The sequence below is a fragment of the Dipteris shenzhenensis genome, chromosome 19 (assembly GCF_047967505.1).
Source record: "Dipteris shenzhenensis isolate YYH24624 ecotype China chromosome 19, Dip_SZ_1.0, whole genome shotgun sequence".
NCBI classification, from domain to species: domain Eukaryota; kingdom Viridiplantae; phylum Streptophyta; class Polypodiopsida; order Gleicheniales; family Dipteridaceae; genus Dipteris; species Dipteris shenzhenensis.
The window spans coordinates 46,560,542-46,632,630 of NC_141614.1; the positions used below are offsets into that span (position 1 = coordinate 46,560,542).

Below are 72,089 nucleotides of genomic sequence, written 5' to 3' on the forward strand. Positions count from 1 at the left end.
GGAAACCCCATCCTATGGTGTGATCTGTCCAATTGGATGAATAGGCGATTCCTACCTCCAACCCCTGCCCATCCAATTAACATGAGATAAGGAGCATAACCTACTCAAGATTCCCATCAACAAGCTAGGCCAGTATTTTGAGGGTGATGACACAAATGCCTCAATCCCTGTAGTCTACCAAAACCAGAAGGTAGAAGCCATCTTGGATGGGGGAGCATGAGTGAGTGTTTGCACCAAGGAATGTTGGGAAAAGTGGGGAAGGCCCGCACTCGAGAAGACCCATCTGGTAGTAAAGCTAGCAGATGGAGGGACCGCTGAACCTCTAGGAGTATTGACAGGCATAAACATTAAGGTTTTTGGTTTCACGTACCCTATCAGGTTCATGGTCATGGACTTTGCATGTCAGCCGGGGTATGAAGCTATCCTAGGTAGACGATTCTTGCATACGTTTGGACTCGTGCATAACTGGCATAATGATAATATCTACCTGCAGCACAAGGAGCAAACCATGAGAGTGGACCTGCACACCTATAAGGCCCACCCATTATCAGGACACCTCTTTGCTACAAAGTCCAACACCACCGCCCAAACCGCCTCCGTGAAACTATTCCAACCCTGTGAGAAGGGAGAGGATGAGGAGTCTGATAACTTTTGGTATGCACCTCTTCCCGAGCCAGAATTGTGAAGATAGTGGGAGAGAGGAAAGGAGTCTCACTTGCAGCTTTCTCACATACACAATGGGGGAATACACACAAAGGTGGAGGCTAAAAACAGTTTTCCTCTTCTTAGTTGTGAAAGCCAAAAGAACTCTAGTACAAAGAATTAGAAGAACCCTATATGTGGGTCTCAAACCAAACTCAGCTAACTAAGGTGGCATAGTAAGTGAGCCACGAACTAGAGTACATAAGGATAGATGTCATTCAGCTATTATTCATGGGCGGTGTACCAACCGCATCTGCAGCTAACAAGTCGGTGACATAAATGCACAACAGTCACCCTGGCATATCATGAGTGGAGCTCGATATCTCAACACTCTCCCTCGAGCTCAATCCCAATTCTTGCACACCAAGTAGGTCTCTGAACTTGTGCACCTTCTCTGTGCCCAATGCCTTCGTGAATCTGTCAGCTACCTGATCCTCTGTGTTGACATAAACTAGATCAATAAGACCTAGTAAAACCTTCTCCCACACATAGTGATAATGCACCTCAATGTGCTTTGTTCTAGCATGATAGACTGGGTTATTTGCCAAGTATATACTTCTCATGTTGTCACAATAAATGACAACTGGCATCTGTAGACTGATGCATATCAGAAAGTAGCTTATGCAACCAAGATACCTCACATGCAGCCATTGCTACACCCCTGTACTTAGCCTCTGTGCTTGACAAGGCAACTGTAGGCTGTTTCTTGCTGCTCCAAGTGACTACAACACTCCCAAAAGAGAACACATATATACTGGTAGATTGTCTATCAGAAATACTACCAGCCCAAGCAGCATCAGTGTATCCATGCAACTGTATTTGAACCCAGTCTCATAAAATAGTCCATACTGCAATGTGGACTTCACATACCTGAGTATGCATCTAGCTACATCCAAATGCGGTTTCCTTGGAGCCTATATAAATTGACTTACCAATCCAACAACATAGCTCAAATCTGGCCTGGTAATAGTTATATAAATCAAACTTCCTACTATGCGTCTGTACATAGTAGGGTCTTTCAGAAGCTCACCTGCATCTGCACTCAGCTTCACATTCTGCTCCAAAGGAACTGAAATAGGCTTACAGCCTGTCATCCCATATTTGGACAGCATGTCCAATCCATACTGCCTTTGCAAGGGCCATATCCCACTTGGTGATCTAATCACCTCAATGCCCAAGAAATAAGGCAGCTCTTCCAAATCCTTCATCTCAAACTTCTGCTTCAATAGCATTTTCACATGAAGGATATCTTCATCACTATCACCTGTGATGATCAAATCATCAACATAAATGACAATCAGCATAATACCTTTCTCTGTTTTTCTCACATAAAGTGAGAAATCTGCCTTGGAAATTTGAAAGCCAATAGTCACAAGATATTGTCCTATCTTGTCAGACCATGCTCTAGGTACTTGCTTCAAGCCATACAAGACTTTCTTCAACCTACAAACAAACTCAGGATGAACAGCATGAACATAACCTGATGTCTGCTCCATAAAGACCTCTTCTTGCAAATCACCATGCAAGCAGGCATTCTTTACATCCATCTAATGTAAAGACCATCCCTTTGATGCAGCCATAGCAATGACTGCTCTTACAGTTGCCATCCTTGCAACCAGACTGAATGTTTCTTCATAATCAATGCCATATGTCTGTGCATACCCCTTGACAACTAATCTTGCCTTGTATCTGTTCACAAAACCATCTGCATTGTGCTTCACCTTATAAACCCACTTACAACCAATTGCATTCTTGTCTTTAGGCAAAGGCACCAATTCCGATGTAGCATTTGCTTCCAAGGCATCCATTTCTTCATCCATGGCTTTCTCCCATTTTTCTTTTCCCATGGCTTGCTCAAAAGAAGTGGGTTCTGATTCCTATATCACTTTGACCATATAGGCATAATGAATGGTTGTAAATCCATCATATTTCAGCCTATCCACAGGATACCTAGCTTTGGTAGACCTGTGCAAAATAGGCTCACTTCCAGGTGCTCTCAAAACATCCCTGGTCTTCCTTACTCCAGGTGTAACAACAAAAGGAATACCCAACTCATCATCAATGCTCTATTCTGAGCCACTAGATTCACCATCCACATAAGAGTGACCTGCATTCACATCAAGCATGGGCTTATCTACCTTCTCTTTTCCTTTTCATGATACCTGCATACCACTATCTACATTGCTTTGAGGAGATTCTCTTGATCTCAATCTGCCTGTCCATGGTGAAGTATGTGAACCAGTGCTAGAGGACACTGTAGGTCCAGTAATATTTTGTGATTGCTCCTGTGAATTCTATGCAGCATTACCATTTTGTGCATCTACATCATCAATCACATTTACTAGTTTATACCAGCTACTCATCTCATCAAAAAAATCATCTCTGCTCACTGTAAACTTACGAGTAGAAGGGTTATAGCATCTATATCCTTTCTGCTGCAGAGAATAACCAATAAAGATGCACTTCTCAGCTTTTGGATCCAACTTGGACCTCAACTCATCTGGCACATGAACATAGGCAATGCAGCCAAAAATTTTCAAATGAGAAATATCTAGTTTCCTACTAGTATACATCTCCTCTGGCGTCATGACATGTATTACTACAGTGGGAGTCCTGTTCTGCTGTAGCAACTGCTTCAGCCCAATAATAATATGGTAGGTCTTTTTCATTTAGCATGGCCCGAGATACCTCTCCAATATGCCTGTTTTTCCTTTTTGCAAGTCCATTTTGCTGTGGGGTATGACTGCATGAATATTGTTGCTTTATGCCATGCTCCTGCAGGAACCTTGTAAACTCATTTGAGAGGTACTCTCCCCCTCCATCTGACCTTAGGCATTTTATTTGCAGGCCTGTTTCTTTTTCAACCATATCTTTAAAAGCTTTGAAATGCCCAAAAACTTCACTTTTCTTTTTCATAAAATACACCCAAACTTTACTGTTGTAGTCATCAATAAAAGTGACAAAATAATGATAGCCTCCAATAGATGCAGCTTTAGTAGTCCACACATAAGAGTGGATTAATTCCAATGGCTTCTTACTCTCTTGAACATGTCTAGGAAATGGTTTCCTTGCCTGTTTTCCAAATTGACAGGCTTCACATACCTTATACATTTCTGCAACCTTGAATTTAGGCAATCTTGCAACAATATTTTGGGCCTACATTGATTTAAGTCACTGTACATTAACATGACCAATGCGTTTATGCCAGATATCAATATCTGCAACTACACTGGTCCCATGTGCAAACATTGCTGCACTCAATTCAGGCATGTCTGCATCCAACATAAACATCCTGCCCTTCTTCTTCCCTTTTGCTATCAAGTGACATTTATTTTTCATATCCTCAACAAAACATCCATGAGGATTAAATCTGACCTGCAAGCCCTGCTCAACCATTTGACCAACAGAAACCAGGTTCTTGGTCATATTCGGGACATGAAATACATCAGACAGGTATTTCTTTTTCCCATCCTACATAGACAAAGGAATTTTACCAATCTGCACAATAGGATGTGCAGTATCATCACCAGTCTCCACAAATCCTGGTCTTTCCATTTTTCTTGCATCTTGCATCCATTCTGCATGACCTGTCATGTGGTTTGATGCACCTGAGTCAACATACCACACATCATTGCTTTCTTCTGCACTTGTCACAGAATTGGTCATGTGCTGCACCATAAATAGATGCTCATTTCTGTCATCACCCTATCTACTAGAAGATGCATAATTCCCTTGCTGCAATTTTCCATTGATGATGTCATTCTGCTTTTTATAGCAGTCTTTAGTCATATGACCCATTTTGCCACAGTAGTAGCATTCAACATTGTTGTTTGCATTTTGGTCTCTCTACCATCCACCACGACCTCTTTGGCTCCCCTTGCCTCTAGAGTTACCACGTCCTCCTTCAAAAGAAGTGGGTTCTAGTTCTTGTATCACTTTGACCATATAGGCATAGTGAATGGTTGTAAATCCATCATATTTTAGCCTATCCACAGGATACTTGACTCTGGTAGACCTGCGCAAAATAGGCTCACTACCAGGTGCACTCAAAACATCCCTGGTCTTCCTTACTCCAGGTGTAACAACAGAAGGAATACCCAATTCATCATCAATGCTATGTTCTGAGCCATTAGATTCACCATCCACATAAGAGTGAACTACATTCACATAAACCATGGGCTGATCTACTTTCTCTTTTCCTTTTCGTGATACCTGCATACGACTATCTGCATTGCTTTGAGGAGATTCTCTTGATCTCAATCTGCCTATCTGTGGCAAAGTATGTGAACCACTGTTAGAGGAAACTACAGGTCCACTAATATTTTGTGATTGCTACTGTGAATTCTGTGCAGCATTACCATTTTGTGCATCTACATCATCAACCACATTTACTGATTTATACCAGCTGCTCATCTCATTAAAAATAACATCTCTGCTTAATGTAAACTTACGAGTAGAAGGGTTATAGCATCTATACCCTTTGTGCTACAGAGAATAACCAATAAAGATGCACTTCTGAGCTTTTGGATCCAACTTGGATCTCAACTCATCTAGAACATGAACATAGGCAATGCCCCCAAAAACTTTCAAATAAGAAATATCTGGTTTCCTACGAGTATACCTCTCCTCTGGTGTCATGCCATGCATTGGTGCAGTGGGAGTCCTGTTCATTATGTAGACTGCTGTAGCAACTGCTTTAGCCTAATAAAAATCTGGCAGGTCTTTTTCGTTGAGCATGGCACGAGATACCTCTCCAATATGCTAGTTTTTTCTTTCTACAAGTCCATTTTGTTGTGGGGTATGACTGCATGAATATTGCTGCTTTATTCCATGCTCCTCCAGGAACCTTGCAAACTCATTTGAGAGGTACTCTCCCCCTCCATCTGACCTTAGGCATTTTATTTGCAAGCCTGTTTCTTTTTCAACCATAGCTTTAAAAGCTTTGAAATGCCCAAGCATTTCACGTTTCTTTTTCATAGAATACATGCAAACTTTTCTGCTGTAGTCATCAATAAAATTGACAAAATAATGACAGCCTCCAATAGATACAGCTTTAGTAATCCACACATCAGAGTGGATTAATTCCAATGGCCTCTTACTCTCTTGAACATGTCTAGGAAATGGTTTTCTTGCCTATTTTCCAAATTGACAAGTTTCACATATCTTATGCATTTTTGCAACCTTGAAATTGGGCAATCCTGCAACAATATTTTGGGCCTGCATTAATTTAAGTCACTGTACATTAACATGACCAATGCGTTTATGCTAGATATCAACATCTGCAACTACACCGGTCCCATGTGCAAACATTGCTGCACTCAATTCAGGCATGTCCGCATCCAACGTAAACATCTTGCCCTTCTTCTTCCCTTTTGCTATCAAGCGACCTTTATTTTTCATATCCTCAACAAAGCATCCATGAGGATTAAATCTGAACTGCAAGCCCTGCTCAACCATTTGACCAACAAAAACCAGGTTCTTGGTGATGTTCGGAACATGAAATACATCAGACAGGTATTTCTTTTTCCCATCCTAGATAGACAAAGGAATTTTACCAATCTGCACAATAGGATGTGCAGCATCATCACCCGTCTCCACAAATCCTAGTTTTTCCATTTTCCTTGCATCCTGCATCCATTCTACATGACCAGTCATGTGGTTTGACGCACCTGAGTCAACATACCACACATCGTTGCTTTCTTCTGCACTTGTCACAGAATTGGTCATATGTTGTACCATAAACAAATGCTCATTTCTGTCATCACCCTATCTACTAGAGGATGCATAATTGCCTTGCTGCAATTTTCCATTCATAATGTCATTCTGCTTTTTGTAGCAGTCTTTAGCCATATGACCCATTTTACCACAATAGTAGCATTCAACATTGATGTTTGCATTTTGGCCTCTCTGCCATCCACCATGACCTCTTTGGCTCCCCCTGCCTCTAAGGTTACCACGTCCTCCTCCATAGGAGTGGTTTTCTTAAATTTGTTGCATATTCTGATTTCTGCCATGGCCTCCAAATCAGCCTGCTCTACCTCTGCCTCTACCTCTTCTAGCATTTGAGTAGAAGACAGTTTCTTTTGAAGTTCCTCCTGAAGAAGATGCACCACCATTTCTCTGCTCTTTAGAAATTAGAAGAGTAATCAACTCTTCAAAATCAGGAAATTTTTCACGGACGGAAATGGATGTCCAGAACTGTGCATAATCCTTTCCTAGACCATTCAAGGTTACAGAAACTAAATCATCATCTTCCACTGGCGACCCAATGGAAGCAAGTGCATCTGCAATCTTCTTCACCTTCATGTGGTAGTCATTGATGCTCATATTTTCTCTCTGCACATTGTGCAACTCCTGCTTAAGCTGCATTTTCCTAGCTTGTGTATTTGTGCTGTACATTTTTGTCAAAGTATCCCATGCCTCCTTTGGCATGCTTGCATCCTGAATATGCACAATCATAGAATTTGAAATATTGATAGATAGCCAGTACATAACTTTTCTGGCTCTCTCATGCCAGCCTTTAAATGCCTGCATTTCCTGTTGATTGGGAACATCAGGAAGAACTGGCTCTTCTTCATTTCCTATAATGAACTCCCAATAGCCTTTTCCCATAAGGAAATTTTTCATTCTAAACTTCCATGCTTGGAAGTTGTTCTTGTCAAGCTTTTTAGTGACAATCTGTGAAAGAGAGTTAGACGCCATTACAAAACACTGCAAAATATTCTGTCACTGCAAAAAACACAACTTCTGCCTCACAAGGCAAATCTGCAAAACTGATGAAAGTGGTATTTGACCACACAGTCACTTCCTAGTGACGATTTTGCATCAACAGGCAATAAGAATGATACTGTCACTCCCAATATCTCTGAGCATAGGCATACGATACAATTTCTGTAGCAACTTTTCACCGACCTGCAGAACAATGGTCGCACAGCCAAAATAGGGCACTTTTTGGAGTGCCTGCGGAAAAACTTCCGCACCGAAATGGGCCCCGAAACGAACTCAAACATAGCATATACTACCCTCTCGCCGCACCGCGAAGCACGTCTCAATTTGAGACAGTGCGCTCTTGCACTTTCCAGCTGTGCTACTTGCAGAGATTTACTCCCAAACTCGAAAAAGGAAAGCAACAATGATCCTCTTACCAAGACACTGCGAATTTGGTTTGCTTCCTTGAGCTCCTTACCACGAACCGAGCTCTAATACCATGTGAAGAGAGTGGGAGAGAGGTAAGGAGTCTCACTTGTAGCTTATACACAATGGGGGAATACGCACAAAGGTGGAGGCTGAAAACAGTTTTCCTCTTCTTAGTTGTGAAAGCCAAAAAACTCTCTCTCGTACAAAAGGAATAGATGAACCCTATATGTGGGTCTCAAACCAAACTTAGCTAACCTAGGTGGCATACTAACAAAGCCTAGAGTACATAAAGATAGTTGTCATCTAGCTATTATTCATGGGCGGTGTACCAACCGCATATGCAGCTAACAAGTCGGTGACATAAATGCACAACGGTCACCCTGGCATATCACGAGTAGAGCTCGATATCTCAACAACTGGTCTACTAGAGCGAACCGGTTAAAGCAAAGCTGGCAGACCAAGAGCCATTGTTGTTGCAAGAGGAGCGTCGTCAGAGAAGATGAGCCGTGGGGTCGTGTCCCTTTGCTTTTCAGGGTTGTAGATTTGCAAAGGTGTGCAGTTGTTGTAAGACCCTTTGCTTTTCGGGGGTGTAGATTTGCAAAGGCACTGCCAAGTTGAGATGTTGGAGGTCGAGTCTACTAGTCACTGTAGAGGCTCGGGCTTGCTAGCTTGATGAAGCAAGGCTGAAGGGCTGAGTCGATGCTGCTAGTAGAGTGCTCTCTAGATCTCTAAAACTATCTCACAGATGTGCAAACTATCTCTCAAACTCTCTCGAGTGAAGAACAGATCTCTCAAGAAGAAGCTCTCTCGATAAATTAAGAAACAATAGAAGAACTCTCTTCCTCACAAGCTCTCTCTCTCACAAACACTCAAGAGAAGGAAATAAAATCTCTCAAGGATGAACAGAATTTGACGGAATTTCTTCCAATGAACGGAAATTTCTCTATCACTCAATGGAAGTGAAAGAGCTCTCGATCTCTCAATCAATCACACTCTCTCATACTCTCGCATACGGATCTCAGTGCCTCCACGGAAGGCAAGGAAGCTCTGATACCATGACAAAATATGAATAGGGGAGAGGAGAAGAGTGGAGATGAGGAGAGAGGGCACAGCTAGAGAGCACACCACAAATGACTAATTGTACACTAGATTTAGTTGAAAAAATAGAATATATACAAACCCATTTAGGGTTAGGGCTAGGGCATCTAACCCTTTCCTTTACAGCACTCTATTGGATTAGTGTTATGCACATATGATCACGTGATGGTGCTATGCACACATGATCACATGATGTTGAGCGTGACCTCTCAACACCTTCCCTCAAGATCAACATCATGAAGTAGGCCTTCCCTCAAGATGATGATTCTGGGGAATCGAAGAAGAACTGAGCATTACATTCCATCACCTAGCTCCCCAATTGGATGAGAACTCATGGTGTGTGCACCCACATACCTCAAACAGTGAAGATCCATCTTCACCTTCTGCACTCCTTGATCATCTACCGGTTTGTTTTCTCGACCGCATCTATGGTTGCTAGGACATGCATCCAATTTTGAGAGAATTTAGGTTCTAGTAGTAGATCATACCAATGCTTGCATCTCAAGACTGTGTCTCCCATACAACCTTGGAACACATTGATGGGTGTAGTTCTTTGGGTAGTGTCAAACTCAGCTGCCACAAATAGATGCGGTCAAGGATGGGCATGAAGTCACCATGTTAACCTTAAGGTGGGGATTGACCTCTAAAGTGACAATTGTGAGTTCATTAAATGCCATGTGGTGTTAGATTAGGTGGGTGGCCAACTGGCAATCCACGTGTCAGTCGTTGCATTATAAAGCAATGACTCACAGTCTGGCTATATTTTCAACTAGTTTTGGCTGCTCCCTAAGGATTTCTAAGTTTGTGTGCAAGGTTTGTGAGCACAAATGATGCTATACGACCTATTCTACCTAGCCAAACCAAAAAATCACAAGAAACAATTTAAAAGCATCAAACGAGAGTTTTTTGAGGGGGGGGCTGAGAACTCAGTTCTAAGTCAACTCAATCTAATCAAAACTCATTTTTAGTGTTTTTAGGGTGAGATGTGACACCACACACACTTTAGCAATCATCCCAACTAGTTATTCCTACAATGTGACAACAAAAAATGCTTTAAAAAAAGCTCAAATGTGTGGAAAACTCTCTAGGCATAAATAACAGTTCTTACTTTTTCTACTCCAGAGCTTCTATTCCAAAACTGGCAAGTACACAATGAAGACCAAAGTCAACTTTTGGCCTTATATACATTCCACCTTTTGAAGGGAGGGCTAACCCTTGTACTCTCATGTACGTCTCTCATTCTCATTTGACAACCACTTGGGCTCATACCGCTCCAAGGCAAATGTCATATGCTAATCCTCATGCTCTCTCCTCTACATCTCTACTTGCTTAACATAGTACATGCATAGTTAACCATGGTGATGATTAACAGTGTGTGTGCATGTGTGCATGCATGTGCGTGTATGCCGAGCACACACGCACACACACACACACACCACCTACTGGGAGAGGGGCCATAATGCCCACCAATGTGAAGACATCCCATTTAAAATTTTATTTCATTTTTTATACCAAATTTTATTCCAAGAAAGCTTCCATTACTTGTCTTTCATACAATCCTTGCTAGACGCCTACTGCTACATTCATTGGAAAAAAAATGTCAAAAAGTTTATAAATATGGTAAGTTTCTTGCTTTTTTATGCCGCAAATATATAAGATGGGTATGAACTAAGAACAAATGCCATTATATGACAATTTAGCTAGATGGTTACAAGGTTGTGCATGCATGTGCATGTATGCCAAGCACACACACACACATACACCCCACCTACTAGGAGAGGGGCCATAACGCCCACCAATGTGAAGACATCCTATAAAAAGAAGGCTTTTATTTCATTTTTTATACCAAATTTTATTCCAAGAAAGTTTCCATTACTTGTCTTTCATACAATCCTCACTAGATGCCTTCTGCTACATTCATTGGAAACAAAATGTCAAAAGTTTATAAATATGGTACGTTTCTTGCTTTTTTGTGCCACAAATATATAAGATGGGTATGAACTAAGAACAAATGCCATTATAGGACATTTTAGCTAGATGGTTGCAAGATCTTTTTAAAAATCTTGTAACCTCAAATGGTAGAAATTCCCTCTTATCATATTTGCTAATATCGAACAATGCATCCATCACAGACGTCACTACTATCTCCATGTTCTAGAACTTTGCACTTGTACCAAGTACGCATCCATTTTCAAGTCGTCAGAGGTGGGTGATGTCTAGAACAACTTTGATAAAACAGAGGGGTCTCTCTTGAAAAAAAAAACATTGGATTAATTAAACATATATAATCAATGTACCAGCTAGGGCTATGGAACCATTTGAGGATGTGCCATTCTCAAATCTCGCCATCTTGATGCAAAAATTGTTTGCAAAATAGAAAAAGTACAAGTCACACTAGATGGGGGAGCATAAGTCACACCAAAGACCTAAGTCTCATGGGAATCCCTTGAACTTGTCTCCAAATGGATTTGTCAAAGTCACATCTATAACCATGTTGGAGATAGCTAAGAATAACTTTTAACAACCTCATACACAATAAAACACAACTTTCTATCATGTGTAGCAACCTTATTAACTGAGTAGGGAGAAGAAGGTATGTATTTAACACTAAGAATTCCTTCCTTGAAGTATTAAAAGCTTCTCATATCATCCATTCCATCACACTTATAAGGCCATCTTCTCCCTTGAGCGGAATTGTAACAATGTGATATGTCAAGACTGAGTACACAGAGAATATAGTCTTAGGGAGGTTAGCCATGGAGTCAAATACAGAATCACTCCTCCTTTAGCACTTGACATCCACATCCCCTCTCAACAATAGTTCTTGTTGCATGTGTGCAGCCATACCTTTGATGTTGTTCATCCACTGCATATTTTGAGTAGAGGGTATTGAGAAGCACAATTTCAATGTAAATACTCCACGCTACATTAGTGATCCATTAAAATCTGACCAAGTCCTCTTATGTGTGTTATATATGCCAATAAGAAAAGGAAACTTGGTAGAAGAGGGGCATAGGGGAAATTTCTACATGTAATCTCAATGTGACGGTTCATGTAGCTCGAATTGAATTGAAGAAAGCATAGGCTCAAAGTCTGGCAAACTATAGGCCTCTAATTTACAACTTTAATTCACCTCATTTTTGCTACAAACAACTATGTGTGGTAACCACGAAAATTAGCAATCATTTTCCTTTGGAGAATCCCTCCCTCGATTTGTTCCATGCTATCATATGAATATATTGTGCATGACATCTATCTCAAATTACTATGTGCTAGCTACAAGATCCAATATTCTTTTTTAGTTGAACTTCATGAATAGATCTATTAGGCCCTTCCTCCACGGGAGAGCTAGCAAGGAAAATAAATTAAGCCACACAAGAAATGAAAAAACGAACTGGTGGTATTTTCATTCGTCCTCTCAAAGTCTCCATTACAAAGTCTTTCCTTTGTGGGATCATAGATCAACTTTCAGCATACAAAAGTAGCATTGTTCTATGCCTTATCAATCCTATGAATAAAGATCACTTTTTAAGGTCATTTATTGTATTAACAACAATATCATCTTTCCCAAAATCGTATCCATTTACTCTGGGAGGTGGCAATGCAAGGAACTTTCTATTCAACCACCCATATATAAACTTTTGAAAACCGGTGAAAGGTCGAGTATATGCCATAGATCATGCCATGCACACTCAAGCACAGTCATTGCCCCTTTAATGCAAGGTTGTTTACAAGACATGTGGTGGATTCCTTTTCTCAAGTTCTATTTTGAAGGGGCTATAAGCAATAATATTGAGATCACATCTAACAACATGTTCCTATTTATTATCTCAACAAAATTTTGAAAATAATGGCACATACACATCAAACCAATGTCATCACAAAACGTTTCTTTGGTGCATAATATTATTTAAGTTTTTATCAAACTTCCAAGAGAACTAGTAATCATCAAAGAAATCCATGCCAACTTGAAAACCGCATTCATGACATTCACGATGAAGAAACACTTTTAGAAAATAGCCTCCAAAATAGGGTTATTCAAAAGCACATGAATATTATGGGTATAAGTGTCAACCCGAGTGCTCTTGAAGCAAAAATGTCCATGCTCAGTATGAGTGATGGTTCTTTGAACTTGAAAAGATAAAAAAATCACCTTCTTAATTGGATCGTCATCCTCAATTATAGTGACACATGAACACCAGTTGCTACGATCACTGTCATGTCGAGTATTTTGTGAGTCTCCCTATGTTGGGTTGTCTCCTCAAACCAATGAGTGGGAGGGGGAAGACAACCCAACAACTGGCTATCTACTGTCATTATCCTTGTAATTGGTGATTGCATATGAATCCACCATGCTCTCATCTTTGCCTTTTCTAGTAGAGGGTCTGAAACCACCACTCTTGGGAATGTTATTCCATCTACCAACCACGTGCAATGGAGGCATTCCCAGTCTTGGCACTATTGCAAGCTCTTTGTTGATTGTTTTGATCATGACGTTTATCCCTCATCCATTGAGTCCAAGAAATAACTCAGCCTTAGGATCTTGAAGTGACATCCTTATCCCCTCTATGACCTGACCATCTCCTTGTAGCATGAAAAGATCATAGATTGCTTGACATAATATTTTATAAAGGGAGAGCACCATTGCATAAATGAATACATCTTAACTATCAATGTTGCCCTGCATAAAGCTATAAGGATATACCATATAGCATGATCAAACCACAGTAATTTATAAGGGCAAGAAGTGCTAACCAATGTGCAATTGAATTTTAAGACATTTTTCATGTAATTCTAGACATCAAGAACCTTCTTGGGTGGCAATGGTGTTTTTTGATTGTAAAACACTCCATGTTTTAAGTTGTAGAACGATTCCTTGTTGATGTCCCCTAGAGTGAATAAACCTAGAAGGATTACTTTGTCTGCATGTGCTGGCCTTCCTTCAATGAGAGATCTATAATATTTTTAAGCTTTATGGCATCCTCAATAATGCCACAAAATACTACCCACATTTTGAAAGTAGCAAGTGATGTAATAATGAGATTGTTCAATCACTGGTCAACTTGACATGAGATAGCTCCTTCAAGGATCCTTCTTGGGATCAAGGGATTAGGACTAACTTTCTTTTCATCTGCAATGGGTGTGTCTCCAAGCGTAGGGAAGGCGTGCATTATACGTTCCTTGTCACCCTAGGAACGTATTATAAGGAATCAAGGACTGTACTCGCAATTGCTAAAATGAGAAATGGGTCCATTCTATTTTTGTCGCTATTGCCCTCTTAGGAGTACTCTGCATTGTGTAACCTCGAGAAATATTTAATGAAACCCTCAGTCTCTTTTGTAGTCCTCATACTATGAACACCCAATGTTCATAATCATCCCGAGTAGCTTTGAGAACTTTATAACTGTAGAAAGTGCTCTATCAAGAAAATGTACGAAAAGTTCCCTTTACTACACCAATCTGACACACTGTGTTGAATAAGTGAAAATTCCTAGCATTCTCATTCATCAACTAGAATATCACCATCAAATATTGGATGAATGTATGTGTATATAAGCATCATAATAGCTAGGAAAGCCTATATGCCAATGGTAGGTCCGATAGCTTATCGTTGTATCCAATCTTAACTGGACTCACCATGCCAAAAGTAGTCCTGCATATGGACAACAATAAGAAAAGAGAGGGTTATGTCATGGATGTCAATAGACAAAATAAAAGACAACTCCCTTCTCCATCCCACCATCGGACGTGTGTGTTCTACAAGACTAATGCATACTAACTTTTAACTTACAAATGCATCAATAGGCTATAAAAGAGGATGGATTCCACTAGACAAGATAGAAAAACACTAAGATGGAGAGCAAGTCACCAGACATGCTTCATACATGATAACAAGCAATCTACAAGGCCCTTATCCAAACACGGTTCTCTTTCAGTTCTCTTTCACAAATCCAAACCCTTCTAACCCCTCAGCACTTGACTCAACACAAGCTACAAGGCCTTATTCAAACATAACTCTTCCCACAAATCCCTCCCCAACACTCTACCCCAATGTGAATGGTCCTCACTCATATTCCTATCTCCCCCCCAAGTACCCAATCATTTTTTGAAATGCGCTCATTCAATTCCTTCCAAGACTCCCAAGTGTCATTGGGGGCATAAAGACATGCCACATTAAATTAAAACCCAAAAACTGAGACCAAAACAACCAAAAAGTTCCCTTCAACATCCCTAAACACTTTGTTACCTTGCAAATGGTGTTTGACTAGTACCACAATTCCTCCTCTGCACCTAACAAGCAAGTTCACAAACACATCATAACCAACATGCGAGATAGCAAGCCAAATTCTCAGATCTGGACCACATTTTACTCTTGCATCCACAACACTACCTAGGTTCCATCTACGATAATAGCCTTGAACATTCCAAGAAATCAATCCTACCTCCAGCTTAGCCAACCTTTCTTACTATTGTGCAAGCACTTTGTACACATCGCATAAGTTGAATCTATTCTCTTTACCCCCATCAACCACCCTAGCCATGTTTTGGATCCTTTTCGACATACCTTTAGAACTCAGCTTACCTTGCCATGAAGCTCTTTGCACTTGATTGTTCTGACCCAAGAGGCACTTCTTATGGTTTGAATCTGGGAGCTCCTCAGTTCTTCTGAGCACATGACCATAGGGTCTCCTTTATTCGAGAGAGAGAGAGAGAGAGTTTCACTAGCATTGTGATGGGATGTTTTTGGAGTTGTAAAAGTTTACATCAAAGTAACAGAGGGTTATTTCTGCACTTTGCAAGGGTACAAAAAATTTTGAGTGAGGAGTCTTGTTTCTAAATGAAAGCTCTGGTGCGATGAGATTGTGTTTGACAACAATATATATTGAGTAGGTACATGCAACATGGTATCTGTAATGCTCAAACATCGACTCATATTGAATTCTCAATTGCATACTATCCAATTCCAACTTATAGATGTGCCATAAGAAAACAGCATTACAATAAATTACTTAGATATCTCAACGGAACAAAAAGGTGTCAATGTAAACCCATCAGCACATTCAGTAACTACGACTATAGCTGTCAGTAACTACCAGTACAGCCCTGTTGGTTTAATCATTATCCATGATGCTCTTTGAACAAATATAGATTTCTTGCCTATTAAGACACCTCACGTCTGTCACGGTGTATCATAGTTCGCACACGAGGAAGCTTAGTAGCTATTGCACGCCACACCTGATCAACCGCTCCATTTGATTCTCCATACTCAAAGTATTTTCTCACCTGCAAATGCACACAATCAGCATTTGCATATCTGCCTCGACATCATATCAAAGCTAGACAAACTTGAGAATGATTCATCTATAGAGTCAAGATGGTGTCAGAAAATTAACTGTCATCTCCCAACATGCGAGCCCGCAAACTGCATTAGGGTTAGGGTTTTGGGCTGCCATAAGAGCAGTACAATACCTGCCTCATTGACTTCAAAATCCTGCCATATGGGCACATCTGAGGGATATGTGCTGCCACATGGGCAGCACGGGTGCCTAACATGTGGAATCACAACTGGCTGCCACATGGCTGAGAAAGGAATATCCTTGCCAGGCTTTGTCAGAGCCATGGTTAGGGTTGGACAGTCCACTTGGGAATGTTGTGGAGTAGACCCACAATGAGGACTGCCCATCAGCTGGAAAAACTGGCTGGAAAGGCCTTGTAAAGAGAGCCACAGGTCGGGCCGAGAATAGAGCATGGGCAAAGGAAGACCTGACAGAGTCAGCAGACCACCTGACAAGAATGCGCCACCCATCCGTAAGAAGAATTCGCATTCCCTGATTCCTCTAGATTTACCAGAGAGATCTTCAGAAGGAGAGCATGATATGGCATACCGTGAATGTTTATGGTTCGAATGCCTATAGCCCTAATCTTTAGTGATGGTTTGGTTTTGTTTTTAAAAAGCTGCTCTATTCTCTAACTATAGAGCATTACGTTACTCCAGAATTCTCAGTTTGCCATACGGTTGGAGGATATTATTTGGGGGATTATCTGAAGCTTCCAATACCCAAAAATGAATGATACTCAATTCCCAGGCTTCTTTCCTCAAATCAATAGATCTGGAAATTCCATACAAAATTTCTACCTGAGTTAATTTTATGTGCCATTTATAGCACCACAGTATAAACCACTTTTATCGAAGACATGATGATGGAAATACATTCCTTATTTTAACTCAACTCAATTCAGCGAGACCCTATGGGATCTGTTGCAGGAAGTTTGGAGTATGGGAATGTTTGACTATGAATACTGAGAGTTTTTCAGGATACATTTCCGAGACACCAAACTTTATAGATTACTCCCAGTCCCTATTTGGAGGAGGCCCTCCATCAAATCTGGCCAACCTAGTCGCCGTAATCACAGACCTGGTTTTCCTATTGAGCTGGTCTCCGGTCTAGAAGGGACAGTTGACCAGATTTGAAAGGGGCAGACTGCCCACCCCCATCTATAACAGGGCTCTATGGCTCATTCTCCTCAGGCACCTGGAGCTTTCCCAGCAGCCACAGAAGCTCTCAGCTTATGGCACACGGCAGGAGGAGATCTACAACAGTAGACCGTAGGAATAGCAGTAAGGCCCTCTTTTGGTGCCAGAAAATGACAGCTTCGCTACAGGTGTGAGGTACATCAAGGGCCATGCTTTGTACCTGATCTATCCTATTTTTCCAGCTTGATTGCTACAGGAGTCTCAAATGTGTTCGATTTACTTGTATACAGGGAAGACTCTGACACCCCCCCCCCACTGTCGTTTCTTTCCTCGTCTTCTTGGCTGTCCCTTCCCTCCTTTTTTTTTGCCAGAGCTTTTGAGGGTTCTAAGGCTGTTAGCTCGCTTCAAGCATGTGAGATTTTCTCAATCAAAAGGGAGACGTTTTCCTAGATATTTGCTGCACAGTTCCATTTCTTGCTGTCTCGGTTCACATATCTGCCCTCTCTTCTCTGTTCGCATATTTTGCTGCACTTTGACATGAATAACACAAAAGTCCAGAAAAAACCTTTAAGTACACAACTGTCACTGAAAAAATACCTTTCTCAACTCTTGCTGGTACTGTTGCAGCTTCTCAGCACTAATCTGTCGTAGAACTGAAGCCAAGTAACCAGGTTCCACTGCCTTATGAGAAGGTATAAAGATGGAAAATTTGCTGTAATCCAGTTCGTCTTCAAAAGGTAGCTCAATTTCGTCACTCACAACTACTGGAACACATAAGCTGGCAATGGCATCAAATAGACGGCATGCTGATGGTGTGTCACCTGCAGGATGCAGGCAGAACTTTGATGTTCTCATTCCCTGTGCAGCCAAACGCCTTCCTTCTCTTGACTGTATACCATGCGTTAGGACCATGCCTTCCTCCTTTTCCAATAACTTGAAAAGTTGATCTCTCACCTTACCACCCTGAAGGGAGGCCATGAAATGATCACCAACTGCAAGAGAAAGATGTGAATGATAAACAAATCTAAAAGTTGATCTCTCACCTTACCACCCTGAAGAGGGGCCAATAAATGATCACCAACTGCAAGAGAAAGATGTGAATGATAAACAAATCTAGCATTCAAATATCTCCAATGCTAAAGTCTATAGACCTTTCCAAACTTTCACGAACATAGATTATAGCAGAAAACAGTTAGCCTATGACAAAACAATACACAATCATAGTCACAAGAAACATTTCGTCTATTTCGTTGCTTCATCATTTCGACAAGTTTCGTTTCATTTTGTTTTTCCTTTTCGGACGGAACGGATAGGTTTCGAATTGACACTTAATATATACCGGGCGAAAAGATATGTTATATTTAAGTTAGAGTGAACAAAGAGAAATACAAGTCAAGACAGTAAAAAGGAAATTCAAAACACAAACACATTGGATTCTAGAAAAAAAGGGGCAAACCCGTGTATTTTGATTTGGGAGTCGCTGCTCTTAACCCTCTCGTAATGTTACACGGGCAGGGGAGCAGAAACAAAGGTTTCGTTGGGAGCATTTCGTCCTATTTCAAAACATTTCGTCTGTCTTGCGTTTCAAGGTTTCGAATAGGACAAAACGGGTCTTCACGTGACTACGTACACAATCTAGCAAGCATTAATTTCGATCGTGCTGATATTATGCCATAGTACATGAATTGTAGAAAACAGACTAAACATACTTCATTAAAATGATGCTACTATTCAGATGCCAACCTTTTACAAACGAGCATCTGCGGCCACATCTTCTATGTTCCCTCTCTTCAACACATTGCTGTGGGAGTTTCTCACAAGCTTACACAGCTGCAGCTTGTGAGAGAATCGAAGCACACGGCAACGTTTCATACAACAAAGAGGAATTGTTATCCAAACCACAATAGAAAAGGTTGGTGTTTGCATCTTCCAACCTGCATAGCTCCTTTTGTATACATTTCACTCATTGATCACGACTCATGTTATGCGATCTTATAAGTCATTGTCTTTAAAGTCTTGCCTTTCTGCAGCTTAATCCTAACAAGAGATGTGGATGAGAGCAACATCATTCCTAATATTCCACCAAGGAGTAAGATATCCATGCTACACTGTATCACAAGCAACTGCTAGCTAGACCACCTACTCGATCTTGCTCTAGACTAAAGGGAGGAGGAGTACAGGATGGGGCAGAGGTCACTCATGGCAATGGCTGATGCAAAGGATGAGGCTTGACTCATGAGACTTTCAAGGCTGGAGGATCATTATGACAGCTGCTGCTGTTGTTTGCTGGTAACAATTGTTATGGACTGAAAATGTCTACAGTCTACTATCTAGAGTAGTTAGTAACTAGTCACGAGTCACTTGTTTCTCAAAGTTGTGGGCTTGGCCCTTGGGGCCTCTCTTGTCTTTGTTGTTCATTTGCTATTCTCATCTACGATGTATTTGGATTGTACATTCTGTGTCCAAACTTCTAACATGAGCCTCAAGCATCATGATATGGAAATGCCATGTGGAAATGATCGTTCAGGGCATCTGCTGGTTTTATATTAAATCTTCATTTAATTTCAAAGTTGATGACTATGTTTATAGAGTCCTTTAAATTCTGTTTGTAGCTCAACCAATATTAAAAATTTGCAAGCTTCGAGAGTGTTTTTTAGTTCATGTGCATGTGTGCATGTGCGTGTGTATGAAGGTTGCCACGATCTGTGACGTATTCCTTTCTCTATTTCTAGACTTATGGATGGTTTGATGAATGGACACTTGTGGAAGGGTATGCCCTTTCGACGGGACACTTCCTAAGAGGCACAACTCTTGCCCTTTCGACAAGACACTTCCTAATGAGGCATAACCCTTCACAAGAGACATTCTAATGAAGAGACATTCCTATTGTAATGTACCCTCTCATCAAGGGTCACACCCTTCACAAGGGGTACACACCTCTTCATGCACATACCCTTTGGAGTACACACCTTTTCATGTGTGACTCTTCACTCTCTATATAAGAGAGGCCCAATTGTATGGATGACATAACATCCACCCTACAGACATTCAAGCAATACAATTATTCCTTGTTCTCTGCTATCTCAGTCTCCTTTCTGTTCCTTAGCACATTTCTAAATATAGTAAATCTAGGATTTCTTACAGTGGTATCAGAGCAAAATTCGCTCCTGCCTGTAGGAAATGCCCCCCACCTTCTAGCACCGATCTGATACATCTTTTCCGCTAGAAGGATATTCCGTGCACATTGTGCATGGAAGAGATGGAGAGAATGAGCGTAAAAATTTTAAACGCCTACCCTGCCTAAAGTCATCTATGGCCTCTCCATCTCCCACACATCACAAGTTGATGTGAATGGACACGACAAAAATCGTCTTTTTAGGTGCTTGGGCTGTCCCAAAACCAAGGGACACACCTTTTCCACCATGGGACACACCTTTTGGTGACGAGTCGCGACTCCTCACTCACAGGACACACCCCATCGTGGACAAAAGGACATACCTATTCATGCAGGGTCACACGCCTTTTAACAATAGGGACATACCCCTTCATGAAAAGGTGCACCTATTCCAAGGGTCACACCCCTTCGAATAGGCACACCTTTTAGGCCCCAAGTACCTACAAAAGGGTACCTAGAGGGGTAAAAAGGGAAAAAAATAAACCCATCCCCTACCCCTAAAATTACCCTAGCTACCTAGGGTTAACTAAACCCCCCATTTAATTTTTGGGGCAACTAACCCATTAGGCAGCCCCCAACGAAAAGTCGCCTTTTCTCCAACAAAAAAACTGCACGTACGGATTTCCGTACCACCTGCGCCAGCCCGTACAGCCAGCCATCACCTCGCCGTACAGTCCTGCGCAGCCTGGCCGTACAGCCCTGCGCAAGCCCTCGCCATTCTGCCTTCCAGCCTGCGCCGTACCATCCGCCAGTCTGCCGTACAGCCTGCGCAAGCCTGTCGTACAGCCTGCGCAAGCCTGACGTACAGCCTGCCTTCCCTGCAGCCAGCCGTTGCCTCTGCCGTACAGCCTGTGCACGCCCTGCAGCCAGCCCTTGCCTTTACCGTACAATCCTGCGCAAGTCCTGCAGCCTGCCACAGCCCTGCGCCATTCTGTACGACCAGCCCTGCACACAATTCCTTGGCCTCGCCAGCCACCCCCCTCCTGCGCAGTCCTTGACCCGCCAGGTTCTTTCGCTCCTGCCTTTCCTGCGCAGTCCAGCCCTGGGCAATGCTCTAAGCCTCGCCATTGACAGCCCGCAGCCCCTTGTTTCGCCATTTTTGGTCCTGCCAAATCAGCACCAGTTGCAGCTGCTCGCGCGATGAAGACAGCCTGTTGACAGCCCGGACCAGACAAGTATCGAGCGCTCCTCGCAAACCATTGCACCATGGATCTCCGGACACCGACTTGCAGCCTTCGTCTACGCAATAACTTGGCAGATTAAATTATTGCCAGGTGGAGTCTTTCCAATCTGCTTTTAAGGATTCTCTTTAACAAATTACAGCAAATGAAAGAATCCACATTAAAGCATGGAAACCCCTGGTAATTCACCCGGCATTTCAAGGACGCCTCAGGCATCAGCTACCACACAATATCGTGTTCAAATTGCACAGCCAGCCCATTTCGGAGCCTTTGCATCTTGGGTCTTCTGTGTCACGTGCCCTCCTAGTGACTTGGACCACATCCTCTACCTTCTGCGTGAGGCACCTCAGTTACATTATTTCCTCAGCACAGTACAGGTTGTGTTCCACGAGACACGAAGATATCCAGAACACGATATTCCTCAGGAGTTTGCTGTTCATTTTTGGAGAGAATTTTACCCCTCACCTTCGGCATCTCCAGGGTACTCTCCACCTCCTTCAGCTCCCAGATATCCTCCTCTACAGGTTGCACCTTCTCCAAGTCAGTATTTACACTCTGAAGGCACTCCCTCTCCTGGATATCCTCCACTTCCGACAGCAGCTCCTTATCCCTTTTCAGATCTGTGGACTCTGCTACCTACCCCTTTCCTCTCACGAGCAGTAACACCACTTTCGGCATCTCTAGTGTTACCTCAGACAGGACCTCCCTTACCAGATTTCCACGGGTGGTTCCATCCTGCCTCGCCTGCCCCCTCCAACATGAGCAACCTCAGGGAGCAGCCCGAACCCTCTTCCAGGAATGGTACAAACTAGAGCGCAAGTTCGCGCTTTTCTCACAGGGATCTCCGATATGTCGCACCGCTCGCGTGAAGCCTGTCCAGAGATCAAAGAATCAAGTCCCAAAAAGACCCCTGAAGTCAACGTACAAGGCGAATCACTATTGCAACTTCAAATATCTCAGCTTCAGGACAGCATCTCCGACTTGGTTCAGAAAGTTCAACAACTTCAAGATTCTCAAAGTACCGCACATACAGAGGATGACCTGACGCAACCAGACGACGATGCGGACTCTTTCCCACCAGAGGTAGAAAACATTGAACTACGTGCCCTCTACCGTTTACTTCAAGCTTCCAAAACTAAAAGACTTGACATTAAACTTCCGGAAGCCTACACTGGTCAACGCAATCGCCGAATAGTTGACCAATGGCTCACAAAAATGCGCATGTATTTTGACACTGTTGACCTCACTGAAGGCAAAAAGATCGCCTTGGCAGCCTCCCTCCTGAAGAATACAGCATTTCTATGGTGGCAAAGACGCTTAAAGGACGGAAAAAGTGTGTTAACATGGGAACATTTTGAACACGTGCTCCGTAAGCAGTTTATACCTGCCAATGCGGACTTCCAAGCACGTTCAAAACTCCGACAGTTGGAAGGGTTGCCTGTCTTCCTACATCTCTCAGTTCACCACATTGGTGCTGGAGATTGATGGTTTAACTGAGGATGATCGCCTTCATGCTTTCATCTCAGGCCTAAATCCCTCGTTACGCATTGATGTTCTTAAAGCAAACATCACCACCACAGATGGCGCTATTGCTTACCCAGAGCGCATTACAGATTTCCTAAACACAGGGAAGCAGAGTGCTAATCGCACACAGAACTCTCCTATGGCCAAAGGTGCTTGCCCTCAAGATAACACCAGGTTTCGAAAAAACTTCGGTAATCAAGGTCAGCGACAGTCTCAAGATCCCCAGAAGCCTCAGAAATCATTTGCTGGATTCCAACAGAAGCACTCCCCCAAGGATCACGCTTCTTCTTCTTCACAAAGTCATTACCGACATCCCCAACATAAAGGTGCGGCCACTGACAAGAAGAACAACTCCAGCACAAAAGGACTTTGTACCATCTATACAGGCGACCATAGATGGTTCGATTGTCCCAAGCGCCCAAAGCAAAATTCCAATATGGAACCTAGCACTCCCCAAAAAGAAGATGCTACCTTAGCACAAGATAAGAAAGGCAAAGCTGTTCGAATGGCGAATACCATCCACTTGAGCCTTGCGAGCAACCCCGAACCTTCCCTGGCCACTCAAGTACTTTGTGTTCAAGGATCGATTCGTGGAACAACGGTCACCATCCTCATCGACAGTGGCTGTTCTCATAATTTCCTAGCCAGTTCTGTGGTCGATAAACTTCGGTTGACCACCAGTCCTAGTCTCATGGACTATCAGATTGAACTCGCAAATGGAACAACTTTCTTGTGCAACACCAGGATAAAAAACTTGTCTTTTCGCATCCAACATTATACGGACAAGTTGAACTTCGACATTATGCCTCTTTCTCGGTACGATGTCATACTTGGACAACAGTGGCTCTACGACTATGATCCATCAATCAGTTTTCGCAGCCATACTATCCAGTTTGTCCACCAGGGAAAACTTATCGAGCTAACTGGTTCTAGAGACTCTCCTTCAACCCCAGTTGCCTCTGCCCTACAAGTAAAGAAGTGGGTTCGTAAACGCCAAGTAAAGACTTCACTTCTGTTGGTTACGACAGTAGAGGAGACACCAACAAAGGATCCTCCTGAATACCTCAACCAACCTTTTTTCCAGCCCTACCTGGATCTTTTTCCACAGGAATTGCCAAAGCAGTTACCACCTCGACGACCAGTGGATCACCCAATCGAACTCATTCCCGGTAGTAATCCACCGTCGAAACCTCCTTATCGGGTTTCTCACACTCAAAATGAAGAAATCCAAAGACAGGTCACCGAGCTACTCGACAAAGGTCACATTCGGCCCAGTCGCAGCCCTTTCGGATCTCCTGTACTACTTGTGGAAAAAAAGAACAAGTCTATGCGCCTCTACATCGACTACCGAGCCCTCAACAAGCTCACTATCAAAAACAAGTATCCATTGCCTCGCATTGATGACCTCTTCGATCAACTTCTACATGCAACACAATTCTCCAAGATTGATCTTCGTTCAGGTTATCATCAAATTCGCATACGAGAAGGCAATGAGTACAAGACAGCTTTTCGAACAAAGTATGGACACTATGAATGTTTGGTCATGCCTTTTGGGTTAAACAATACCCCGGCCACATTCATGACATTAATGAACGACATCTTCAAGCCTTTCCTCGATAAGTTCATCATCGTTTACCTCGATGACATCCTCGTTTTCAGCAGATCCCTACTTGAGCACAAACAACATCTTCACCAAGTTTTTGAAGTTCTCCCCGCAAATTCTCTCTACATCAACATTGAGAAGAGTGAGTTCTTCAAGACCCAACTTGAATATTTGGGACATGTTATTTCGGCTCAAGGCATCTCTGTGGATCCCAAGAAGGTCGAGGTAATCCGAAACTGGCCCACTCCTAAGAATGTTCATGATGTCCGCTCTTTTCTCGGATTGGCAAACTTCTACCATACAAAGGTCTATCGGTTTTCCGAAATCGCAGCTCCTATGTCCGAATTATTGAAAAGCACACCAATTTTTCAGTGGCTTCCCAAAACAGAGTATAGTTTCCAACAAACAACACTCACTACTACACCAGTTATGGCTATTGCTGACCCAAACCTTCCATTTGAGGTCATGACCGACGCTTCCGACATCGCTACAGGAGCAGTCTTGATGCAAGAAGGCAGAGTTATTGCTTTTGACAGCCATAAACATTCTGATATCCAAACCCGATATCCGGTCCATGATAAGGAGTTTCTTGCTGTTGTACATGCTTATCGCTCTTGGAAACATTATCTCATGGGTGCCGACTCTGTGGTCAAAACAGACCATCACTCTTTAAAGTACATCTTTACTCAGCCAGTCATGAACGCTCGACAAGCACACTGGGTTGAGTTTCTGGCCAACTTTCACATGACCATTGAGTACATTCCAGGACTACGCAATGTAGTTGCAGATGCTCTCAGCAGGTTACCTCTAGCATCAGCCATGGTAATCTCTACATTATCTGTGGATGTTCCGAATTCATTCAAAGGAAAGTATTTCAATGATAAAGACTTCGGCACAGCAGTACAGGTTCTTTCCAAAGATCAACCTTCGACTTCCGAACAGAAGATTTTCTCATCCTATTCTTATACGGACGACCTTCTGTATTATCAAGATCGCGTCTGTGTACCACACATGACAAGGATGTTCGACGTCTTTTGTTAAAAGAGCATCATGTAGTTCCTTATGCTGCCCATCCAGGCATCAATAAGACTTATCGGTTACTTAGTGCAACATACTACTGGCCTCAGATGAAAAGCAATGTCATCAAAATGGTTACATCTTGCTTATCTTGTCAACAAATGAAAGCAAGTCGACGACTTCCAACAGGACTTCTTCAGCCTCTTCCAGTTCCAACTGAAAGGTGGGAAAGTAATTCCATGGATTTCATTACAACACTACCACGATCCTCCAGAGGTAACACTCAGATTATGGTAATTGTTGATCGCTTGTCCAAAATGGCACACTTTGTTGCTTGCAAAAGCAGTGCATAGGCTCCGGACATAGCCCCGGACATAGCCAAACTCTTCATACAACACATCTTCCGACACCATGGATTGCCCAAGAATATCATATCCGACAGAGATCCTAAGTTTACCAGTCACTTTTGGATTTCACTGTTCGAATCTTTGGGTACAACTCTACTGTTCAGTTCAGCTTACCACCCAAAATCAGATGGCCACACTGAAAGAGTCAACCAAGTTCTGGAAGAAATGCTTCGACATTATGTTCAGTCACGCCTAGCAGCTTGGGAAGAATATCTGCCACTCCTTGAGTTTGCTTATAATAACTCTTTCCATAGTGCCATCAGCATGACTCCGTTCCAAGCACCTTATGGAAGCACCTTATGGACACACTCCGATTGTACCAACGAATTTTGTACTTCAACATCGAGTGGCCCTCGCTGATCAACTGGTTCAAGAAATGCAAGACATTCTACTACAAGTCAGGGATCATATGCGAAAAGCGCAAGAGCAGTATCAACGGTCTGCCAACAAACATAGACGTCATCTGGAATTTAACACTGGTGACATGGTGCTATTATTTGTAGCCCCACATCGCTATAAGACGGTTAAGTCTGTGTTTCCTAAGTTGCGACCCAGATACTATGGACCTTTCCGGATCGTCAAGAAAAATTCACCTTTAAGTTACAAATTGGAATTACCACCATCATGGGAAAAAATCCATCCAACATTTCATATTTCTTGGCTAAAGACGTACATTCCAGGCGATGAAGCACTTCCTCCTGCAGGTGATTATGTCCCAGAAATCGAAGACGATTATATTCTCCTTATTCCTGAGCGTATTCTGGACCATCGACAACGAGAGACTCGACATCGACTTATCACGGAATTCCTTGTTCTTTGGCGAGATCTGGACGACTCCGACGCTACTTGGCAGTCTGATGAAGACTTACAGCAGTACCCTGACATTTTACAGCAGTATTTTCAGAATCTACCATGATATTTTCTAAATCAGTTCATTATCTCCACCAGGGTCTTCTTTTGAGTGGGAGGGGATGTCACGATCTGTGACGTATTCCTTTCTCTATTTCTAGACTTATGGATGGTTTGATGAATGGACACTTGTGGAAGGATATGCCCTTTCGACGGGACACTTCCTAAGAGGCACAACTCTTGCCCTTTCGACGGGACACTTCCTAATGAGGCATAACCCTTCACAAGAGACATTCTAATGAAGAGACATTCCTATTGTAATGTACCCTCTCATCAAGGGTCACACCGTTCACAAGGGGTACACACCTCTTCATGCACATACCCTTTGGAGTACACACCTTTTCATGTGTGACTCTTCACTCTCTATATAAGAGAGGCCCAATTGTATGGATGACATAACATCCACCCTACAGACATTCAAGCAATACAATTATTCCTTGTTCTCTGCTATCTCAGTCTCCTTTCTGTTCCTTAGCACATTTCTAAATATAGTAAATCTAGGATTTCTTACAAAGGTACCCTTGAAAACATACAAAAGTTTCAAACATCAAGCAAAGTTTCTAGGTGTTTTCAAACATCTTGCACCCCCTGCTGCGGACCATTTGTCAATGTTTCGCATGAATATTGTGGCTGTGGATAGAAGAAGCCTGATCATCAGAGGGAGGACCAGTGTGGGAAAGAAGAGTCAGAAGCACAGAAGCCAATCTAGCAGAGGTGGAGCTGTGCTTAATAGTTGCTCCGAGCATCCCTGAGGTGAAGTTTACAGATAGTGGAGTGGTGCAAGATGTCCAGGGCTCCAGGCTTATCACAACAAAGCACTTCTTCATGTTTTCATTGTCAAGAGTTTCCGTACTCTGAACAATTTTTCTTCTTGGCCTTATCTTGACCGGCCTTGCCCTAACCGCTTACCTTTCCTTTCACATAACAACAAAGGATTTACTATTGTCAAAATCATTCTAATCTTCTCCCTACCTTGTTCTTGCAGTAGCATCAGCCCCAACTCTTAGAACATATGTTGGAATAGGGGTGGTCACCTCCCCATCTGTAATTTCCCAAATAAGGAGAGGTGTACCAAGGGTTTGAAGGACTGCCACATGGGGTAGCATAGTGGCTGCCATGTAGGGAGCACAAAGAGTGCCACCACGGAGGACAGCAGAGGCATGGCCGTGCCATCACATAAAACATCACCACACATGCAAACAAAAATAATTATCCATGTATAACGGACAATATCTTTATAAAGAAAAGGACAATGCTAGTAGAAAAGTTTAGACATATACATTTAAATGTTCCACCCAAAAGTGGCAAGTCCTTTCTTTTTCATTTTTTTTTTCAAAAGGGCCCATGTTTCTCCGACAACATAATAAAAAAAGAATTTTAAAAAACCAAAGAGCCATAAGGTATCGAAGGCATAAAGGGTTTGACAAGGGACAAAGTGGACAACTGGAGTCCTAAGGTCCTAAGGTTGTAAGGTCCAATTAAAAGGACCAAAAAAAAAGACTTTTTGAAAAGAGGACCTTAAGGCTTTTACAATGTGAAAGCTGAGAGATATGGAGCTAAGGAGAGCTGAGAATAGAACTAAGACACAGCTGAAAAAGGAAAAGAAAGCGGCTGAAACAGAAACCCCAAACCTCTACTCCGAGCCCGGTCTATGGAGGTGCTAGGCACTCTCCTGGAATCACCCAAAGGAATGATGATCTAGCTGCCTAGGCACTCTCCTGGAATCACCCAAAGAATGCTGATCTAGTTGCTGTTTGCAGGGGAATTTTGGGAGGGGCTAGAGCTGCTCTGGGCTGTTTGTAACTGAGGGGAAGCTGGATAAGGAACGAGGACACAAGGCCCCCTTTATATAGGGGGCTGGAGGGGCTGGTTGGCTGGCCCCAACCAGCCAGAAATAGCCGACCAGCCAGTCAGCTGGTTGGCTCGCTGGTTGGGCCATAAATGCCCCCCTCCAAGCTGCCTAGGGAGGGACAGAAGGCAGACTATAAAAGCTGCCTTCCCTCCAGCCCATTTCCTTTGTTGTGGAGCTGCCTCGGGGGCCTTGTGGGGCTCCTTCCTTGGCTGCTCCTGTCCCCATTATTTGGTCATTCTGACTTGACTAAGGCTGAGAGACTGACCTATGTAGCTCGTGCCTGAAAGTTGTTTCACAGTCTATTTATTGGCTTGCACACACACATGGTTGTGAAGTACACATGAGAAAAGGAGTTTTGGATTCCAAAGTTTAAAACTTCCACGTGTGTTTTCTTGAACCCTCTTAGACCTTCAGTGGCAGGATACCCTCTGTTTAAGTTAATTTCTAAAATGGTATTAGAGCCTTGATCAGAAGTTCACGGGAGCTTGAAGACAGGGACCTTGTTGAAGGACGACCTTCATTCACTGCTCGGGGGAATCTACTTCAACGTCTGAAGGATTGAGGAGGAGGGAGGCTTGAGTTCAAACTAGTGTACAAACTCTCACTCTATCCCTATTTAGTTCATTGTCATGGTCAACAGATATCAGATCCCTAATTTTGGTGACAGAGGCAAGCTTGATGGGACCAATAACACATTGTGGAAGATGAAGGTCAAGAGCCATTTAGTGTTGAGGGCGTCTTGGGAGATTGCGACAGGCAAGGAGTTAATGCCTCAGCCCACGGTAACTCCACTCTACAGAGACACAAGGACTCCAGTTGGGACCAGTCAAGCTCATGTGCAGCTTCGATTACTCACGTATTTTTAGTTGACACTAGACACCTCTAGTTGTTCCGATCGTGATGTCTATGGGTTGGTGCGTGTAGCTATTCAATCCAAAGATCACGCATGCCGTGCATCCCAGCATTTAGTTTTATCACTACAAGTAAAGTGAGAAGGAGAGCTCTCCACGGAAAGTGGCTCGTGTCGTGGGATACCTCTTTCCTGTAGCGGTTGCCCATGAAGAACAGTAGCGTCTTTCTTTCCAGCGTTGCGTTCTCATGAACATAGGACGGTATACGGTGCGAATATGGAAGAACCACATCCTTCGACCAAGAACCTTGTTCGGGCTCGAGTCTCCCAAAATCGGACAACAGGAGTATAGAATTCTTAAACCTATCAATGACGAGGTGAAGGGCGTTCGGATCTTGGCAAACGATCACATGATCCCGTCCTCGATTTCTACGCCAAGTTTTCTGCTTTTCGAGCCACTCAACTAACTGGATCTGCATTTGCTCGTCACTATAATTCGTTCGCGCATCCGAGGTCCCATCAGAACTGCTGGAAGGGATCACATTGACGCTCAAGGAAGAAAAGAAAGGGACGTAGAAGACGTCAGCGTCCTGGGGCCGAGCAACTCTTACAGCGGGGGAGCCAAGGCGGGCACTGGGGGGCTTCATGAGGTCCAAGAAGAGCCACCATTCGGCGCTATGCTGAGTGCCGGGGTAGGGGAGGTGGGAATGGTTGGAAAATTCGGAGAGGAGGGAGCGGGCAAGGAGGTATTCATGGATGACACCGAAGGTAAACTTGGAGGGCAAGGGGTAAACGAAAATTTGGAGGAGGGGAAGGGGAGAGGGAGGGGGAGGAGGAGGAGGAAGAGGAGGAGGAGATGGAGGGATGGAGCAAGGGGAGGGGGAGGGGGGGGAAGGGGATGATGAGAGGAGATGGAGGAGGCTATGCTTTGAGGGGAGACAAGAGTGCATGAAGAAGAAGACCATTGATGCAGAGTAGAGTGCCAGCATGCCCAGCACCACAGAGCACCAAGGGCTCATCCCTGTCCCTCGAATCATCATGGTAACAAATGCTCACCTCCTACCACCCCTAGCCTATAGGTTCTTGATGGTCTTGGAGCAAGATTTTGTTTCCGCAATTATCCTCGATGCAGTCCTACAAGTGTTGGAGGACCACTTTCTCATTTAGATTACGAGTGCATGGACTCGCCTACGACGGGCTTCCTCTCTCTCCTCTCTCTCTCTTCACCACGTGGAGCCCTCCTCTGCCTAGAACCTGACTCTCCTCTGAGTCCCACATGGAACCTTCCCTATTATAAATTATATAAAATAAATGGAGAGCGGGCGGGCAGCCCGCGAGTCATTTTCTAAATGGAAAAGTGGGACTCCCCCACCTTTTGATACTTTAAAAAAAAATTTAAAACTTTTAAAAAAATATTGAGACTCCCCCACCTTTCCCTACCGTCAAAGGCGTGGGGAGCGCACCACGCGTAAATTCCAACTTCGGGCAGCTAGCGTGAAGATTATCATTCGTCAAAAGTTTTCATCAAACGGTTGAGATGAAGTTTCCAGCGACCCCGGCCTTTGATAGTGTAGGGAATCGCCCGCGAGAGGTGATTCCAGAGAGGAAACCAACAGCGCCGCCAGTTTCCTCGTGGGCGATTCCCTACACCATCAAGTATCATTCGGGAAACAAAATCTTGCTCCAAGGACCATCAAGTACCTAGCCTAGTCTTCTTCCATGACAGTCTAGTTGTTGTAGGAGGTCAACATTTTTACCATGATGATTCAAGGGGCGCGATCGATTTCCTCCAGGGAATCAGCGAACCGTCGACGACTCCCGATCATCGGACAGGGGAGGGAGGCGACACATGTCGCGTATTGATTTATAGCATGAGCGGCTCGTTGGGCGCATGGACCGATGAGGTGGAGCTGTGGACATGTGTCGCGATTTAATTGCCTTATTTGGCAGCGCGACCAATGCAAGTGTTGATGTGTCGCGAGTAGGAAGGTAGAATCAATCTAACAGTTGTAATAAGGCGCTCATCACGAGCCATTAGATCAACGTTAGGGCTTTAAATAGCCGGTGGACTACATAATGAAACCAATTAGACTGTCAAGCGCAGATTACGATTATTCACGTTAATTGATCCAACGGTTGGGATCTTGTTTCCACTGAGCCCAACTGTTGCCGATGTAGGGAAAAGGGAGCGTGCTATGAATCTTAGTGTTCATTGAAAACTTGCAAACTGTATACAATGGAGGGCAAGGATCTCCAAATGCAATCCCCCTTATGTCCTCTTTGCAATAGACTTAAAGAATCTCCTATGCATCTACTTTGGGAATGTGCATTGACTAGGGAAGTGACACTCTAAAATCATAGCCTTAGAATGATGATGATGCTCTCTTTCTCTTTAGTCATAGGATTAGGGAATTGGCAACAGGAGGCGTCTACCATAAGAAGCTGAGAGTTGATTTCATAGTTGCTAGCAACCGTTGTCAATTTTTGGTTGTTAACGAATAGGGAGCGGGAGTTGCCATGTGGCAGGTGGTGGTAGAGGCGGAGATGGATGGTGGAGTGTGTGGGAGGGTGCTGTGTAAAGGAAGAATGTGACAAGCGACACTCTATGCTATCTCATTACAAAAAAGTTTTGATCCAATGGTGTTGAATGACCCTAGCCTTTGACTAGAAAGCTCAAGTCAAGACACTCAATGCCTCTTCCTATCCTCTCCCCCATGACGCTTGGAGCTCCTCCCCTCCTCCCTTCTCCAACTGTCAAAGTCGTCGAGACTCAGATGAAATCTCAACCCATGGATCAAAGGCCTTTAATATCCAAAAATTGGAGGGCTCTTCAATCATGCTCACATATCTCCAACAGCACCATCTGCACATCACATCCTCATCACATCATAATACGACGTTCATTAATTGCTAACGTGTCCAAAACTTCCAAAGTGGCTCTATCATATCACTCTAAAAAATGTTAATGTGTCCTCGCCCCAACGACTTCAAAGGATGGTAGAGGCCATGGGAGGCCTTTATCTCCTGTAAAATTGGTGAGCGGTGAAGCATCAGCCTTCACATCCTGTAAAAGTGGCTCTCAAATGTTGCTCACCGCCTTTATAGGCAGTAAAGGCCTCCCCATGGCATCATTGAGCAGCTACTTATCCCTTCACCTCAACTCCCAATAACTAATGCTTACATGCCAAGCATGCAAACGTTTCAAACTCACTTCCTAGCCATCAACCAAGTCAAAAGTGACATGCAAATATCAAAGTTTCCTTGTTTGCAAACTTGCAGATCCAATAGTTGCAATGCATCCTCCAACGACCTTGCAGTTTGATGAAATAGGGAGCTCTTCTCTCGAGTATCTTGCATGACAAATTGTTGGCATGCCAAGAGCTTCGATTAGGTAGTATTAAAGAATGGCAAGCTTTAACATTTTCAAATTTTCTTATTTGTGCAATTTTAGGCTTGATGGAAGATAGGGATGGGTACCTTTCTTGCACATAATATTCATACTTTTCTTCATTTTGAGTTGTCTTTCTTGTAGTGAGATGTTATTTGGGAATTCCTCCATCTCTATTGTCCATATTTTCCATTTATTTGATTGCTAGATTGAATTTGCATGGGTGAATGTTCATGTATGGGTGTTGGATTACAATCATTTTTATTAAAGGGAAATGGAATTTTCAGACTTTATAGGACTTATATCAGAGTTTTCATGAAACAATTCTATTTTGAATGCATGTGTGTCAACCAATGTGGAAAGGGTGAAAGAATCAAACGGGCACAACAAGAAGGTAGTGTTTTCTAAATGGCAAAGATATGCTTTAAAATTTGCTATGTTTGGCTATATACTTAGGAAGTTTGGATTTGGATAAAATGAATTGTTCCAATGATTGGAGTCAATACTTTTTTATGCTGTGATTTCCTTCACCTTGTTAGATATACATTTTATAAAAGATTGAGTTGTTATGTGGAACTTCAAATGTACGACATGCAAACTAAGACACTTGTCATTAGGAATTTCTTCAAGAAATCCATGTCTATATTTAAAGGCGTACTTGTTATGATATTTTCTATTGCTTTTTGGAAGGAAGAGAAAATAGTACTTAGAGTTGCAAATTCTATACTTCAACTATTATCACCAACCACTCCAACCTTTGTAAGGAAAAAACGATACAATAGTAACTCTTAAAGTATCAGTAAACACTTAAAGAACTTTGAAAGAATAATAGAAAATGTTTGATCTTTAACTAATATTTTATTGCAAACAAAGAGGCCCGGTACAAAGCACCCTTTTTTTTTTGGAGGAACAAAGCATTTTGAGAATAGCAAGGTTTTCATTACATTGGTATGAGAATGGCTACTCTTCTTTAACCCTAGGAGCAATGAATTCAGTGGTGAGGCCAAACATGTTTATCAAGAAACATCCTTCAACCTTCTTGTTAAACAAATAGGACTTAAGCAAGTTTGCGTTGTCATGGACTAAATCCACAAATGGTCAAGGAAACTTCAAAACCTTGTCTAGAATTGCATCCTTCAAAATGAAATCAATGGATGCTCCATCGACAGCTGTTATGAGAGCCTTAACCTTTAAAATTTTAATCAAGGAATCATTTGGAGACCAAATTGAACCTAGATTTCACACATGGAAACACCATGCTATGGGGTATTTTTCTAGCCCATTATGCACCATTTAGGCATCCAAAGCACTCACTTAAATTGTTCTACCATGTGGGCTTTTTTTCATACTAATTCATACATAACTTTTGCTTGTGAGCTCTGATTGACGATTCGTTTACATCGGCACATTCCCAACACATTTTATAACACAACACTCTCCAAAATACTTACACGTCTCTAACCCTCATAACACTCACGATTCAACTTTTGGACCTAAGACAGACATGTCCAATCGTCCACTCCGCAAGTGTGCATGCAACTATGATCTAGCCCACATCTATGACAACCCTCCTTCCTAAAAAGTGTTAAGAGACTATGAGAAGGCATTTTGCTTGGCTCGTGACAAACCAATGCTTTCAATCACCTTCGAGTTGCATTGCAATTGCTTGTGCAAGATAAAATTTCAACTATCAAACACATAAATAAGAAGTTAAAGTCAATTCTTTCAGATCAAAGGAACAACTTGGATACCATATTCATACTCATTCGATATGTTGGATATGGGTGTTAAACACTTGTAAGAGATAGATTGAAAGGGAAGGCTCCTTGATGGGCATGATTAGATTAATGTCTAACATATCTAACACAATGGGTCGTGTAGTTTTTAAATAAATCACATTGTGCAAAATAAACTATTTCTCTTCGGATGTCTTGAACTTTGTTGCAACCTGAAGAAAGTCATAGTGCTAGTTGCTCCAAAAAGTTAGCTGCATGCAAAAAGATGTGAGTTGGCTATTTTGATTTAGTTTCAAGGCAAGGAAAAGAAGGTTGGATTTCTAATGAAAGAAGATGAATCAAGTGCTTACAAGTTACAGTGATTGAGTCTTTGGGAACTCCACATCCCCCACGACGATGATTTTGTCCCTTTGCTTGTGTGACATCCCTAGTTTGATCAATGGTCACCACTAGGGTGGCAAGAGGCAATTGGCTTCCTTCTCCTTTGTTTAATTAGATCCAAGGCACTTCTCTTTGTATTGGGAGATAGTTCCTTTTGGATATATTTTGGGCACAACACTAAGAGGCTGGAATCTAGATTCTCTCAACTCTTGTTGACGGGTCAAAAGTTATTGTATAATCTATGGCTCTACCATCATTCCTAGGATTTTTGAACACACAACACTATATTAGGGAATTTTCATATAGTTTGGGACTTCCCAACATGGTTAAGATTTGGCCATAAGGTCAAATCTTAACCCATTCATTGGAAGTGGAATTCAACCTAAACATTATATTAGGGAATCCTCCTAGGTCCCACTTTGAAATAAGGGACCCGGGTTTGGCCACATGGTCAAATCTCAACCCATTATTTGAAAGTGGGACTTGGAAGATTCCCAAATTCTCTAATATAGTGTTATAGTGAGAAATTGGTTATCCTAATACAATCTACTATGTCCAAACCTTTGACAAATTCAATGTAACAAAGCACGTCGATGTGGAGAGTAATGACACCAAGCCCAACTCTATCAACCATATCTACTTTTAAGCATTAGATGGATAGTTCACATTCGAAAGCATGTAGGTTACAAAATTTCCATCAAAAGTGAAATATTGAATAGTAAGATCAATCTTAAAGACTTGGAGAACCTTCGCCTAACCAATTATCTGCCTCATGCAAAGTGAGTAAAGGCAATGACTCAATGGTCGAAGTGCATGGAGGGAGCTCTTTTTTAACATCAATTGCTTTAGGCTTTTTTCCTTTTAATGCAAGAGAGGTGTCAAACAAGTTTCTCTTTGGTGCAACCTTATTTTTTGGAGATGTCTTATATGTAGGAGGTGCGGGGCAATTAAAAAGGGGAGGCAACTCCATTCAAGAGGGAGGGACTGGCAACATGCATACTTATCGAAGAAGATTTTGAAGATTTTGTTGATAAAATTTTCTCTCTCTTTCTTTTTAAAGGAGTGATTGCATCTTCTTGCATGAAAAATTATTATCAAAATATGTTCAAATAACTAGAAGAGACCATTTTCAGACTATGATTCTATAATGATTGCTTCTAAGATAACAACTACTTTTGCTATGCTCAAGATTTTTGGCATTTGCTTAAACAAATCAATTTATGCAGCTCGCAATGCATTCGTATATTACCAGGCGAGGAATATTTCATGCTTTCAACATGATCTTCTATAAAATCATCATGCTATTAAATTACTATTTAATAATGTAGCATTGTGAAATTTTCAAACAGCAAAGCGAGCCTATAAAGTTCAATAAAGGTTCTTCTATTCAACAAAAATGTCAAATAAGTATATATACCAATGCTTTTTATAGTGGTAAAATTCATAGAATTTCAGGAAGAACCAATGCATTATAGGTAAGTCCTTCATGTACATTCTGAATTGTAGCTACAAAAACTGTTGTCCTCACTTTACACACACAACAAACACTTTTGTAGGGCCAAGAAAAGAAAGCTTTATTGACCCTGTTAAAGGTCCAATTACCTACTGGATTTTTGAATGAAATGTCAACTTGGAAATCTAAATGCACTAGTCAATTCTATTTCTAAAATATTTGATTTGTAGAGCATAGTTTTGAACAAAAAACTACAGCATAAAACCTATAATTACAATTATAATTACTCTATAATTATGAAATCAGCTCTAGTGAATAGCCCTCTAAAATAGTTATGCTTCTAAGTAAATGAAATGTCCACACAAATGCAATCATAAGTAAGAGATGTCCTCACCACCACCTTACAAAGCAGTGCCCTGCACTGCAAGCCCAGGTCAATGATATTAAGGCCCCACATGTAGGGAGAATAATGGTCTCCCGGGCCACCCTCGCTGCAACATCTGCCATACCATCAAGTCCACTCCATAAAAAATTCTTGACTGGTCTAATGAGCTAAGTGATGCAATCCCTAGACTGGCACTAGCAAGAACACATAAACTAGGTGCGGGCCAAAAGAACCTGGTTCACTACCGCAAGTGTAGATGCAAGGTCGAGTTTGGCTGAGCTCCAAAAAATTAGCTTTTTCCTTATACTCTCCAATACTGGGGTAAATTGCTGTGCTGGAGAGATGCCCAATCCTACCTGGCATCCTAAATATCTGACAGGAACACCCCTCTGAATCCAAGAAAAGCCAATGTCAACTCCCCAACCTGGAGTGTCCCTGCAACTGATCAAAAGATATCCAAGGCTATCTAGAAAGAATCAAGTGATTGTGAAAAGGCCTCAATAAAAATAGCAGTGTCATCAGCCAACTCACAGTCAAGAAGCTCTTGCTTCTGTCTCAAGGGCAATCTCAACCCATAAAGCTCAGCTTGAGATCTAAGGAAGATACTCATAGCTTCTGCCACAAAAAGAAAGAGGAAGGAGGCTAAAGGGCATCCCTGACAAATTGACTTGGAAATTTGAAACCTGTCACCTCTTACCCCTTCGATCAAAACTTGGCTGTGGGCTGATTTGTAAAGGGAGGCCACCCCTCTAATCCATGCACCTAAAAATCCAAATCGTAGAAGAGCGCCCTCAAGAAAACCCCAATCTACTCTGTCATAGGCTTTCTCAAAGTCCAAGAGTAGAACTGCCAGCGCTGCATAGCCCACGCTATGGCTTCCTAAAAGGTATGGTCCTGCCATGCACAAAACCTGTCTGAGTATCATGGATGAGGTCTGGAAGAAGGAGCTGCAATCGGATGGTGATCGCCTTGGCAAGGATTTTGTATAGAGTGCCCAAAAGAGTGATGGGTTCCAATGGGATACAAAATTCATGTTGCCACCTTTCGGGATAAGGTGTATGAGTCCCTCGGATAGTGAGTTTGGCATCTCACCCAAGTCCCAAATGCTCTACACGGTTGAAGTAATATGATCACCCATCATATCCCAAAAGGTTGTAAAAACATATGGAATAAGACCAATGGGATACAAAATTCATGTTGCCACCTTTCGGGATAAGGTGTATGAGTCCCTCAGATAGTGAGTCAGGCATCTCATCCATGTTCCAAATGCTCTGCAGGGCTGAAGTAATATGATCACCTATCATATCCCAAAAGGCTGTATAAAAAGATGGAATAAGACCATCGGAACTAGGGCACTTGCCTTTATGAAGAGCGGAGAGAGCAGTCTTGAACTCTGTATTGGTAAAGCATGCATCAAGTGAGCATATCATCTCTGGTGTGACCAACACAGGTAAACTTTGCCAAACTACATCTCTAGCCACATCTCTGGCATGTGTGTTAGGATCTGCAAAAAGAAGGGAGGCATAAAAATCTGTCGCTAAGTACATGATGGTATCCGGATGAGACTGCAAAACACCATGAGTCAATAAGCTGCCTGACACTCTCTCTACTATGTCTAGGACCAAGTGTAGAGAAAACGTGTTTATTGACTCTCCCTCCCATCTGTATCCAAAAGGACTTCCGTGCATGAAAGACATACTCTACTCTCTAATCAAGCAATGTCTGCAAGTGAGCCCTTGTTGCAGCAAGGCGCTCTTGTATCCAAGCATCTAATGGTCGTCTCTGCTCCTCCCTTTGCAAGGCTATCAACTGCCGACGGATACCAATCTCCCGCGTGAGTACCTCACCTCGTCGAGCAGTAGCGATAGAGCGATAAAAGTCGTTGATACTGACAAGTGCTGTGGCCACATGTGAAGGACCGGCCACCCTCCCTGCAAGTGAGAAACCCAGATCTCCAAGACTGCCTCTGTGAGAGTCTCATCTGTGTATAAGGCATCCGGGATTCTGATATTGTGAGGCCGTCCTCTCAGATGGGGCTCTGAGATAGAAAAAACTATCGAAAAATGATCGGAGGTGAAAACACCAGGTGTAATGCAAACTGTCCCCCCTCCATCAAGAGCCCAGTCATCCACATAGAATCTGTCAATCCGAGCATGGATAGGCATCTGCACCCTATGGTTCGACCATGAAAACAAAAGTGACAGAGATTAAATATGAAATGCATCATCTGACCAAACATCTCTGCCACTGAACCTGAACAAGAAGGCATCCCAAGCTGCTCTCTGGAGGGAATGAATACTACCTTCTCTGCCCCCTTGCTTATCAGATGCTGCCTCAACCATGTTGAAGTCACCTCTAATAATCAATGAATCTGCAATGTTAGCCCACGAGAGCAACTCTTTCCAAAAAAGAACATGGTCTCCTTTGTTGTTCGGAGCATAAAGGTTGAGGAAACCAACCTTACGTTCGTCAATCAAAAGTAAAATCCATTGGGCCCTGGAGGGAGTGATGGTACCGTGTCTAATGACTAGAGGGAGAATAGAATCTGAAACTGATATGCATGTATCTCCTTTGGTTCCCAAGGCATGAAGCCAAAAAGTTCGGCCTGAAAATAGCTTACCTGACTTGGAGTAATCTCTGGCATCCAGTTTGTGTTCCTGAAGAAAAAGAATGTCTAAGGAACCACTCGACACACCTAGATGAAACTGATTTCTGATCAGTTGTCTGTGATAGCGATAAGGGATACTGCCCAATCCCTGTATATTCTAACTGGCTATCCTCATTGATGGGAGGAAGCGGGTTGGAATACCTTATCCGAGTGGCGAAAAAAGAACCCTCCACCAGAGCTAACCTTCTGTCATACACACGAAGTTCAAGGGGAGAAAAGTCCACAGGTGAGAGAGAAAGATCTCTCAATAGGGATGCCGATAACTGGCTCTCCAAAAGTGGAAGGTATAAAATCATCATTTGGGAGGTCAGAGAGGTCCTCAAGAGTGAAAAAGGAGTTCTGCTGAGTCAGTCTTGGGGAGGGGGTCCGAAGGATTCCTACCGAAGCAGGAAGAGAATGTAAGACCCCCTTCCCTCTATCCATAGAAGGAGGCACCTGTACTGGGTCCTGATCAAGTATTGTGGACGAGGTGCCAACAACTTGGGCTACTGAGGGAGGTACAACCTGATCTTAGGATGGAGTGGAAGAAGGCTCCTGAACACTAGGCTCCAAGGCATTAGCCTCCCGAGGCTCTAAAGGGGATGGCTCTAGAGCTGTGGAAGTATGATCTGAAGTAGAGGACCTAACCCACCGTGGGTCAAAGGTGGTGCGGGGTGCAAGAGGGACTCGAGCAACCCTAGGAGGAGGGGAAGCTTATGTCTGAGGCAGTGCCTGTGGAGCGGTAGGTCCTGCTCTTGCTCTCTGTCGTAAGCTAGTACGAGCTGGTTGCTTTCTGAGCCTCTTTTTCTTCTTTGGGCAATCTCTGGCAAAGTGTCTCGAGGATCTACAAATCCTGCACTGGTCTTGCCGACCTGCAACCTCAAATTTGTGACGAAAGAATGACCCATCAGATCGCTGTAGCATGATGTGGTCATCTGAAATATTAGGGTCCTGGAGAATGATTCTAACCTTGGGTACCCCATCCATCCTGACTGCCTCAACAGCCGAAGAGGGCTCGCCAAGAAGAGGGGGGATCTCTGCTACCACATCAAACCTCTCGCTAATAATTGAAAGAAGCTGATGATAAACTGAGGGGAGACCAGGAAACCTAATGAAAACAAAAACTCCCTGCTTGTTCTCTTCAACTGGGTCAAAGTCCAATTGAAAGGGAAATAAAAAAATCCTTCTGTAGCCTAGAAATAGAAACCTAGCCTGTAGTAAGTCTCGTGACGTCCAGGGAATCTAGGCACACCTGAAAGAAATCTTATCCCAACAAACGAACATCCTTAAGGTGGGGACGAGCTTCTGCGAAAGCGTCGCAAGCGTCTAATCTCTAGCCTGTGATCTGGAGAGGTGTTAACCAAAGATGCGTGCGAATAGAGTCGTGGAACACTCATGCTCCATGTCCTTTTGCAACTGTTGTAGCTCGTCTTTTGAAGATGTGACGGTTCTCGTGACCGATGTGTGTGGTAACGGATTGACTGAAAGGGTGCCCATTCGTCAATCGAGGTGGTAAAGGCCGACTCAAACACACAAAAAAACTCCGTCCGCTTTTCTGATGCCAAGGAGATCCCCAAAAAACGGGGGTACACTTGAAGGGAGAGGGTGAAAGAAGGAGGGAGAGAGGAGAGAGAGCAAGTCAGAAGAAGAAGAAGGGGGTAGGTTGAAGGAGAAGGGAGAAGGGGGTAGGTTGAAGGAGAAGGGAGGTTGAAGAAGGGGGGAGCTGGAAGGGGGGAGAGGGAGAGCAGCAAGGGAGAGAAGGGAAAGGGACAACAGGAGGAGAGGGGAAGGAGTGAAGAGGAGAGAGGGAGGGGAGAAGAGAAGGAGGGGGGGAGAGGAGGAGAGGGAAGGGGGAGGGGTGCAAGCAGCAGAGGGGGGGGGGGGGGGGGGACGGGCGAGCAGGTGGGGCAGCGTAGGCAGCAGAGCGGGGGGGGGGGGGGTAGCGCAGCAGCAGAGGGGGGGGGGGGAGGAGAGGGTAGGAGAGGGGAAGGGAAGGGCAGCAGGTAGGAGGGAAGGGAGGAGCAAGGAGGGGAGTCGAGGGGAGGGCAGCAGGAGGAGCGGGGAGCAGCAGCAAAATTTAGATTTTGGTGCAACTACAGAGATTTTCGAACACGATATAACGGCAACCCAAATCTGGAAAGGCAAATCGAGAAGGCCACATATCGCATGCAAGGCCAAGAAGCAGAAATATCACAATGAAGGTAAGATTAGGATGGAACAGAGGCGACCTTCTGAAGTGATCACATAGACGCTAGCGCTAGCTTCTTGTTTGCAAACATAAGGAACGAGATCGCAGATATGGAACAAATAACGACCTTCCCATTTAATAAGCAGCACACATTAAAGGATTCGTGAAGTGCAAACAATAGCAAGAAACATGCGCATTGCGGAACCTACATCATATCAGAGCAGATGTCGATCTGCCTGATACGACGAACCCCCATTACTTCAACTGTTTTAACCTCATTCCAACAGACTAGCTTTGCTGTTGAAAGAGGAAAACTATCTATAAGCCTAAAAAAACACATTCTAAAATGTTCTTCATGTTGGCGTCGACCAAACCGTTAAAAAGCCCTCTTCCTCAACCACTAAAGCCGATCGAAATCAGAACGATTCTTATTAATAAATCCTATTTACTGTGCATGACATGCCGGAATACATGCAAATTCTTTCAAACTATCAGAACACAGGTTCAGTCTCGGCCAGACTCCAGAGTACCGCAAGGAAAGAGCTTTGCATAGGGAGCTGCCATATGACGTTGATTTGACCTCATAGCTCCCATAATGAATATGCATGAGAACAAAGATTGGCTAGCAACTGCTGTGGCTTACTACACCAATCAGACGGTGTAGACGAAAAACTCTGTTGAATGTTGAGATGGAAGATGAGGATCAGTAAGCATCTGCCCATTGGACTTGTGCCCAGCCATACCTCTTATCGCCTGGGTAGATGCCAAGGGCGTTCCACACTGCAGGCGATGCATCCACAATGTCGGAACCGCAGGGTGGCTGGTAATCGTGATCTTTGTCGCACCCATAAACAGAGTCGCATTCGTCCACCACTGTAGCTTCTACAGGTATCCCGTTCCCATAGATCCAGATCTTCTTATTGCAACGGCTCCCCTTGGAAAACCAGCCTGTGGACAGAGCGACTACCATTTCCCAGTCATTGTGATAGTTGCCATCGCACGCCGAGCCGCCACCCCCATCGCGTCCCTTCTCAAAGCTATTGACTGTTAGCGTCGCATAAGTGTGGGCCGAAACAGGCGGGGAGCAATAAAACTGCGGGTAATACTCGCCCGATACGCAACAGTCTGTGTAATCCTGGTGGTTGCACGAGTGACCCGTTCCCACAAGATAGGAGCTCGCCTGGCATGTCCAGCCCAGCTGACTGTTGCACTGATGGGTTCCTACATCAGGATCATCGGTGCACACATAATAAATACAGGCCAGCTGGCCGGGACAATCGTTATTGGTATAGCATTTTTTGCCACATCCGGGATCTGAGGCGTAGACGGAACCCATCAGAAGGCAGCACGAGGCATATAGGAACACCATTCTTGGAGACATTTTGGCGTTGCACCACAGGTCTGATAATTCTCTTGCTTAGGGGATGAAAAGACTCCTTTCTGCAGAGAACATTTGAAGGATCAGAGATACTAAGGAACGAAAGCCTGAGATCTATTGTCATAATGGCTGATCATGACTAGGCTTTCAACATGATTCCAGAGGCGTGACCCTGCTGTATGATGATACCGGAGACTGTATAAATCTGTAAGTGGCTATGTTGCAATCTGACTTTAAAATATAAGTGCATCGCCCAAGCAATGAGAGGGGTGTAGCAGAGCATGCAAGCAGTTCATACTCACCTTCTTTGTGGTAATCTAGCTTTAAACATAAATGCATTGCCCAAGCAATCTTCTTTCCCAGGTGTACAGCAGAGCCAATGTATGCAAGCAGTTGAGACTCACGTTTTTTCACGAAATGTGTAGCAGGCTATGTTGCAATCTAACTTCAAAACACAAATGCATCGCCCAAGTAATTCACAGGGTGTGTAGCAGAGCAGGCAAGCAGTTGATACTCACCTTCTTTCACAGGCTGTGTAGCATACGTGAGAGATGAGTCCAAGGAACGAGCAGAGGAGCTTGGGTGGAAGGAAAGTCTCGATTCTGAGAAGGATGCTGATTGAAATTTAAGTTTCTTTCTTCATTCATTAGGCAATTGCTGCCCAATGAGGATCACTTAGACAGTTGTCATATGATAGACAGTTGTCATATGATATACACCGATGTTTCTGTCTACTCCGTCACTAATAACTATGAGGGTCCTCGATTTCTTCTCCATATTTTTGCGTGAAGGCAGAAAATAGTTTGCTTCCCAGAATTTCGCCTTGTCTACTCCGTCACTAATAACTATGAGGGTCCTCGATTTCTTCTCCATATTTTTCCGTGAAGGCATAAAATAGTTTGCTTCCAGAATTTCGCCTGCAAACTCGGTTCTAGAAATCCTCCCACTAAAATCGCAAAATCCATGGACGTTAAGCGGATAAATAGGATTTTCTAAAATGTCGGGCGAATTGGAAAGGGCTGGGAGCAGAGATGAGAGCAGTTTGAAAATCGCTGCAAAGAAAGCAGCGTTGTGTTCCCATGTTTCCTTGCAGAAAATCTGCCGTGAAAGCCTCCTATTCTCCAGGAAGCTCGCGGGAATGCCCTCTATGCCGGCGTTCTGGAAGTCATATGCCAGCCATATTTCTCTTCCTTTAGAGCAGCCCCGGTGATGTCCGATTGGGAGTGCAGATTTACGGTGAGGATGTAAGCATGAAACCGGTTTAAGCTTGAGAAGGTCCTCCCCATGGTCAGCCAGAGATGGTAGCTATCCACCGTCTTCCATAGGCAATAGCTAGTCCGCCTGCCTGCCTACGCCAAGCCCACTTGCAAATTCAGTGGCTGGAAATATCCGCATGCCAGGGGGTGCCTCACGCCACCCCCTAGAAACCCACGATTTAATGGTTGACGCGGGTGGGTGCCGCTCCACAGTTGCCGGAGCCGTTTGTCATCCGAGTGCCGTCTGTTGCATGGGGACGTCTCTAAATCCTCAAACTCTCCAAAATCGTGAACTTCACGGGGGCATGGGACTTGCTCTTAGCTCTCTCTACCTTGGGCATGCTCGAAGATGGCGATGCCACCGAACCTTTCAAGTCGTTGCACATCGCCCTATACTAGACATCAAACCATCAATTGGTGGAGTCAGAGCAAGGAGGTTTTTATCAGAATGACAAAGAGAAGGAAAGCTTGGTAGGCAGTCAAGATATGTTTCGAGGGTGAGATATGGCCTTTGGAAGCATGTGCATAATGCTGTCAAGGATGTTGAAGCATAATGCTATCAAAGATGATGAAGTAGATGGTGTTGCTAGAAATATGAAAGCAGAAGTAGGGAAATCATTGGACAAGCTATTCATACTTTGTGACAAAAAGATATGGAACAAGGGTGATCAATCATTTGTTAGACGAGGAGCTTAAAGCTTTTGGACAGTCAATGTAACAAGCTTGGACAAGTTGCAATATAACACACTATATGATAAGCAAAACTAATTTGTCTTGTAAGGCTGATGCTTTGGGTACTTGTTGTTAGCACAAAATAGTAACTTAATATTTTCTATGATTGCAACATATTATCTATAACCACCTTCCGTATTTTGTAAAAAAGTATGGATGCCTTGTAGACCATTTGTAGGCCATCATCTCCCGGTCATATTGATGCCCTTTGAGCCTTGGTTGCAACATATTATCTATAACCACCTTCCGTATTTTGTAAAAAAGTATGGATGCCTTGTAGGCCATTTGTAGGCCATCATCTCCCGGTCATATTGATGCCCTTTGGGCCTTGGTATGTGCCATGTAGCATTAGTTATTGGCACTTAGGTCACTTAGTACTTTTAGTGTCTTATGACACCAAGTACTAGTGGTACCACTAGGACACTCTATCCTAGGGTTTCCTTTTATTGTACTTTGTACTTTCATTCTTTCATCGTTGATGTGACAGCTTTTAGCTCTTGCTCCATTCTTGTGCGAGCCTACACTGGTATCAGAGCAAGACCTGGCTCTTATTGCCAGCCACTTCCGGCCTTCTGGGTTCTTCTTCATTGCTGGTTGCCTCTTCTAGAGCACTCCCTACTTTAGGTCACCTCCATGTGTGGGCTGCAATAGCTCTATCAAAGACTTCCATTGCGTGGAAATTGATCCTGGGTGTTGATTTTTGCTGGGCGACTTCTCTACAAGCTGTTTGCAGCCCGTTCTCTCACGAATCTCTATGGATAGGCAGAAACGTTAAACATATATGGGTCAAAGAGGGTCTCTTGCTAGTTAGTGGACCGTATGCTGCTCATCGATAAGTTTTTTAGCGCAAGCATCAACAGTAAAATTTGTCTGTCTACCAACCGACTTGGGATTTTTGGACCTGCCGCCGCCGCTGACTTTAGAATTTGGAGCATGCTACTACTTTTTCAAGTTGTCAAATTCTTGCCCATTTGCTGTAGGATTTTGAGTTGTTGAATTCTTGAGCAATTGCTTAAAGTTGACATTACTCAGTCTACACTAGCAAGGACAATTTGTGGTCACATTTCCGGTAGTATTGGTCATTACAAATTGGGATTTTTCTCACATTTGTTGTCCACTACCTCGAGACTACTTGGTTAGCACTTGTCCTTCACTTCTGCACATTCAACATCTTCAATTTTGGGCCATTTTGCTCCATTGCTGTGTGCCAGACCCATTTGCCTTGGGGATATTGTATTTTCAGGTAACTTGCCATTGGTACAGAGGATTGCTTGCACTGCAATTGGTTGATGCATTTCAAGCCTTGATGCTTTTACATCAGTGACATTTGGGTAGTTCCATTGCAGCCAGCTTTCAGTTGTGGCTTCCATCTATGTTAAAACAAAGGGCTTTTGAGGGCTTTTGCTAACTTGCATCTCCTTTAGCTATTTGAAGCTCTTCCAAGCATTTTCATCAGCTTGAGAAGTTCTTACCTTGAGGTATTTTACTTCTGCAATTTTATATCCTTTATTTGCATCTCATTTGGCATTTGATCAAGGCCTTGTGTTGCCTAGAAAGGCCCCGTGTTGCCTTGGAAAGAAGCCCTGTGCTGCCTTGGGAATTTTTCTTGCAGGTCTATAGTTTGTGACATTCAGCTTCTCCTCTTATGGACTGCAAAGCAAAGCCAAAAGTTAGGATGTTTGATGCCTTTGACTCTTGGTTACCTCTTCTCCCCTCAGGGGGGGACTTTGACCAGCAACATGAGCCTCCTGCAAGCCCTCCAACAAGCAATGATCAGCCAGTAACACATGCTGATTTGCAAGATCCTCTTCCAGCCCCAAATGATCCCAATATTCATGATGCAGTGATTGAAGAAAGAGCTATAAATAGACAACAAAAATCAGCCCCGAAATGGCTCCTTGACACATTGAGGGACATCAAACAAGATCAGCCTCTTGTTGCCCTCATAAGGTTAGCCAATCGTCCCATGCATGGTCACTTTCTTGACAAATCTCTACTCCAGTGGACCCTGGCTTCAAATTTTCAGCTCATGATGGGAGCCCACCATGTGATATCATCCTTTACCACAACAGGATATTGGATGTCTAATTTACTTGTGCTACACTAGACCTAACTTATAGTATACAGTATCCCAGCTCAGCAAGTTCATGCACATGCCCAGTTCACAGCAGTGGCAGGCAGTTTAGAGAGTCTTCCAATATCTCAGAGTCACTCAGGATTTAGCCCTCTTCTATGGTGATCAGGGTTCACTTACCATGCATGCTTACACGGATAGTGACTAGGCAAGTTGTTCCAACACTAGAGTGTCACATACTGGCAACATTTTTTCGCTTGTTAGTTCATGTATCTCTTGGCTCAGCAAGAAGCAGCCAACATTAGCCACATCCAGCTGTGAGGCTGAGGGCAACCTTCATCGCTACAGTAGAGTGTGTTTGGCTTTGATAGTTACTTGTAGATCTTGGTACCTGCCAGACATCCTCCACTATGGTCTACACTGACAACTAGACTGCTTTGGCTACTACACATAATCTCGTGTTTCATGTGCGTACGAAGCACATTGAGGTTCACTATCATTATGTTCGAGAGCAGTTGTCACCAGGAGACATAGAGTTGTCCTACCTTACAGTAGAGTGTGTTTGGCTTTGATAGTTACTTGTAGATCTTGGTACTCGCCAGACATCCTCCACTATGTTCTACACTGACAACTAGACTGCTTTGGCTACTACACATAATCTCGTGTTTCATGTGCGTACCAAGCACATTGAGGTTCACTATCATTATGTTCGAGAGCAGTTGTCACCAGGAGACATAGAGTTGTCCTACCTTCCCACAGAGGACTGTTAGATATCAATGCTCCACTCTCGTGTAACTACGCGGGAACTAGATAACTCTACTTGTAAGCCGCCCATATGAGGAGAAGGCATTTGAGTAGCTCGGTTATCCGGTAGGTCCTGGTTTGGACATCAGATGGGGTCCATGTGTGGCCTGATGGCTGGACGGCTGCTTCAGATAGAGTTGGCACATTGCCAACTAGGCTACATGCAAGTGCGGGAAGGCATCCAATGACTAACCGTAGTGAGGGTAGACGGAGCATCTCCCGGGGCAGCCCACTCTCGGGTTGCGAGGCCTGTTTGGAGCCCTAGATGATCTCGGATGGCTGTGGGCCGAACGGTAATCGTAGGTTAGTTGCTCTAATCTGCGCCACGGTTCTATCGTGTGGTCGGTGGCCTATTTTGGGACTGACCTCCAGTCGGCCGGTTTGGGCGGACTGGGTCAGTGTCCCAATTGAGCCTAACCGACTACGACTGTTGGCTATATAAGAGCAAGCCCGTGAAGCCCATTTCATCACTGGCTACAGCAACCCTGATTCCTAAGCATCCAGCCTCCGTCCTCTACTGTTTCCAGCATGCCATCGAAGCTTCTCTCATAGGAGCACACGGCTGGGAGGCAGCGCCATCTATTGTATCAGTTTTACAGTAATCAAAATTTTTGATTCTCCATACTATTTGCTTTTCTCTCTTGCATACGAGATCCTGTTATCTGTTGAGCACATACGTTGTATTATTTTCTTACAAGGACAACATAGTTGATATGTTTACAAAGGCACTTCCTCGTCCCAATTTTGAAGTCTTTCGATAGAATTCATACTTGGTTCCATTTCTTACATGATCTGGCATACCTTGTACATTCATAGGTGGCTATATCCCTTGGGATGAACATATGCCACCATGACAAAAAAAATACCAGGTATTCTAAGACGTTTCTAGAATACTTCAGCCCATACCACGGAGGGGGGTTTGTAGGCCATCATCTCCTAACCGTATTGATGCCCTTTGGGCCCTGGTATGTGCCCATGTAGCTTTAGTTATTGGCACTTAGGTCACTTAGTACTTTTAGTGTCTTATGACACCTAGTACTAGTGGTACCACTAGGACACTCTATCCTAGGGTTTCGTTTTTTTAGGCAGGTAGCATTAAGGAATCAAATGAAAATTTGGCCTCTCCTTCAGTCACGTGGAATGCTCCATGAATAACTAAAGAGCTCTTAATGAAGCCTAATATTTTAATATAGCAAAGATGTCTAACCTCCTTCCATCATCATGGAGAAATAACCGACCTCCCCTCCCTCTTGCTCTCCTCCTCCTCACATGCGTTGCAAACGGGTTGCCTCCCCCTCTCTTTCCCTATTTTTCTTTTTCTTTATCTTACATGGAGTCTAACGTCGTTTAATGTAGCCAACGAATGGATATATTCTACAAATTTCACGAGATGCAGCTTAATCAAATCCTACTGAAAATCTTCAACTTCCGTTGTTGCAAAGGCAAAGCAAAGAATTTCTTCAGTCCCTTGCAATGCATACTCATTCAAAGCTAGAGTCTGACTTGCTTAAAGATGAGCATCAGCACAAGAAACAAATCAAGAAAGAGGTAATCAAACGTTCTAGCCACCAAAAGCTCTCAGATAAAAGTGTTATACACCACTTAAACCAGTGCGAGTAAAATTTGCAAAGCAATTACTCCAGCATGCATGGAAGGAGACCATCCACAAGTAGCACCATCACCACATGAAGCCAGATTCCCTCGATGAAGGTTACAGGTAGCACAAAGGTTGAGATGGATGCCAATACCACCCAGCCTATGAGAGAGTTGCCCCTTGAAGACAAGCAAGACGGTCTTCCATTATCTTATTCTACAATGTTGGAATTCGTGAGCAACTTAACCCCTCATGAGATACTTCAAGAATCAAATGCGAAAGGTGTAGGCAAACATGCAAGAATAGATGAAGCGGTCCCAGCTGGAGATGAAGACAAGACTTCAGAGCATTCCACATCAGAGGGTACAGAAACTCCTCAAAGTACTGATCAAGGGGAAGAAAGAGAGGATGTTAAGAAAGATTTCTGAATGGTTGCATCCCGCAACAGCAGCAATAGAAATTATCAGTATGGACAGGGTCGACCATGCTCTTCCCATGAAAAGCACCAAATGCAAAGAAGCAAAATATGGCGTTTGAAAGGCACACAAAGCTTCGCAATTACAATGCCACAAATAAAACAACGGGGGCAGCCGTGAGAAGCCTACAAAGCCTATGTAAACAAGAGGGTGAAGAAGCTGAGGGTGCCCATAGCAACATGTAGGCTTGCAAACAGGTTGCCTCCCCCTCTTTCCCTATTTTTCTTTTTCTTCATCTTACATGGAGTCTAACATCGTTCAATGTAGCCAGCGAATTGATATATTCTACAAATTTCATGAGATGCAGCTTAATCAAATCCTACTGAAAATCTTCAACTTCCGTTGTTGCAAAGGCAAAGCAAAGAATTTCTTCAGTCATTGCATACTCATTCAAAGCTCGAGTTAGACTTGCTTAAAGATGAGCATCAGCGTAAGAAACAAATCAAGAAAGAGGTAATCAAATGTTCTAGCCACCAAAAGCTCTCCAATAAAAGTGTTATATGCCACTTAAACCACCGCGAGTAAAATTTGTCTTGTTACTTCATGAAGGAGCTCGATCAAAGCAATTACTCCAGCATGCATGGAAGGAGACCATCCATAAGTAGCACCATCACCACTAAAGCCAAGTTTCCTCGATGAAGGTTACAAGTAGCACGAAGGTTGAGATGGATGCCAATACTGCCCAGCCTATGAGAGAGTTTCCCCTTGAAGATAAGCAAGAGGGTCTTCCATTACCTTATTCTACAATGCTGTAATTTGTTAGCAACTCAACCCCTCATGAGATACTTCAAGAATCAAATGCGAAAGGTGTAGCAAAACATGCAAGAATAGATGAAGTGGTCCTAGCTGGAGATGAAGACAAGACTTCAGAGCATTCCACATTAAAGGGTACAGAATGTCCTCAAAGTACTGATCAAGGGGAAGAAAGAGAGGATGCTAAGAAAGATTTCTAAATGGTTGCATCCCGCAGCAGCAACAATAGAAATTATCAATATGGACAGGGTCGACCATGCTCTTCCCATGAAAAGCACCAGACTCAAAGAAGGAAAATTGGTGTTTGAAAGGCACACAAAGCTTCGCAATTACAATGCCACAAATAAAATGACGAGGGTAGCTGTGCAAAGCCTACAAAGCCTATGTAAACAAGAGGGTGAAGAAGCTAAGGGTGCCCATAGCAACATGTAGGCTTGCATCCATAATTGTTGTTGTCTCTGCTCTTACCACCGCCATTGCCATTGCTTCTTATTTATATTACTTGAAGAAGCTCAAGGAGCAAGAAGAGTGCAAGAGATGGTGGTATGAATGACAAGGGTAGTGGTGCCAAGCCTACAAAGCCTATGTAAACAAGAGGGTGAAGAAGTTGAGGGTGCCCATAGCACCATGTAGGCCTGCATCCATAATTGCTACTATCTCTGCTCTCACCACCGCCATTGCCATTGCTTCTTATTTATATTACTTGAAGAAGCTCAAGGAACAAGAAGAGTGCAAGAGATGGTGGTATGGTGGCCCATTTTGAGTGAATACCATAAGAATGCGTCACTTGAAACAAGCCCACTGCAACATAGTTTCCCTGTTTGTGCCTCCTTTTCATCCTCTCTTGTCAAGAACCAAATATCGTGGATCAAAAAAGAATTGGCAGAATTTTACAAATTACGTACCATTGTAGTGAATAATCGCTAAGTCTCACATCTAAATCGATTAGCCTTGCATCCAAATCAGGAATCAAACAACGCGGATCAGAAAAGAATTGGCACCGAGAATGCCTCATCATGGAAATCCCATCGGAGGGATCCCTAGCTAGAGTGAACCCCTTCATGTGCAATCATCTAATAGGCAGATCCTACACCCCACTGACCATCAGGTCCGTAACTAATTATGGCCAACACCCGTGATAGGATGACTATTCCATCTGCTTTACCCCTGTTATTTCTCACCTCTTCGAAAATCCCCCACATTGACAACGTGCACTATTCTGATAATTTTTGTGCCCAGTCCTTTGTCGGATGGTTCTCCTTCAATGGACATTCATTCATTCTGAAGGAACTGTTAAAATATGCTACAGGCAGTCTTTTTATGTGCTCTAGAGGAATTGTTAAAATGCATTAAAGAGAGTCGATTCAAGAGGCCACAAGGAAGGGACTATCTGTACGCGTAGGTAGTGTAAGTAGGAGATCATGAGGCATAGTGCTAAATATTTCGGAACCTGAGAAAATGATGAAGAGGAAGAGCTAAAGTATTAAAGCAGGATCAATACTTTTAGCGAAGTGTATGGTGACTCTAAGACCATTCTTGTGTATTTTGCAGTTAAAAAAGTTATTTCACCTGATACTTCAGATGATTTGAGAAGCTTTCAAAACCTACTCTAGCACATATTGAGAAAAGAACAAAAAGACCTCATAATGATTGATGGTGTGTCTAAAGTTGCCTTGATATGTAGAAGATACCCTAGTTCCTACATTGTACCCATGCAGATTTTTGCAAGCTCCAGGGCCACCCATGATCATAAACTCCCAAGAGAAAGTGCCCTCACCATGTTGATCGGTGAGTTTCCCATGATTGTAATGAACTACATTATTCACAACAAACATTGTTTAATTGGCAATGTTATTGACTACTACAACTGTTCCCTTGACATAGCCAAAAAGTATGGACAAGGCATTTGCAGTCCAGTGATCACATATTTGTACGCAACCTGTTTGCTGAAGCTAGTTACAATTCCAAGTGCATCCAATAGGGCTTCAGGTATTATAAATGAACTTGTTAACATCCAATAGTTGCTCTGTGTAGTATAATAAAATTCTTTCTCTTGCAAATTTAATTGCTAATGAACTCATAGTAGCCCAATTCTATCATGTCAATTCTTTAGAATACTAAAATTCAATCATAAGCTCTCCTACACCAATGCACATGTGCTTCATAAAATCTCGTTCTTGCTTCTTCACTCCTAGTTACAAAAATTCTAAGGACTTATGTTGCTACACTGTAGTTGCATGGAGAGTTCAAGAAACGAAGCCTGCTATCTTAGTGACCTCTGCTTTTAATTGGATGTCAAGTGCACTCTTGTCTCTTTCTGCAAAGCAAACATGGTGTTTTCCTTCTTGCTTATTGAGTTGAAGAGACATCATCTTTCGTTTGACTTGCTTCTATATTCAACCCTTGAACATCTTCCCCTTCCTTTGTCTTGCAAATAAAATCATATGCTTATGTAAATTAGATATTGCTCATACTTTGGAAGGGCCAAAATCATCACGAAGAAAGGAGGGTCATCTAGGGCAAGTCATTGTGTAGTATCCATCAACATTACAGGGTCTTCAAGAAGCAGAAAGATTGCATGAACACTTCAAATATTCTGATCGGTGTCGTGAAGAGTGGTTATCAGCTAAAAACCATCTAGGATACATTGCAAGCCATTTATGAGCAAGGCATTCATACGAAGGACTTGCAAATGTAGCTCAAGAGTAGAAACATAACACGAAGGGACCATGACTTGATGAACCATTAGTTTTCACTAATTGTTCTTTGCTACTTTGACAATTAAGTTGTGATCGTCATCTTCCCATCATTCTCGATTGCTCAAAAGGTAAAGTTTTCTTCCATATTGGTTTTTCTTTTAATTGAGTAGACTAGCTAATTGCATATACTATGAATGCAAAGTTGTATTAATTGAATGCAAATGAAAAGTTCTCTATGCTAATTGCCAACAACAAAGTGCAATGTACCAAATTCGAATTGCAATATGCTATATGCAAATTGCTATGTGCTAAATGTAAATCTATATGAAACCCAAGGAAGGGCATGTTCCATGGACTTATAATTTTTGGAGAGGAAGTGTGCCAACTCTTCTCCCACACAAATGTGTGGTTATGTGCTAAATGCAAAGTACTATAAGCCAAATGCAAAGTGGTATGTGCCAAATTCAAATTGCTATATGCAAAATTCAAATTGCTTTGTGCTAAATGCAAATTAAACTGAACCCAAGGAAGGGCACATTCCTTGGTCTTATAATTTTTGGAGAGTAAATGCGCCAACTCTCCCTCCCCCCATATAAATGTGTGGTTATGTCCTAAATGCAAAGTGCTATGTGCCAAATTCAAGCTGCTTTGTGCCAAATTCAAGCTGCTTTGTGCCAAATTTAAATTTCTATGTGCCAAGATTGAATTGCTATATGCTATATGCCATATTCCAATTGCTATATGCTATATGCAAATTGCTATGTGCTGAATCCAAATCTATATGAAACACAAGGAAGGGCATGTTCCTTGGTCTTATAATTTTTGGAGAGGAAGTGTGCCAACTCCCCCTACACAATTGTGTAGTTATGTGCTAAATACAAAGTACTATAAGCCAAATGCAAAGTGCTATGTGCCAAATTCAAATTGCTATAAGAAAATTTCAAATTGCTTCGCGCTAAATGCAAATTAAATTGAACCCAAGTAAGGGCACGTTCCTTGGTCTTATAATTGTTGGAGAGGAAATGTGCCAACTCGCCCCCACACAAATGTGTGGTTATGTGCTAAATGCGAAGCACTATAAGCCCAAATCAAAGTGCTATGTGCCAAATTGAAATGCTATGTGCAAATATCAAATTGCTTTGTGTTAAATGCAAATTGAAATGAACCCTAAGAAAGGGTGCACTCTTTGGTCTTATGATTTTTGGAGGGGAAGTGTGCCAACTCCCCCTCCCACAAATATGTGGTTATTTGCTAAATTCAAAATACTATGTGCATAATGCAATGTGATATATGCAGAATGCAAAGGGATATGTGCATATTTAAATTGCTATGTGAAAAATTTTAGAAATCAAAATGTGTAGTTAAATGCTAAATTTATGAAATTCAAATAAAATATTTTCTCTAGTAAATATAGCTACCTGCCCGGATCTAGTTGTATTTTGTACTTTCATTTTTTCATCACAATGTGACGGCTTTTAGCTCTTGCTCCATTCTTGTGCATCCTTCTGCTTCCAAAGACTCCCGATGAACCCCTCGGGAGCCATTGGCAACCCACTACCAAACAAGTAGTTGCCGCATCTGCACTGCTTGATATCCCGTCTAACCCCGCGATTGTTAATAATTTAACACTCACCACCATCGCCAGACTATTATGGAAAACACAGACAATGTTGCAACTTGCAATATCACATGCACACAAGAATAGAAAGATTATTGTACTTCATTGGTTGGCCCTCACACTGAAAGGAGATAAGGTACGCCTAAGATATGGAGTACATAGAGGGGATAGTTGTGATCGGGCCAAGGCAATATTTTCTTACATTGAACATTATGGAGTCTTGGTACATGGATAGATGTTGCAACGAAGGCAAGACGCAAGGATGAGGTTGCAAGGCTTTTGATGCTATGTAGTAGCCCAAGGCAAACTATATGGACAATTGGAAAAAGAGGGGAGCAAAGCAGAGGATGCCACCTCTACCGCCAAAGGTCAAGCTTGATGGCAAAGAAAAAAGAAATGAGGCAAGAGTTTACTAGTAGGAGACAATGTGTTCGCATTCATGAACAAACTCATCAGATATGTTGTGTTGAGCAAGGTAGCTGGGAGGAGGCATGTGTTGAGCAAGGCAGTTGGGAGGAGGAAAGGCTGCCGAGAGGCTAGCTTGCTGGACAAGGCTTTGCCCCCCTGATTGCCACATGGCAGTGGGAACTCCTCTATCCTTAAGGAATACGAGTACCATGACTTGTCTCTGACGGGCTTGGGACACCTTGAAAGAAATAATTGAATTTTAATTATAGGAGGCAACTCGCACACTATCTTTGCATATCTTTGCTAGAGTTCCAACAGGTTGATAGAGAAGACTATCCACCTCAGCCAAATGATGAGAGGTGAACATGTCAGGTCATATGAAAGAAGAATGAGGACGCGGGCTCAATGAACTCTCTTGATGCGAGTGGCAATGGGGGGGGGGGAGAGAGGAGGAGAGGGAAGGTGGTAAGATGTGTTGAGATATTGAGCTCCACTCGCGATATGCCAAGGTGACCGTTGTGCATTTATGTCACTGACTTGTTAGCTACAAATGCGGTTGGTACACCACCCACAAATAATAGCTGGATGACAGCTATCCTTATCTACTCTAGTTCGTGGCTTAGTGAGTATGCCACCTTAGTTGAGTTTGGTTTGAGACCCACATATAGGGTTCTTCTATTTCTTTGTGCTAGAGTTCTTTTTGGCTTTCACAACTAAGAAGAGGAAAACTGTTTTCAGCCTCCACCTTTGTGTGTATTCCCCTATTGTGTATGTGAGAAAGCCACAAGTGAGACTCCTTCCCTCTCTCCCACTATCTTCACATGGTATCAAAGCCTTGTTCGTGGTAAGGAGGTCAAGAAAGCAAACCAAGTTCACGGTGTCCTGGTAAGAGAACCAGTGTTGCTTTCCTTTTTTGAGTTTGGGAGCAAATCTTTGCAGGTAGCACAGCCGAAAGTGCAAGAGTGCACTGTCTCAGATTGAGATGCCCTTCGTGGTGTGGCGAGAGGCAGTATATGCTGCGGGGCCGTTTCGGAGCCCGTTTTGAAGGCGGAAGTTTTGTGGGGATCAACGGAGCACACACACAAGGAGAGAGGGAGAGAGGAAGAGGGACACAGGATATGGTGCTACCTCATGTAGCTTATTCTGCATCATCCACAATAGAATGGCTATTCTGCATCATCCATAATAGAATGGCTATACACTTATGTAGTGTATGTTAGTGTTAGTGGGCGTTCACACTGGGCGGCTGGCCAATGGCCTTTTACCCCAACAACCTCCCACTTAAAAGCCAATGTGCTGATAAGTGAGAGCCTACTAGCCTATAACTAGTGTATGTACAATGGATGAGAGATATGACTGACTCTCAACCAACGTCCACGCTCTCTCTTGAGCTACATGCATGCATCTGTATCTGCTCCAGCAATAACCATACATGTATATCCCTGCTAGAGCATGCACGCACATCCTGGAGGTATCTTGTAATGACCTGCGTAGCTCCACCATGCTCCATGCCAGTGTCAGTCACCATATGACTAACAACTCCCACTGCAAATGCTCCCACTGTAGCTGCTATGTCGGGTCTCAACACTAGAAGGTCGTACATGAGAATCCCGAACGCTAACGAAACCTGCACAATCTCGGATAACCTAACCATATCAGTCATCCCAGTGCAATATGCATCTACTGCATCATCATTAGGACAAGTCGAGTATGGATGTGTCGATCCTGGGGTACTCATCATCTTCCCCGCATCCATAGAGACTGGATCCCAGTGTCCTGGCATAACCATGTCAGCATCTGGCATAAGCATATCAAGAAATGACTGCATAATCGCTGCATCCGCAGCATCTAAATCAGTCATCTCTGCCATCATACCCGATGACTCGCCCTGCTGTGACTCAATAGAGCAAAGCCGCTCTACCTCTGCAATCGCTAACTCAACTGCAAACATATCATGCACAGCTGTATCCTCAAGAGAATTGGATACATCAAAGAACAATGCATCCATTTCTGGCTCCTGAGCACACTGAAGCTCACCTGTGAATGAGACACGTCTCGTCTCTCGCTCATCACATGTTAGTGTCGTAACTGGGACTATACCGTCTCGTATCTCAAAAACCTGCAATGGGTAAACAATGTAGGACCTAGCTCCTCGCACAATGACTAGGTGACCCAATTGCATGTGAAATGGCTGCTCTCCAAGTAGTACACGACATGCACTGTCTACTAGCTGTCTCATTGAGATCAAACTCTACGCAATCCCAGGAACATATCGCACATGCCATAGCACATAAGATGCACCACTGGGTAAAGACAAGCATACATCTCCTGCACCCTCTATGTCATACGCTGAACCATCAGCAAGGTGAACATGGCCAAGTCTCGCACTAGAGAAAGTGCTAAACCACTCACGACGCGAGGATATGTGGAACTCTGCACAATCATCTAGCAACCAATGCGAAGAAGTGCCACCTGTACCAGACATGTAAACAAGAGGAACACTAGAGGTAAACGTGACATCACCGTCACTAGCATACTCTACCACCTCTCTAGTCTGTGTCAATACCACACATGCATCATGCATACATCGTCGTTGCTGCCTCATACGTCTGAAGCAACGTCATCTAATGTGTCCTGTGTGACCACAATGCCAACATCTGAACTGTCGACAAGAACAAGACCGCTGTCTCTCACGAGTCATCATCGTAGACTCAGAATCATCACACATATATGCTAGCTGGATGTCAAAACTGTATATGCGTCAAAGTGGGAGACCACTCAACCACTACGCTAATCAAGCATAAAACCACATCAACCTGATGCTCGCATATGCAAATTGTATCTCAAGTATAGCTCTATCAAAGATAACAGAAAGGCAGTGTCCGACCTCTGCTAAGCCAAGCAGAAAATCACGACGACTCAACATGGGGATAATAGCTCTCAACCGAGTGTAAAGCGTATAACCATATGCGCAAGTAGTGAACAAACACAATGCTCAAAACGCATCCCACAAGTAGTGTTGCAAAATCTGACAACTGCATAACTTGTACCTGTAAACTTGTAGAAACTGTAACTTGTGACTATGTATAACCTGTAGCCACTACGAGCATACAAACAATCTCACTCCTGCAAGAGTGGATACAAGAACACAAATCCGTGTCCAAATGATATGCGATATCGATGAATCACATCACCAACCAAATTCAGCACTCAAACCGTGCATAAATGACCACCTGCAAAGAGGGAAAAATAGCTGAAGTTTCAGCCCTCAAATAGCTGCAAAATCAGCCCATAAATGTGCCACAAATCAGCCCACAACTGAGCCGAACATAGGCACTTGCAAGGAGGGAAAGATGGCTGAATTTTCAGCCCACAAAATAGTCCTCAAACCTGCAAAAAACGGCTAACAAATAGCCCTGACAGTCTTCTGTATGCAAAGCACACACTATTTGCTCACCTCCTGCAAATGTCAACCAGCCGAGTGAGCCATACATGAACGTGTAACCTGTCAAATAGCTATGCACAAGTACGGAGACCACATGTCTCGTATCCGCACAGATTATACATCAAGACCATCTATAAACATGAGCCAAAGCAAAGCTCAAGCACACCTCTAACGCATGTCACAATGCGCATAAACTTGGCAACAAATCCGGCAAGATAGCCTCAACTTGCATACATAACCATAAGTGCAAAACCGCACAACAAAAGATGACAACAAGTATGTCAAAAGAGTATGCAAGTCCTGTCAAGAGCAACGAATGCTCGAGATGCCAAAACTCTCTTACCCGAGAGCAATCGTAGGCGCAAATGATGCTCAATACATGCTGAAATCAGCCCATCATGTCACATGGAATCCCTGTCCGGAAAACACGCTACTAGTGTATCCACATGGCACCATAATAGAGTATCAAACTATGCACAAACCGTGCATCACAATAGCATCCACAATGGCTGCAAAATCAGCCCATACACATGCCACAATGCCTGTCACTGTCACACCTGTGTATCCAGTGCTCTCTCACGGCAACTAGCTCAAAACCATATGAGCTCATAGCATAATACTCTCCCATGTGAGCGAAATATGCTCTACACCTGTGACTGCAACAAAAGACCTCAAGGCAAACCACCGAGTCAAACACCTGCAATCACTGTCACAATGCCACTTGCAAGTACACATTGTACTCGCATAAACCTGCTCACAATATGCACACCTGAGCACCTGTAGCACCTGTAGTAATGTTTTGCACCTGTATGTGGGCTCTATGGGCTACCAAGTGATACCTGTATGAGCTGAAAACTATTGCCCCAACTATTGAGCAATATGTGTGCACAACTTGGAGCGCAGCAAGCTCACAAAATTGCACAAAAAATAGCTCTAAATTCAGTCCAAAGCTGGCTGAACACCACCTGCAAAACACCACCTGTGGAAGCCCTGAAACATGCTCGAAGCGTGGGAAAATCATGTGCAAATGTCATACATCAAGTCAAAATGACTAAACATTCTCCAAACACCATGGAGGGAAGCAAGACAGTCTCATACACCGAAGTACACCTATCTCATATGCAATACATGCACAGCCAACAATTGAGCAAACCACGCTCACCACATCTGCAAAACTCGTAGATCTAATGGCCAAACCAAGACCTATACCTGTGGATATACCTGCAACTTGTGAAATGCATGTGTGACCTGTGGCACAAGAATGGTGCTCGAATCCACTCACAAAAGAGCCATGGTACTCAACCACAATCACATACATCAATGGAGCATGCTACACAAGACCCTATGCCTTAAACCACCTGCAAATACCTTGCAAATCTGCAAAATAGGCTTCTCGCAGCAGGAAATTTTAAAACGCTGTTTTGATAGCCAAAACGTCCGAATTCGCCATTTTTTATGCAGACCTAGGTACAAAGTACCTGCTTTTGTTCAAAGCGGCCGATTTGGGGGGGGGTATGATGTGCAGTCAAAAATTTTTGACGATTGGGAAGATTTCTACCTGTTTTGCTGCAGATCTACTACCAAGATGCCCACACTGCTCCACAACAAAGGGAGCACACAAGGGGCAATCACTATGCGGCAAAAAACAAGTACCTTGAGCTCCACAATGAGCTCAAAATGCAGCACTCCAAGCTCTGCTCTGCTCACCTCTCTCACACACACGCTCGCAAAGCTACGCTCGCCATAGCCAAGCTCGAATCCAAGCTCTGATACCAATTGTGGGGATCGACGGAGCACACACACAAGGAGAGAGGGAGAGAGGAAGAGGGACACAGGATATGGTGCTACCTCATGTAGCTTATTCTACATCATCCACAATAGAATGGCTATACACTTATGTAGTGTATGTTAGTGTTAGTGGGTGTTCACACTGGGCGGCTGGCCACCAATGGCCTTTTACCCCAAGTTCTTCACAGGCACTTAGAAAAAGGCCCTGTTTTTGCTGTGCGACCACTGCTCTGCTGGTCGGTGAAAAGTTGCTGTAGAAATTGCATCGTATGCCTGTGCGCAGAGATATTGGGAGTTGCAGAATCATGCTTGTTGCCTGTTGATGCAAAATCTTCACTAGGAAGTGACTGTGTGGTCAAATACCACTTTCGTCAGTTTTGCAGATCTGCCTGTGTGAGGCAAAAGCTGTGTTTTTTGCAGTGTTCTGTAATGGCGTCTGATTCTCTTTCACAGATTGTCACTGAAAAGCTTGACAAGAATAACTTCCAGGCATGGAAGTTTAGAATGACGAATTTCCTTATGGGAAAAGGCTATTGGGAGCTCATTATAGGAAATGAAGAAGAACCAGTTCTTCCTAATGTTCCCAATCAACAGGAAATGCAGGCATTTAAAGGATGGCATGAGAGAGCCAAAAAAGTTATGTACTGGTTGTCTATCAGTATTTCGGATTCTATGATTGTGCATATTCAGGATGCAAGTACGCCAAAGGAGGCATGGGATACTTTGGCAAAAATATACAACACAAATACGCAAGCCAGGAAAATGCAGCTCAAGCAGGAGTTGCACAATGTGCAGAGAGAAAATATGAGCATCAATGACTACCACATGAAGGTGAAGAAAATTACAGATGCACTTGCTTCCATTGGGTCGCCAGTGGAAGATGATGATTTGGTTTCTGTGACCTTGAATGGTCTAGGAAAGGATTATGCACAGTTCCGAACATCCATTGCCGTCCGTGAAAAATTTCCTGATTTTGAAGAGTTGTTTGCTCTTCTAATTTCTGAAGAGCAGAGAAATGGGGGTGCATCTTCTTCAGGAGGAACTTCAAAAGAAACTGTTTTCTACTCAAATGCTGGAAGAGGTAGAGGCAGAGGTAGAGGAGGCCAATCTGGAGGCCGTGGTAGAAATCAAAATATGCAGCAAACTCAAGAAAACCAGTCCTATGGAGGAGGGCGTGGTAACTCTAGAGGCAGGGGGAGCCAAAGAGGCCGTGGTGGATGGCAGAGAGGCCAAAATGCAAACAGCAATGTTGAATGCTACTACTGTGGTAAAATGGGTCATATGGCTAAAGACTGCTACAAAAAGCAGAATGACATTATGAATGGAAAATTGCAGCAAGGCAATTATGCATCTTCTAGTAGATAGGGTGATGACAGAAATGAGCATCTATTTATGGTAAAGCACATGACCAATTCTGTGACAAGTGCAGAAGAACGAAATGATGTGTGGTATGTTGACTCAGGTGCATCAAACCACATGATAGGTCATGCAGAATGGATGTAGGATGCAAGGAAAATGGAAAACCAAGATTTGTGGAGACTGGTGATGATACTACACACCCTATTGTGCAGATTGGTAAAATTCCTTTGTCTATGTAGGATGGGAAAAAGAAATACCTGTCTGATGTATTTCATGTCCCGAGTATCACCAAGAACCTGGTTTCTGTTGGTCAAATGGTTGAGCAGGGCTTGCAGGTCAGATTTAATCCTCATGGATGCTTTGTTGAGGATATGAAAAATAATGGTCGCTTGATAGCAAAAGGAAAGAAGAAGGGCAGGATGTTTACATTGGATGCGGACATGCCTGAATTGAGTGCAGCAATGTTTGCACATGGGACCGGTGTAGTTGCAGATATTGATATCTGGCATAAACACATTGGTCATGTTAATGTTCAATCTTTTATCATATGGGACAAAAAAAGCATCTAAGATCTTGCAGATGAGGATGGGATGAGACGTGTCAATATTAAAGGAAGGTTACAACAAGAAAATCATTAGCAAGGGAGGTATATTATCCTCATTAGAAGTTACAAAGGAAGAGAAAGCCAAGAGGAAGTAGAATCTATGGTTCTATGAAGACAAAAACATTTGGGCTACTTCAGCGTGATAATGTGCTACTAATATCTCTAGTGAAATATATATATGTATGCATTAGTGTGCAAGACTCTAATCCACAGCAAATTGATATCATGGATGTACAAGCATTTAGTCTTGCTAGCTTTACAATTCCTACGAAGGAATTTGTTGTTGTAGCTTGACAATAGTGGTTCAAGGAATAAAAATCAACATGTCTTTACATTTCTCTCCCTTCTCATAGCAAGGAGCATATTCTAGATGGTGCACCTTCAATTGTTAATATGTCCCACACATATTAGGATGTAGTTGCAATATTTGATAGATTTTTCAAATTATGTGTTTTCTTTTTTCCACCTAATAGTGGTTCAAGGAATAAAAATCAACATGTCTGTACATTTCTCTCCCTTCTCATAGCAAGGAGCATATTCTAGATGGTGCGCCTTCAATTGTTAATATGTCCCACACATATTAGGATGTAGTTGCAATATTTGGTAGATTTTTCAAATTATGTGTTTTCTTTTTTCCACCTAATGAATACATTTGTCAAGAGCCTCTTGTTGTTCCTTGAAATGGAGATACTAAGCAAGTTGGAAGGAGGCAAGGAGGGGCACATCAAAGGCGGTGAATTGCATGCATGGAAAGGGAGGTTCATGCAATTAATTTATGTGGTGGAGAAAGTTAAGATTTATGCAAATAGCACAAATGACAAGAGTGAGTTGTTGACTTTGTCGGTCAGACAATTGTGGCCTATTTGCTTGTCATGTTTTCATGACTTTAGAATTGATAGACATGCATCCTCCATGCATTTGGATCAAAGGATGTGGCAGTGTTGGCCTCACTGGCAACAAGACGAGGTCTATGGCCACATCGCTTTAATGAGGGTCGGCCTCCACAAGTGAAGTGATGTGTGATAGGGCCTTGAAATCCAAGCAACATGGACGCGAGAGAGAGAGAGAGAGAGAGAGAGAGAGAGAGAGAGAACACTCTAGTAGAGCTTAAACACAATGGCACTAGCATCATTGAGTTATATCACTTAAGAGAAGTGAGAGAAGGGGTGTGTCCATTATGGGGATTACAAAGACACCAATGTCACATACATATGTATCATTCTCTCTCTCTCTCTCTCTCTCTCTCTCTCTCAACACACACACACACATAGTGGAATCCCTCTCTCTGTCTCACACACACACATGCGTGTGCATATACTCACATACCGACATACACACGCACGCACATGTATGCATGTGCGCACTTAAGGCTCCTCCTCTCTCTTAGAGGAGAGAGAGAGAGAGAGAGATGGACGTGGGGGTGGGCACACAATGTGTATCATCACACGAGGTACCATTTGAAATTTGGCAAGCATTATTGAAAGGGGGCAGACAAAAGAGGCGGCAGGAAGTGGTTGGAAATTGGAAAACGTGTAGGTGGCGCAAGCGGATAAGGGCGGCCGCCATGAGTAACGGGGCGTCCCAGTGTCTCTCGGCCCCACATCGCCAAATTTGGCTTGCGCCCCCAAATTTGGCGGCTCCTCCCCGCCATACATCGTCTTAAAAGTCTTCTATATCTGGCGTCAGCCACCTTTAATCATTTAATCAAACGTGACATTTTAAAAAATAGGGATAATGACAAATGCTACGGATATTATAATATAACTATTGGATGGTCCGTTTTCTACAAATGCACGTTTTCTCGTCAGTTGAAGTTTTTCTGTCGTCTTCTTCTTCGGAGCTTTAGTCTGCCATAGCCAAAACCTTCAGCTCGCCTCCGCCATAGCCATCCCCTTTGAGCTCCCTCCCCTCATCTTCAATCCCCAATCCCTTCCTCCTCCCCCCCCCCCCCCCCCTGCCTTCTTTGACTTCCTTAACGCGCTGTTTCATTCCATCTTTGCCGCTGTTTTGACCGCCCCCCTGTCGTTCCCCACTGTCCAAATATTGCGCTTTCCGTCACACCCAGCTCCGACACTTTGCTCATGTGCCCTGCCTTCCGTGGAGTTTGTCGAGATTCGGCTTGCCGGGACCCGGAAGACGCCGGATAGCACGAGCCTGCTGCTACTGGATTCGCATGTGTCTCTCTTTCGTCGGTGACTGCTGCTGGATTTGCAATATAAGCTCCCATACTGCTGCTGGATTCGCATGCGTCTCTCTTTCATCGGTGACTGCGGCTGGATTTGCAATATGAGCTCCCAGACTGCTGCTGGATTCGCATGCCTCTCTCTTTCATCGGAGAGCCCGTCGTTGATTCTCGGAGAGCCCGTCGTTGATTCCCAGGATTGTTGTTTGTTCAGGACGTCGTGAATGAGTGCCTGCAATTGGAATCCAGTGAGCCCCTCGCCTCTCCAGGCTTCTGCTCCTGATAGCGTCTCTTCGACGCAGCCCCGCTTCCGCCAGTCGCGTTCTGGAAAGAGATTACAGTCCATGGGGGTGCTGTATGCGTCCCCCAAGCATGAGATCGAGAAGCGGATGCGCCGGGAATTCGTGCAAGGCAACGAAGAGCTTCATCACGCGAACGTGCTTCCCAGATTGCCCACAATAGCGCAAGTCGAAGGCAACGATGATATGCTGCACGAAATACTGAAGCATTTTGATGCCAAGTCTCTGGCTTCTGCATCTTGCGTTAGCCGGCGGTGGCGAAAAGCCGCCGATGACCCACGTCTGTGGGAAGGTATCTGTACTCGAAATTGGCCTGCAGCCGTTTCTCGCCCTCATCAGCTCAAATCTGTAGTACTGGCGCTGGGTGGTTTTCGCCGATTGTACACTCTGTGCCTGCGTCCACTTCTATCACGTCCATTTAATTCTCCTCCCCAGCCGCTTCCCTTCAGCTTACCCAGAGATAATATCCCTGCTGCTTGTGCGCGGCAGTGGAGTCGGGATGAAGTCCACCTGTCTCTCTCTCTCTTTTCCATAGATTGTTTCGAAAGGTTGGGTAGACGCAGTGTTGGCCCTGTAGCACTTGGCTTGTTGTGTAAGGCATCTTCGTCAGAAGAGCGTTCAGGTATTTAGATCACGTTCAGGTATTTGTGACCTTGATAACCTTGATAGATCTAGATTGTTCCAGTTCAGTTCTAGAACCATGCAGTGAGCTAGGTGTTGGGAATGGCCAATCGGTTCTGCGTTCTCGCTTCCGTCTGACATGCTGGCTCTAGAAGTGAACTGGACGGGAAAGCAGTCGTACTCTTGACGGGAGAAGCAACGCAAATATTATGTAAAACTTCAAAGTTTCACTGATGGAAGGACACCTGATAAAGCAACGACAGTGTCGCAAACAATCACTTCGTCTGAATGGTGTTCTCAGCATGTAAAGTCTGCTGATGGTACCTAGCGCAGGGCGGGTAATCATAACTCTCAACGGAAGCCTGATAAAGCAACGACAGCGTCGCAAACAATCGTCTTAGTGGAGTTCCGAGCATGTAAAGTCTGTTAATGGATCATAGTACCTAGCGCAGGACGAAGTCTGAGTAGGGGTCATGTACCCCAGTTTTTATGAGAAAAAGATTTGCACAGGTTTCTTGCGTGCCAAGAATTAGTACGTAGTTAGCGTCTTGGTGCTCGTGCTTTGTATGGTGCAATAATCAATTGCCGTGAATTAAATGTGCGCAATACGATGTACAGTCTTGTTGCGTTTTGAGTCTTGACCACTATAACCAACTCGACCAGTTTTCGGGTAACTGCAGCGCAGTGCAATCAAGAAACGAACTTGCTTTGTATGTGCGGCTTGCATTTGTCTTTTCCAAGAGGTTTTCAACCCCTCTTTTGCGAGACTGAGGATCCAAGACTACTAAGAAAGTAGTCTCTTAGGGCCTCTGCACACGCTACTCATTATGCACAGCCAGTGATGGATCGCACAAAAATCAAGAAACAGTGGTGGTGCTCCAGTGCTCAAAAGTGGTGCTTGATTTTTCAAGGTGCCAAAACGAGCACCGATGTGTGATTTCTACTTTCCAATGCAAGCTTGCCATCTGGCTCTTGTCTTAGGTTCCAGAGCTTTAAATGGGGTTGCAACATCTGCCCAGTTAATAAGAAATGGACATTGAGAACTCTGTAACAGAGATAGAGCTTACTGGAGGAAGACAGAGCTCACTGCATGGTCATCAATGGCCAATAGTGCGTACTACAAAGTAGTAAATGAGGTAGCATTTTTGTTCACGCGTTAGAATTCGGTAGAGGCTCCAACTGCACATTTTTTACCTTGTGTGCATAGGCCCTTAGAGTTAGTGCACATGAACATGTAATGCTACTAAGAAAGTAGTCTCTTAGAGTTAGTACACACGAACTTGTAATGCTCAGTTGGTGCTTTTTAGAATAGCTCGAATAGTTTGATACATTTATTATAGGTTTGAATGTGTGGGAGCTGGCAACCTTTGATTGGTTTACCTAGCAAGCTCTGTACCTCTGTGAGAGCATTGAAGGCACTTCCACTTGCTTTAAGAGCCACATGCCAGCTTTTGATTGGTTGGAGCAAATTATGAGCATTGCATTGCTAAAAAATGTAGCCTCCAAAATGGAGGCGTGAATTTCACAACTAGGGGCGCTTTGTTTTGCCTCATTTTTGTTGCAACTCGCCACCAGTACCATACTTTTGTGTGTGTGCACTAAGCCTTAGGCTCATTGCACATGCACTTGATTCTTGTGTGGCTAGAGGCGCTCTTTTCTATTCCCATGATTTAATTGAGAGGGTTCTCTATTTGGCACCTCCAATTTGCAAGCTACCCATTCTAGCACTCATGCGCCACCAATTTTCATAGGCTATTATAGGTAAACTTGCTCAGCTCGCCAGTGTAGAGGGGAGGTAGATGGGGAGCCAGAGGATGCAAAGGGTCCAAAACCAATTGCCTCAATTGGTGGGGGAAAAGACAATAAATTTGTGTGAACACATTATCACCTTAAGAGGAGTTTTAATATGGACAGCTAGTGTGCAGATGGTGTGCATTCCAGCTGCTCACCAGTTTGCCTTATGTGCATTGACCCTTAGTCTTCTCTTTTTCAAGACTGGCGTGCATATGCAATGAAAGTATCCATTAAGATGTATTTCCTAGAGCACTTTAAAGGGCTCTAGAGGTGCTCATAGGGTGTTATTGTGCCCTTTAGAGAGCCAAACCATGAATTCCAAGGCACAAATACTTGCATTAGTGGTCAATTTGAAGTGACCATCCTAGAGCGATCCACTAGTCCATAGTTATAGGTAGAGCATGGAGGCACTTGGTGTCCTTGATAATTGGTCAAGTAATTACTATGAGCAAAAATTTTATAAAGGAAGATTCGACCAATTAATTCAACAAGCAAAGGAGGAGGAGAAGACATTAAGCGAGGAGTTTTGGGGTTTGGTGGGGGTCGGGGGTAGCAATTTAGGTTGGTTGTTGATAGTGATGGCATTAGTTGTGACTACTGACAGGGGTAGCAATTTAGGTTGGTTGTTGATAGTGATGGCATCAGTTGTGACTACTAACAAAGCTTTATTGGCTATAGTAGGTGTGGAGGTAGTTTCCAATTGGTGCATAATGCAACCTAATAGCCCTCTCAAAACTAGAGATAGAGATGGGGAGAGACAAAGCCTTAATTTAGGGGCTTCAAAAAATGTTTTGCATGGATCTGGTTGGTGGGTTTAACCATCCCAAGCTCATCGCAAGTGGTTGACGTGGGCCATAGCCCCTATAGTATAATTCTAGCCATTGCGGAGGAAAAATCTTAATATTTACTTTAGGATTGCCCTTAGTGTCTTTAGACTTGCCTGAATTTAAGGGCTTCAAGAAATGTTTTGCATGGATGCTTGGTTGGCTATAGCCATTGTGGTGGTCCGCTCGACCATTGCAGTGGTTGATGTGGGCCATTGTGCCTATATTATAATTTTAGCCATCATGGTGGTCGCATGCAGTGCCTCATGTTCTGAATCACCAGCTAGTGTGGTGGTTGCAGTAGGCCTTATGAATACAAGCTTGTTAATATATACAAACTTGTTATGAATTTTGGTCTTATGAATACTCGTCTTATGAGTTTTGGTCTTATGAATATTGGTCTTATTTGGAAAATCCCAATATTTTTATGGATACAATCCCGATTAAGCTTTAGGAGTGTCCTTATTATCTTTAGAATTGGCCTTAATTTAAGGGCTTCAATTCCCCCCCCCCCAAGTTACACCCACATCAACCATTGCAATGGTTGATGTGGGGCATATCCCCTGCTAGCCATCACGGTGGTCGCATGCAACGACACGTGTTCCACATGACCAACTAGCATGGCAGTTGTAGGCGGGTCGGTCTGATAGACCTATGAATGCGGCCCATATACAATTCACAAAAAAACTTCATCATCATGCGACTCAAATGAGGATCTCATGTAGACTGAATCGGCCTGATTGCCTGACCACCTAAGTTGTTGCAGCATATTGCCCACTCTATAGTCGTGGGAGAGAACTGCCACTGCTTTGGAGGTAGCTAGGAACAAGAATGATTAAGTTGCAAGGTGGGACATAGAACTTGGTTGATGATCCAAAGCATGGAGACAAACATGGAATAGGAGATGCAGTAGGAGGGTTGAGTAGGAGCCGAGGGTGCGAGATGAGGGTGGAGTAGTGTGAAGTCGACGAGGGTTATGGAGACAAGGGTAGAGCAGTATGTAGTCAACGAGGGTGGGGAATTTTGACGTTGACGAGGCTACATGGCACTTAATTAGCTAGTGCCCACCAAGCCACCTTAAGAAGAAATTGGCTATTTTGATTGAATTGCAATTGACCAGCAACTAGTTTCTAAGAGGCATTACCCGTGGCACTTCATTTTTAAGGGGGCAAAGGGAAGACCCCAAAACCACTTTGAAGCATGTTGCACCATTTGTTGGCGCTAGTGGTGGATTAGATGGTCATCCCATCATGCAAGCCAGGTGGCTATGGGATCTCGGTGGAAATTTAATTGGCTGCAAGGACGATGGCTAAAATGAAGTGTGATTAAGTCATCCCACATAATCTTAAATGAACTCCGAGGGTAGCCACTTAATCAAGTTATTTTACATAGCAAAATCTATGAAGTTGACCAACTACAAAGGAGCTCGAGTGGCGAAGCCTTGAGAGATAGAGGAACTTGATGTAGAGGTAGAGGAAACAAGCGATTATGAAGGTTGAGTGACAAGAAGCAAACGAAGCTTGGAAGCTTAAACAAGCGAAAGATCTGAGCTAGTAACACAGCCAAGAGCAAACTAAGCAAGAACCAAGAAGGAGGCCTTGAGGGTGGTACCACTGTGGCTGCGCTTGAGACACAGCTTCCAAGAAGAAAATACTATGGATGACCCGAGAGCGTAAGAAGAAAGGAGGTGGAAATGCATGGCTTTTTGCAAGGAGAAGCGGTAAAATTCAGGATTAGTAGAGTAAGAACCAACATCCATATAAAGGAAAAAGTGAGTTCGTCGTTAGGCAAGACGAGGGGTTTTGACGGTGCCATGCAAGTGAGAACATGGGGTGGTGGCCTTCGGGGTATATCTTGGTATAATTTTAATTAGGAAGGGGGGTTAAATAATTACTTTAATATATATATATATACATACATACATACGTACATACGTACATACATATACATATACATATACACATACACATACACAAACACAAACACAAACACATACACATACACATACACATACACATACACATACACATACACATACACATACACATACACATACACATACACATACACATACACATACACATACACATACACATACGCATACACATACACATACACATACATATGTACATACGTACATACATACATACATGCATGCATGCATGCATACATACATACATACATACATATATATGTATCTGTATGTATATATATATATATATATATATATATGTATGTATATATATATGTATATGTATATGTATGTATATATATATGTATATATATGTATATATATGCATATATATGTGTATATATATATAAGTTTTCGGTATCAATATATAAATATAGCTATAAGGTGCAAGTAAAGGGGGTCTGTTAATTGGAAATAATAATTAAATTGAAAATAAAAATTAATAGGTTTAAGAAATAAAATATAAGGGGGGTTTTGGGGGGGGGGAAGAAGACCCGAGGTGACATCGATGCTATAACAGGTAAAAGGCAATGGTTTGAGCAAAGACCACTGCAAGGTGGCAGTGGGCAAGTCACAGGGTGGCAGGACAAACTTGGTAGAATTTGGGTTGGGTTTAGGAAAGGGTATGAGTTAGGGTTAGGCATTAGTGAATACCCTCAGTAAGTGAGCACTGAGCATGTGAGCAAAAAAAGGGGCGGGGAAGTTTGGGTCTCAATCATAAGAAAGGAGGTTAGGATTGACCAAAAGTAAGAGTGTGCACAAGTAAATGTTGGGGGGGGATACACAGAGTTGTGTGTAGAAGGGTTTTTAATTAATGCCATAACACTAAGTACAATGATTAAATGAAAAAAATTGGGGGAAGGGGGCGATTTTATTCATTCTAAGAGATGCAATCGCTTAAAGCCATCAAGAGCTGTAGATTTGCTATTTTGCTTTGGAAATCTACGATTGCTGAAAGGATTTAATGTTGCGGCTAGGGCAGCAAGCGAAGCCGTTGTAATGAGAATTGCTGGACAACGATTGACTATAGAATTAGTTGCTAAGGGTGCATTCAGTGAAGAGGAAGACGAGCTTGAGCTACTCAGTGACAACAGCGAAGTCGAAGAGATAGACGATATTGTACCTGTGTTGAATGCAATATAGAGTGATAGAAGAATATCATAGGTAATAGAAGCAGTGGATGAAGCTCTAATTATATCGGATATAATGTTGTATGCGAGGGGATGGATGGGAGAATATGTCAAGAGATGGGAGAGCGCATATGCTCGTATCCATCTGGTCTCCTTTTGTATTGAAATCT

At 43.2% G+C, this 72,089-nt stretch overlaps 2 protein-coding genes and 2 pseudogenes across 5 annotated transcripts; 1 reads left to right on the plus strand and 3 right to left on the minus strand.

Moving 5' to 3' along the window:
• Positions 1-15,852: 15,852 nt before the first annotated feature.
• LOC147890542 (putative arabinosyltransferase ARAD1) lies at positions 15,853-31,004 on the minus strand. 3 transcript variants are annotated; one of them, XM_087390613.1, is made up of 5 exons: positions 30,117-31,004; positions 18,457-18,465; positions 18,235-18,376; positions 18,011-18,066; positions 15,853-16,221 (listed from the first exon to the last, which is right to left on the minus strand). In XM_087390613.1, exons 1-5 carry the CDS (start codon positions 30,969-30,971, stop codon positions 16,099-16,101), a joined length of 1,185 nt encoding a protein of 394 aa, XP_087246739.1. In that variant the 5' UTR covers positions 30,972-31,004; the 3' UTR covers positions 15,853-16,098. The 3 variants fall into 3 exon arrangements, with proteins under 3 accessions (XP_087246739.1, XP_087246737.1, XP_087246738.1); XM_087390611.1 differs by having other exon boundaries at positions 18,011-18,376; XM_087390612.1 differs by lacking the exon at positions 18,457-18,465 and having other exon boundaries at positions 18,011-18,376.
• An 11,764-nt stretch (positions 31,005-42,768) lies between these two features.
• On the minus strand, positions 42,769-44,120 carry LOC147890543 (kiwellin-1 pseudogene; annotated as a pseudogene). Its single transcript, XR_015542782.1, has 2 exons — positions 44,006-44,120; positions 42,769-43,549 (listed from the first exon to the last, which is right to left on the minus strand). The product of XR_015542782.1 is annotated as a kiwellin-1 pseudogene (transcript).
• Positions 44,121-57,264: 13,144 nt separating this feature from the next.
• LOC147890544 (uncharacterized) lies at positions 57,265-58,629 on the minus strand (annotated as a pseudogene).
• A 6,276-nt stretch (positions 58,630-64,905) lies between these two features.
• Positions 64,906-66,791, plus strand: LOC147890545 (F-box protein SNE-like). The gene has a single exon (XM_087390721.1). The coding sequence runs from the start codon at positions 65,504-65,506 to the stop codon at positions 66,206-66,208; it is 705 nt and encodes a 234-aa protein (XP_087246847.1). The 5' UTR covers positions 64,906-65,503; the 3' UTR covers positions 66,209-66,791.
• Positions 66,792-72,089: the final 5,298 nt, after the last annotated feature.

What these genes read in the sequence shown, in the direction of transcription:
- LOC147890545 (XM_087390721.1), top strand. Translation starts at nt 65,504, where the DNA reads ATGAGTGCCTGCAATTGGAATCCAGTGAGCCCCTCGCCTCTCCAGGCT.
- LOC147890542 (XM_087390611.1), bottom strand. Translation starts at nt 30,971, where the DNA reads ATGATGATTCGAGGGACAGGGATGAGCCCTTGGTGCTCTGTGGTGCTG. An exon ending in ACCAGCAAGAGTTGAGAAAG is followed by an intron (nt 16,222 to 18,010) that starts GTATTTTTTCAG and finishes GTGCATTTGCAG; the next exon opens with GTGAGAAAATACTTTGAGTA.